The 68,552-nt window shown below is 40.2% G+C and overlaps 9 protein-coding genes across 14 annotated transcripts in view; 7 read left to right on the forward strand and 2 right to left on the reverse strand.

Moving 5' to 3' along the window:
- The first annotated feature begins 8,277 nt into the window (after nucleotides 1–8,277).
- On the forward strand, nucleotides 8,278–21,072 carry tdrd6 (tudor domain containing 6). The gene is made up of 15 exons (XM_022765262.1): nucleotides 8,278–11,644; nucleotides 12,083–12,594; nucleotides 12,832–13,885; nucleotides 16,115–16,182; nucleotides 16,268–16,313; nucleotides 16,412–16,491; nucleotides 16,679–16,750; nucleotides 17,396–17,414; nucleotides 17,535–17,602; nucleotides 18,851–18,905; nucleotides 19,106–19,149; nucleotides 19,349–19,412; nucleotides 19,938–20,005; nucleotides 20,609–20,666; nucleotides 20,943–21,072. Exons 1-15 carry the CDS (start codon nucleotides 8,278–8,280, stop codon nucleotides 21,032–21,034), a joined length of 5,667 nt encoding a protein of 1,888 aa, XP_022620983.1. The 3' UTR covers nucleotides 21,035–21,072.
- Nucleotides 21,073–22,259: 1,187 nt separating this feature from the next.
- Nucleotides 22,260–29,452, reverse strand: pla2g7 (phospholipase A2 group VII). 2 transcript variants are annotated; one of them, XM_022769580.1, is made up of 11 exons: nucleotides 29,112–29,452; nucleotides 28,525–28,652; nucleotides 27,937–28,087; nucleotides 27,433–27,526; nucleotides 27,261–27,329; nucleotides 25,476–25,647; nucleotides 24,978–25,091; nucleotides 23,614–23,705; nucleotides 23,252–23,422; nucleotides 23,019–23,167; nucleotides 22,260–22,865 (listed from the first exon to the last, which is right to left on the reverse strand). In XM_022769580.1, exons 1-11 carry the CDS (start codon nucleotides 29,173–29,175, stop codon nucleotides 22,765–22,767), a joined length of 1,305 nt encoding a protein of 434 aa, XP_022625301.1. In that variant the 5' UTR covers nucleotides 29,176–29,452; the 3' UTR covers nucleotides 22,260–22,764. The 2 variants fall into 2 exon arrangements, with proteins under 2 accessions (XP_022625301.1, XP_022625306.1); XM_022769585.1 differs by having other exon boundaries at nucleotides 29,277–29,450.
- A 507-nt stretch (nucleotides 29,453–29,959) lies between these two features.
- ints9 (integrator complex subunit 9) lies at nucleotides 29,960–39,830 on the forward strand. Its single transcript, XM_022765818.1, has 17 exons — nucleotides 29,960–30,044; nucleotides 30,464–30,591; nucleotides 30,720–30,780; nucleotides 30,956–31,018; nucleotides 31,412–31,551; nucleotides 31,708–31,794; nucleotides 32,051–32,171; nucleotides 32,758–32,892; nucleotides 33,366–33,477; nucleotides 33,694–33,874; nucleotides 34,458–34,518; nucleotides 35,314–35,485; nucleotides 35,609–35,733; nucleotides 36,679–36,846; nucleotides 37,144–37,242; nucleotides 37,338–37,475; nucleotides 38,454–39,830. Exons 1-17 carry the CDS (start codon nucleotides 30,036–30,038, stop codon nucleotides 38,628–38,630), a joined length of 1,977 nt encoding a protein of 658 aa, XP_022621539.1. The 5' UTR covers nucleotides 29,960–30,035; the 3' UTR covers nucleotides 38,631–39,830.
- Nucleotides 39,831–41,469: 1,639 nt separating this feature from the next.
- glrx5 (glutaredoxin 5) lies at nucleotides 41,470–43,703 on the reverse strand. Its single transcript, XM_022765852.1, has 2 exons — nucleotides 43,301–43,703; nucleotides 41,470–41,854 (listed from the first exon to the last, which is right to left on the reverse strand). The coding sequence occupies exons 1-2, from the start codon at nucleotides 43,596–43,598 to the stop codon at nucleotides 41,682–41,684; spliced, it is 471 nt and encodes a 156-aa protein (XP_022621573.1). The 5' UTR covers nucleotides 43,599–43,703; the 3' UTR covers nucleotides 41,470–41,681.
- A 5-nt stretch (nucleotides 43,704–43,708) lies between these two features.
- On the forward strand, nucleotides 43,709–45,515 carry prkrip1 (PRKR interacting protein 1). 2 transcript variants are annotated; one of them, XM_022765831.1, is made up of 2 exons: nucleotides 43,709–43,781; nucleotides 43,949–45,515. In XM_022765831.1, the coding sequence occupies exon 2, from the start codon at nucleotides 44,019–44,021 to the stop codon at nucleotides 44,595–44,597; it is 579 nt and encodes a 192-aa protein (XP_022621552.1). In that variant the 5' UTR covers nucleotides 43,709–43,781; nucleotides 43,949–44,018; the 3' UTR covers nucleotides 44,598–45,515. The 2 variants fall into 2 exon arrangements, with proteins under 2 accessions (XP_022621552.1, XP_022621560.1); XM_022765839.1 differs by having other exon boundaries at nucleotides 43,748–43,793.
- Nucleotides 45,516–46,912: 1,397 nt separating this feature from the next.
- LOC111216450 (calmin-like) lies at nucleotides 46,913–53,287 on the forward strand. 2 transcript variants are annotated; one of them, XM_022737981.1, is made up of 10 exons: nucleotides 46,913–47,292; nucleotides 47,796–47,857; nucleotides 47,948–48,043; nucleotides 48,886–48,969; nucleotides 49,086–49,178; nucleotides 49,277–49,503; nucleotides 49,644–49,837; nucleotides 50,109–50,191; nucleotides 50,588–52,101; nucleotides 53,138–53,287. In XM_022737981.1, the coding sequence occupies exons 1-10, from the start codon at nucleotides 47,208–47,210 to the stop codon at nucleotides 53,262–53,264; spliced, it is 2,565 nt and encodes an 854-aa protein (XP_022593702.1). In that variant the 5' UTR covers nucleotides 46,913–47,207; the 3' UTR covers nucleotides 53,265–53,287. The 2 variants fall into 2 exon arrangements, with proteins under 2 accessions (XP_022593702.1, XP_022593703.1); XM_022737982.1 differs by having other exon boundaries at nucleotides 53,141–53,287.
- Nucleotides 53,288–54,384: 1,097 nt separating this feature from the next.
- LOC111216451 (alpha-1-antitrypsin-like protein CM55-MS) lies at nucleotides 54,385–58,221 on the forward strand. Its single transcript, XM_022737983.1, has 4 exons — nucleotides 54,385–55,176; nucleotides 55,588–55,855; nucleotides 57,474–57,621; nucleotides 57,758–58,221. Exons 1-4 carry the CDS (start codon nucleotides 54,408–54,410, stop codon nucleotides 57,944–57,946), a joined length of 1,374 nt encoding a protein of 457 aa, XP_022593704.1. The 5' UTR covers nucleotides 54,385–54,407; the 3' UTR covers nucleotides 57,947–58,221.
- Nucleotides 58,222–63,658: 5,437 nt separating this feature from the next.
- LOC111240419 (alpha-1-antitrypsin homolog) lies at nucleotides 63,659–66,463 on the forward strand. The gene is made up of 5 exons (XM_022770427.1): nucleotides 63,659–63,757; nucleotides 64,058–64,726; nucleotides 64,991–65,261; nucleotides 65,505–65,652; nucleotides 65,852–66,463. Exons 2-5 carry the CDS (start codon nucleotides 64,072–64,074, stop codon nucleotides 66,041–66,043), a joined length of 1,266 nt encoding a protein of 421 aa, XP_022626148.1. The 5' UTR covers nucleotides 63,659–63,757; nucleotides 64,058–64,071; the 3' UTR covers nucleotides 66,044–66,463.
- Nucleotides 66,464–68,162: 1,699 nt separating this feature from the next.
- LOC111216470 (alpha-1-antitrypsin homolog) overlaps nucleotides 68,163–68,552 on the forward strand; it is a 3,896-nt gene continuing 3,506 nt past the window's right edge. Inside the window, exons 1-2 of one of the 3 annotated variants that reach the window (XM_022738014.1) lie at nucleotides 68,163–68,177; nucleotides 68,483–68,530. Coding sequence is in view for 1 of the 3 variants with exons in the window: in XM_022738012.1 (XP_022593733.1) it covers nucleotides 68,477–68,530 (54 nt within the window). In the remaining 2 variants the exon portion in view is untranslated. Of the gene's footprint in view, nucleotides 68,178–68,464; nucleotides 68,531–68,552 lie in introns of those variants that run through there. The other 2 variants (XM_022738013.1, XM_022738012.1) reach the window with 2 other exon arrangements.

Here is a 68,552-nt window from a genome sequence, read left to right on the forward strand (position 1 = left end):
TGTTATCACATTATGATTCAGATGCGATGACAAATTCAAACCATGACTTATGCACAGAAATAGGTGATATCATCACTTTTGAGCTGAGCCCTGCCCACTTCAAACAAAAGAAGAGGAACTAAGGTGCTTTTATGGATGAATCAATGTTAAAACATGACAAGACTCAAATGAAATCAATATAGAATAAAATGAACTTAAAAAACTTATATGACAGGACTGGAGAAGTGGGGACGTTATTAAGCAATATAGCAGAGACTCAGAATGGCAAGTGCTTAAAATGTAATACGTAAAATCTGAAAATAAACTAATGAAGAGAGGTGAGAACTGGGCTTATATGTGGTCTTTTGAGTATTTCCATATTGTGGTGCTTAATACTAGATTTCAAAATAAACACTGTACTTTTACATTTAACTGACAGGTGTACAGTGGTGGAGAGCTAGTCTGGAGGATCAGGACAAATTCCAGGTGGTTTGTAACCTTTCAGGGTGATTTAGCTGTCTGACAGACTGAGCTGTGAGCTCACAGGATCTGTTTTCCACATCGTAACACATACAGTAATGTCCAAACTGAATCTACGAGAGAGGAGTTCATTGGCGACCCTCGTCCAAGTGATATGACCCTACTCTCTCCTCCAGACATGAGGGTATCCTGATCAAGTTATCAGGATCGTATGACACTATCAGAATAACTACACTGCAATAGCTCCCCCTGGTGATATAATTCAGCAGGAAAGGTTGGATGGATCAGGGAACGTATTTATTATATGTCCCTTCCAAATTTACAGCGAAACATCGTGTTGAAATGTGACAGTACTCAGTTGTTACTAATTCGTGTTACTGTAAATATTTGCGCTAAATTATTTGATCATGAGTGTAAGGCCAACATTCATTCAGCTATTTGACCTTCTTTCTGTCATGTGGCTGCTCTGTCTTTCTTTCACTTTACTTTTACTGTATTGCAAATACCTGCAGAGTCGTATGTTGATTGTTCCATTGCAAGGACTCATTTTGTTGAGTTTTAAAAATGTAACTGATGGAGTTTTAATGCCTTAATACTTGGCTTCATATCCCTCTTTAACCTTCATTCATCTCTACTTGCAGATTCGGGACCAATTTGTTTTCCTCAAAGGCATTAAACTGAGATGGATCAACTGATGTGTCCATGTGACAAAACATCTTGTTCCAGGAGGAAGGGTTACATTAAAAGACTTACTACACAGTTCAACTTGGTAAATACAGCACATAGGAATATAAAGATAATGTTCAGTAGTCTAGTCCCTGGGAATAGGCAATTTTAATAGGCAATATTATTATTCATTTGGATTATACAATCAAATAATAAATACATTTTATATAAATTATATGAATATGATGCTACTGGATAGACCAATTGTTCCAGTCTGTAATGAAGTCTGCCAATTCCCTTGAGCCACTTGAGCATGTGTGTTGAACCATGACCATCATGACCAGTAATGTATCCCAGTTAGTCGTGCTGCTGAAAATGTGGTGAAGTTTCATGAATATAAACAACCCAAAAAATTGAGGTTCAGCAATGCACAAAAGCATATTGTATGGACATTACTGAAATAAATGTATTTTGTTGCTTTCCATCTCTGCAAGAGTGTAGTTTTCCACCTACACCTTTTCCACCTGGATGACTTCTTCTTTACCAAGGCCGACCCTGGTAATAATGTAGCCTCTCCTTTTGTCGACAGCCAATCTCTTCCTTCTTTGTTAGTTTTGTTTGTAGAGAGAAATTCTGTCTTCTGTCTGCCAAACTTTAATCAATCAGCTTTTAGTCAGGGGCACTCTAACCCTCCAAATGTCAAAAGCATATCAAATCCTTTGGAGACTACTTTCAACGACATGAGATATGAACACAGAAAAAACTTTTATTATCATGATAGTACTCCTTCAGTGGTATGGTTAACAATTGACAATTTGAAAAAAGAAATGGTATTTCTTGTTGCTGGGGACAAAATTGCAGAACAGTCTGTGGAAGGTCTCAGGCACATGATGAAATCAGTGAGTGGTTATGCAAGAGGTAAGATAAGATGTCAACTGTTTAAGCAAGAATCAATCTGTATTCAAATTAAAATTTAGTGCAACAAAATGATCTGCGGTGACACAAAATTACGCCCCTACTGTTGTCTACAAATCATGCATGACTCAACAAATTATCTTAACAATTCTAGTACATCTATCAGTTTCTGTTGCTTTCATGCCATCTATGTAGGGTAAGGTGCTGGTGAAATAACTTCTGAAGCAAGACTTTCCTCATCACCCCTTCAAAAGTTATAAGACTTGTTTGTCTGTTGACTAAAGAAATATAAAAGGTTTCTGTAACTCAAAGGTTGTGTTTTGATCATGTGTCCTCCATTTAGTTATGTGTTGAAAAATTCAAAAATTAAATGTATATAATGAAACTGACAGCACCGTGTATTTGCTTTTCCAGCCCAATTGAATATGTCCTAAGGCGACGGCATAACAGTTTTGATGGACATTGTCATTAGTTGCTATATGAAAGAAGGTAATGAAAAGTCAAAACGAAATGTCTCCTATGTGATGTGGTGTTAAGCAGTTTTAATCTCACCATGATAAAAAAAAAAGTATAAATATGGACAAGGAGCTATTTTTTATTGAGCTGCACCATCGGGATCAGAGTCAGGCTTTCAAGGCTTGGTGATATAAATGTTTTATTAGCTAGCTTGGGCTCTGAAATTTGGGGGTTTAATTTGTGTGGATATTAACGCTCACATACTAAATATAGTCCATGGTTACTTGAAATAGATCTGATGCTAATTTGCTTTTTTTTTTGTTCCTTCAATGAAAAAGAATAGTTTTTTTGTGACATTTTTGCAAAGCAGCAATGTCTAAACTGAGTGGAGTGTAGGAAAAAACAGCGTTGAACTGAGTCTAATTTGTGCATTTACTGTGGCAGGGTCAAGAACGCCAGTTCCGGGTCGAGGGTGCAAAAAAAAGGGGGAAATCGTTATGGATTTGAAGCACGTGCCTGGCTAGGTACCCTTATCCATTAAGTAACCGTTACTAACTTTTGTTTTCTGTGGAATTTGTAGATTTTTCTTAGCCTCACTAAAATCTTTTCGGAAGCAGTTAAACGGATCATCTGATACATCAGTGTGCACCAGTAGAAAAACCCTGGAGCTGGACCAAAACAAGCTAGCTAAATGTGAAGAGTTTAGGCGGCTGGAAAAAAGTTAGCGGCGTCGCAGCTGTCCGTGGGTTTAGTGGACTGAGGGTGAACCTGGTTTGAGCTTACCACCATCACCGTGAGTTTGAGAAGACTCGGCGGGATCGCCAGGAATAAAAAAAAAGGTGAGCTATTGTGTGTCACCTGTACCGTTAAATGTGTTTAAATCTAAACAGCAAGACAGTCGCCACGCTAATGTCCCGACAGGTTATGTAGCACCAGTAGCCTGCGAATTCTTTGATTTGATTTACATGGGCACGGTGCTCAAAGAAGCTAACGTTAACGGCAGTTGCTAATTTACATCTGAATGTAACGTTAAGTTAGCTGGCAGCCAGAACCCACACTCTTATCATGAATTAAGTGTAAATAAAAGTAGGAATTGGATGATTAGTTTCCTTATAAAGTAATAAAATGAAATACCATTGTTTATGGTCCAAAGTAAATTAAACAGACTCGTAACCCTAACGTTACCGTCGACTGAAACGATTAATGCATGAAGTTAAAATCAAAATATGTACCTTGCTAGCAATGTGACACTTAAGTTATAGTGAATGGGCTTCGTCTTTTTAACCGTTAAATGCGAGAGGATACCTCTGATCATAACAGACTCAGGACAATATTACACCCGGTCTAACTCGTTTTATTCATGCAAGGCTTGTAGTCCAAGTCCCTTCTATTCTTCATACTACTTGTTTTCACAAGTCTCTGGTGTAAAAGTGTGGCTCATTTTGTGTCATCGGACAAGGCAGAAGGACTCCATGTCAGCCTATTGTCAGAAAGAGGATGTGCTTGAGGCAGCTGATGATGAAGATGACGTTTTCTGTGCTGTGGTCATTTAGATAATTTAGAAGAAGAAATAAAGCCAAAGTTCGACTTAATTAGCTTAGTGCTGGGGTCATTTCATACCAACTCACCTTGGACTTCCCAGTTCATTTCAAAAATTAATGTGAAACGTTATTTATGAGGAAGTGCTAAAATTCATTGCAGATATATAAAAACATGAGTACATTTTACAGACTGTAATAATGCATTTATCAGTTTTATTTCTTAGGTAAATATTTGTGCTATGTTAACATAAAAGTTTTCTATCTGTGATACCTATTGAGCCTGTTTTTCATTGGGTTCAGGGAATTTGCAAGTTACAGCATGTAATGGCTTCCCTTATTGCATACCAAATGATATCATCTTGTTTAATGTGTCTGGACAAAATATTAATCTCACTTCCTTAGCTCAATAATCATAATTTCGCAATATCAAACTAATTTCTGACATCATTAACTAGTAGCATTTGAAAACAATAAAGAAACTCTGGGCTAGTCCCGCCTGAAACAGCTTTGGGCAACTTTTGTGCATTGCACCATACCTAGTAATGTATGAAAGAGTGCAATCGTAATTCGCTCTATTGGCAGAAGCCCAGAAAAAGCAGACAGTTGTCACAAGGCAGCGTACACCATTGGAAAAGTTGATCTTTCAAGTTTAGCTAAGTTGAGAGTAAACAAGGAACAATTGAAGTTGAGAATTGGATGTTCTGACTTGAAAGATGATGCCACTGTTTGTTTACATCACCAGAAGTCCTTTGTGGTGAAATATAGCTTTCTTCAGAGACATTGTTGTGATCCCTTTAACTTGCTGCCCAACAGTAATCCTCACTGAGGATCATACAGAGAGAGCAAGGGATCTTACAACACACACAGGAAGAAAAGTTTGAAATCTAGAAATTTCAAAATATTATGAATGTATTTTGCGAAGGAACTGTGATTAATATTTTGTCCAGACACACGGAACAAGATGACATCATTTAGTGTGCAACAAACCAAGCCATTACAAGCTGTGACTTTCCTGAAACCAATGAAAAATACGCTCAATAGATATCACACAGATCGTACACTTTGAAGTCAACTTATTGCAAATATGTACAGTCTGTGAAAAGTACAAAATATTAGCCATTTTATTTTAATTAACAAAACAATATTACATTTTAAAGATATAACACCTTTAAAATTTTAATATATCTGCAATGAATAGTGGCACTTAACCATTAAAAGGTTTCAAATATACAGTCAGAATCTTAAAGTTCCATCTGGCATAATGGGACAAATCCCGGTTACGACTGATTTTCCAAATGGATTCAATTCTGATTTACAAGGTCCTGATTCCATTCAATATCAACTCAGTTAAAGATGTTTCTGTTACAATAACAATTTTTCTTGGATATGAATGAGATTCTCAGAACTGGGAACCTGGTGTATTAATAAAAATATGAATGTTTACATTGGGAATTAATTCACTTTTTAATTTAACAGTTTAGATACACATCTCAAGAAATAATAGGTAGGTAAGTAATGTGCGTTGGTAACGTACCCTGGTGCACCGGATGCATTGTGTACAAAGAGGTGCACATGGCTTCTTGTTATGTTGGCTTCTTCCACATCTTGCATATGGCTTTGCTTTTGTCCAGCTCTTTGCTGTCTTCATAGTTTTTAAGTCTATGCATCCCCAGCCCCTGGGTCTAACAACATTTCTGGTGGAAACCCTGTATTATATGAAGTGATCATTGCAAATGATATCATTGATGAATCCTACATGCAGTACACTCCAAACAAAACAACAAACAAAAAAGAAATCCCTCTTTCTGACTGATTGTTGCATTGTCTGATGACTCCTGGCTATCACTACTTAATTGTCGCTGCCTCTTAATATTCAGTTGCAATTGGTTGACGCTGTCATATGAGTTTCTGTGAACTTAGATGACTTTGGGCCTCATGTTTTCAGATATCCCATTGCATCTGGTCTCATCAAGATTTGTGCAAGCTCCATCTTCTGTGAACATCACTAAACAAAAAGACACAGTGAGTATTTTAGTGTATGGCAGCACTAACCAATTTCCTGGGGAGACCTAAACAACTTTGTGTGTTAGTATTTCACTTGGTTTGGTGTTGGAATGAAACCTAACACCTGACGTCTGGATCACTGCCCATGTCTGGTGGGGTTGATTAAAAATACTTTCTTCTGAATAATTGCAATTTTTAGTTGAATATCCAGCATAGATTCTTAAAATCCCGAGACTGAACTTTGTGTTTGCGTATTTTCTAAATAAACATGTACATCTGTGCTAAAAGTAATGCAGGATAGTTGTTGTAAGTGGTTCAGTTAAGGCTGCATGATATGTAAAGTGTCTTCTTTGTGGACAGTTATTGCAAAGTCTACAGAAAGGTTATCTAAAAAAGTGAGATAGATGATAGCTGGCTATATGAATTGTCACAACAGTCTCATTAACTGTGACGTGAATAATTACAGTCTATGCAGACCACCACAGCTCATGGAACAGTTGTGACTCATGATGGTTAGCTAATGCCGCCTATGTTGTAGTGAAACTTGAGATTGCATCTATGGGAGCGATAGACTGAAAAAAAACACTCAACACCAATCTGAGCTCTGTTTGTGTTTTTTAAAGAAATACTCTCTGGTTATGAGATCTGATGCTGGGGAAGTTGAGTGAACAGTGTGTGATTCTACTTTATTCAGTTTGCCAGCCATGGAACTAACATTCGCGAGCTGCCCTCTGTAGGTATCAGGCTGAGGTCTTGTCAACGCAAAATGCAAATGAATTAGAGAGCAAACCTTCAGTTTCTGCCCTGTCTGTGCTCAAAATGATCATTAAAGTGGATGTCTACTTAGTAAAAGCATCTGCTACTAAGTACTGTCATGGCTTCAACTTTGTTCTATCAGAATGATCTTTAATGGTCAAGCATGTAAACACTTACATGGAATTTGACTGTTTTTTGTTTTTTTCATTGTGATATTTTGCTAATTTATGCACTTAATACTTTTTTATTAAATTTCTTCATACTCTTCACTTCATGTATTATGAGTCTGGACAGATAATGGATGTAAACTGCAACTTGATTGGTTGAGGAGATCCACCCATCACAATGTTTTCAAAAAATAAAACATATATGGTTCGAGCTGAACAATTAGTCGATTAATCTAATAATAGATCAATAGAAAACTAATAGTTAGCTTTCTTTTTGATTATCAGTTCATTGTTAAAGTAATTTTCTCTTGGTTTTGCAGTGTTAATCTGGCAAAACAAGCAATTCAATGTCATCATTTTGACCTCAAGAAATTGTAATAGTACAGTTTATTAACCAAATGATGTATTTAGCAGATAAACATCTGATTAATTGGTCATAAAATTGTTAGGTTTAGTTATAATTGTGATCTGTTTGATTCACCTGTTTTCTAAAATGCAGGTCAACAAGAATTCTTGTAATGAGTGGTAGTGTTGTTTAATGGGTTTTTTGTTTGTATGTGTATGTTGTGTGTGTGTGTGGTGATATGGTTCATTGTCACTGGATTTTCACATGTCACTGGATAAGCAAAAAGGAAGAAGTTGGTTTATACTACTGCCTACTGTCAGAAAAACATTCTATCACAGTTATGTAATGGTACACTGTAGGTGTGTCAATGAGGGTTCTGTTGACAGTAGTGTCAACTCTGAAAATGAAGATGTGCCTGAAGCAACTGAACATGACAGCTTATTGTTCTGTGGTCATTCAGATCCTTTAGAAGCAGAAATAAAGCCAGAGTGTGACATTGGTGAGTCAGTGTACATAAGCTAGACCATAGTAATAGTTCCCTGCTGTACAGGCACATTCACATGACTGATTTACACTATATTGCTGACTATTTTACTTTTGTTAAAAAAACAAAAAACAAACTGTCATTAAGCAGTCATAGTAAACTATGAGTAACACAGTACAAAACGTGCTTGAGAGATATTTAGAAGTTTTTTAAATTGTTGCCAAATGATTTAAAAAAAAAAAAAACAAGGACGGTTTTATTATTGTTTTGTTCTGATAAATTTATAAGCAATACTATTTTAATTTGTGTCTTATTCTGTCTTTTTCTCTAAAGATCAGAGGGAAATTGGAATGGGGTGTTATGATTTGATGTGAGTTTTTGTGTGTTGTGTGTGTATGTTTTCCAGATAACATCCAGTGTTACACAGCAGTGTTGATGAGAGGTGACAAGTCATGGGTAGTTGGAATTCATGAAACTGCCAAAATGTCTTCAATCCTAGGACTACCTACACAAGGATCAGATGTAACAGTTCTCATAACCAGGGTCCACTTGCATCCCCTTTGTGTGCTTGTAGAGTTCTGGGGAAAATTTTGCCAGGAGAGGACAGTAGATTATGAGAGCCTGGCTAAAGACATTCAGTCTCCGGGAAACACATTTCAAGAGTTTGAAGGAAGTCCTGGTGACCAGTGCTTGGTTGAGATAGACGGTACTTGGCACAGGTCCCGAATAGTCTCAAGAAATGGCTCAAAATACAGTGTGTTCCTCATTGACAAAGGGATGACGTCTAGTACCACCACAGGTAAACTGGCATGGGGTAAGAAGGAGCACTTCCATCTGCCACCCGAAGTGGAATTTTGTGTGCTAGCTAATGTGTTACCACTTTCACCTGAGAACAGATGGTCTCCAGTGGCTCTCGAATTTCTTAAATCTTTCTCTGGGAAGTCTGTAAAGGCACACGTGCAAGATGTACTGGTTCCCCACAGAACATTTGTCCTGCAGATCCCCTGCATATCCAAACAAATGCATGAGATGGGATTTGCCAAGAAGCTGTCTCCAGACATGTTCCAGGACTTTGTGCTCCTGTCACTTCAGTCCCAAAGTGTACCTAGAGTGTCACCAGAACTTCAACCGATCTCCATGGGAGCAGGTGAGCGACTGCACAAGCAAGAGCTCTTCATGTACCCAGAGCTGCCAGCAGGAACTGTGGAGACTGTCGTAGTCACAGAGGTGACAAACCCACAGCGGATTTTTTGCCAGTTGAAGGTCTTCTCACAAGAGCTGAAGAAACTCTCAGAGCAAATCACACAGTGCTGCGAGGGCAGAATGACCAATTGCATTGTAGGTCCAGAAATGATTGGTTTTCCATGTGCTGCAAGAGGAAATGATGGCAGATGGTACCGCTCTGTTTTACAACAGGTATTCCCAGTCAACAGAGTGGTGGAAGTGTTGAACGTTGACTATGGAACAAAACAGTTTGTTAAAGTGAAGAATGTAAGACCGCTGGCTGCAGAATTTTTCAGGATGCCAGTTGTGACTTACATCTGTTCCCTTCATGGAATCATTGACAAAGGGGTTGGATGGACATCCAGCCAGATTGACCTTCTCAGGAACCTTCTTCTGTGCAAGACAGTGATTGCCAAATTTGAGTACCAGAGCATCTCTGAGGGTGTTCACTATGTCACACTCTATGGGGACGAAAACACAAACATTAACAATTTGTTTGGTTCCAAGGAGAGCTGTCTGCTGGAGTGTGAGAAAACACTTGGAAATTATGCCATCCGTAGCCCTACATACAGCCGCCAGCGTCCAGCCCAGCAAGAAAGAAATCAAAGAAAGATGTTAACTCCTGGAGAAACTGGAGAGGAGAAAGAAGGGAGGGAAGAAGGACTAGCAGAGAAGTTGCTAGCAGAAGAACTCTCCCTGAACTCCTCACATGCTGCAGTTGTTCAGCATGTATCCAACCCATCAGAGTTTTGGATCCAAACACAGAACTATGCAAATGAGTTAGATGAATTGATGGATAGTATCTATCATTTGTACAAAGATTCAGAGAATAAAAATGTTGTGAAAAATCCAACTGTTGGGCTCTACTGTGCTGCCAAGGCAGAAGATGGTGACTTCTACAGAGCAACTGTCTCTGAAGTTCATGAGACACAAGTCAAGGTGTTCTTTGTTGATTATGGAAATGCTGAAGTAGTTGACAGGATGAACATCAGGACCCTACCTGACAAGTTCAAAAAGCTGCCAATGCTTGCACTGAAATGCACCTTGGCTGGTGTCGGTGCAAAAGATGGGAGATGGAGTCAAAGTGCCTCTGAGTTTTTCATCAAAGCAGTCAAAGATAAAGTACTAAATGTACACGTGACAGCAAAATATGATGATGGCTACGTGGTCCAACTAACGGATCCTAAAACTCAGGGCGAAAGAGACCTCAGTACACTGATGTGTAGTTCTAACTTTGCTGAGAGGGCTGACACATGGAGACAACCCAAAGCCAAAATGACCATACAACCTGGCATTCTGCCTCCCACACAACATCCAGATGCCAGACTCTCAGGTATATACAGGAACAATGGAATGTCTATTCAGAGCCAAAACACTGTTGGCCCTGCCAGCATTGTACGAAGAATTCCTACATTCAAGGAACACATGTTTCCCATTGGGAGTGTCCTTGACGTGTCTGTGTCCTACATTGAAAGTCCAAATGACTTCTGGTGCCAATTAGTACAAAATACGGGGCACTTGAAGTTGCTCATGCATGACATACAGGCGCATTATGCAGGCAGTGAATTTCAGCCTCTTGTAGAAACGGCTTGTATTGCTCGCCACCCTGATAATGGAATGTGGTACAGGGCCCTTGTAATTCTCAAACATGAAACACCTCATGTGGACGTTTTGTTTGTTGATTATGGCCAGACAGAAATGGTCTCCCTCTATGATCTGAGGAGGATATGCCCAGAATTCCTCACTCTGCACGGTCAAGCTTTTCGATGCAGTCTGTTAAACCCTGTTGACCCCACGTCTGCCATAAATGAGTGGAATGATGAAGCAGTAGCAAAATTCCACAATTTTGTGGAAACGGCTGTATCCAACTTTGTGATTTTAAAGTGTACCATATATGCTGTCATGTACAGTGAGCAGAAGATTGTTTTCAACATCGTAGATCTAGAAACTCCCTTTGAGAGTGTCTGCACCAGCATGGTCAACCTTGTCCAAAATGCACCTCCCAAGAAAACCTCTGGACCGTCTTTCCGTCTGGACTCATACTACTTCTCAACACACAACGTCAAAACTGGGACAGAGGAGCAGATTACAGTGACATGTGTAAACAATGTCAATCAGTTCTACTGCCAGCTTGAGAGGAACACTGATGTGATGAAAGATCTCAAGGTCAAAGTGAGCAATCTCTGCCACCAGCTAGAGAATGTAAAGATCCCGGCAGTCTTTGGAACTTTGTGCTTTGCAAAGTACACTGATGGGCACTGGTACAGGGGACAGATCAAGGCCACAAAGCCAGCAATCCTGGTTCACTTTGTGGATTATGGTGACACTATTGAGGTGGACAAATCTGACTTGCTTCCAGTTCCTAGAGAGGCTAACGATATCATGTCTGTGCCTGTGCAAGCAGTTGTGTGTGGACTCTCTGATGTCCCAGCCAATGTTCCCAGTGAGGTGAACAGCTGGTTTGAAACGAGTGCAATAGAATTTAAATTCCGAGCACTAGTAGTGGCTAGAGAACCTGATGGGAAAGTGTTGGTTGAGCTGTATCATGGAAACACTCAGATTAATTCAAAGATCAAGAGGATGTTTCAGATTGAGATGCATACAGAAGAGCAGGTTGTCTACCAGTGTCGGAGAGCAACTGAAGCCACAGCAAAACATGTGCAAAAGCCTCAAAAAGCTGTCCCAAAAAAACCTGCAGAAATGGAAGATCACAACCAAAATATCCAGAAAAGTAGTTCCTCTGCTCCAAAATCTGCACGACAAATGAGAGATGAGACAAAACCTGCCAACATGAACATGCAGTCTGCACTAAAGTCTACATGCCACATCTCTCAAAATGGTCAGAAGCTCAAAGCTGCTCCGTTACAGCTGTACAGACCTCCTCACCAAAGAGAGTCATGTGGAAAGACACCAAGAAATATGGGAAATGGTTCTGAGCCTGCAGGTGCCCATGTCAAACCAAGAAGAGAAAATCTCCCCACAGATACTCAACTGCTCATGTGCAATTCACCTGGTGCCGAATCTCAGGAGGTAAACAATGTTGAAAAATTCTTTAAACTTGCAGACCTGCCATCAAAATCTATCACATCAGGTATGGAAGCAGATGTCTATGCCTCACACTGCAACAGCCCATTGAGTTTTTATGTTCAACTTGTCAGAGATGAGGGTGAAATATTCTCCATTGCTGAAAAGCTCAATGATCCCCAATCAGCCCTGAAAACCAGTGCCGTCAAAGATGTACATCCAGGTGACCTTGTTCAAGCAGAGTTTGCAGATGATTCCTCATGGTACCGAGCGGTTGTAAGAGAAATCCGTGGCAACGCGATGGCTCTTGTTGAGTTTATTGATTTTGGAAATACAGCAATGACACCAATTTCCAAGATAGGCAGACTCCATGAGTCTTTCTTGCAACTACCCATGTACAGCACACACTGCATGCTGAGTGATGCTGCAACTCTCGGAAAAGAGGAAATGTTTGATCCAGAAGTGTTGTCAGCTTTCAAAGAAGACATTGGTGGTGATGCAGAAAAGAAGTTCAAGTGCCAGTTTATCAGGCAGTCAGGATCTGTGTGGGAAGTAAGTCTGGAAGACAGTGGTGTGAATATCAGATGCAAAGCATCTAAAAGATGTTCAACTGATGGTTCTCAAATCCCAGAGAAAGTTGAAGTTAAGGAAAAACTTGCCCATAACTCAGAGAAACTACCACAGAATTCCCGATCTCTACCTTCTTACTGTCAACAAGCGTTTTCAGAGGAACAGCAGTTGCAGATCTACATCACAACTATAAATGATGCTCATTCCTTTTGGTGTCAGTCTGCTGACTCTGAAGAACTCCACAAGATAGCATCAGATGTCTCCGAAGTTGGGAATGCAGCTGACCACAAACATATTGACCCAGACTCTCTCTCCACTGGCAGTCCATGCATTGTTCTCTTTTCAGACGATCAGCTTTGGTACCGTGCAGAGGTCATTGACAAAGATGGAGACGAGCTCTCTGTTCTCTTTGTGGACTATGGAAACAAGTCCCGAGTTAACATTACAGATGTAAGGGAAATGCCCCCTGACTTGGTGGTAACTCCTCCACAGGCGTTTTTATGCGAGCTTGAAGGCTTTGATTCTTCATGTGGATCTTGGGACAGTGTCGCAGTAGATGAGTTGTGCACACTTACAATAGACAAGTTGTTACAATTGACTGTCACTAGAGTAACAAGAGATAAAGAAAACATCAAATGCTTTGTGCGGGTGAAATGTGATGGCCAGGTGATAAACGAGGTAATGAAAACCTGGTGGAAGAGCTCCACAACAGAAAGCAAACCTGATACTATTGGACTGACTGCTTCATATGAAGCGCCACTGCAATTTGACTCAACTGTGAAAGAGGCTGCACTACCTGAGGATCAACTAGAGTATCCTGAAAGCCAAGAAATCGATACTACTGTTTCTTGCATTCATCCTCAGATGGACCGTGGTGAAGAACAGTTCACTGACAAGCTTGTTGAAACTCACAGAGCAGATGATGTCAAACTAGCAAGTAGACAAAAGATCAGTGAAACCCCTGAAAATTCTTCTGCTGAGTCTCCAGAAGACAAAACATATCAGAAATCAACAGAATGTAATATGGCTATTGTACCTCAGAAAAGTGCTTCCATTGAAGGAGTGAACATATGTTACATGCTCCCTGATGTGGGTGACACTGACAAAGACTCTGAAGAGGAGGGTGCTTCAGTGATGGACTCTGTTGGGCCAGATGGCTTGGCTTCTCCATTGGATGAGAACCTTAAGGAGGATATAGATAAATCAGAGATTCCAGTGACATCTTCAGCTGAAAAGCTGAAAACCTACAGCTTTGACACCATGATTTATTCTGGTAAGCATCACATGCATTTCTCCTTTTGTCTTTGTATTCATTTGGTGCACAGTATGGTGTATTTCTTACTAATAAAATAATCAGCTATATCTAGTTTCTTTAGTTTATTTTAATGTTATATTTTAGAAATCATATTAATATAGAATGTAAAATTGTAACAATTTTGTATTCTGCATATATTTTATTTGCTTGTAATCTTTCGTTAACTCACAATTGATTGCAACCAGTTGTCAAGTTGTGGTCAATGATTGTGTGACGCTAATTTAGCTTTTGTTGCTATTTTCTTTGCATATACAGATCCAACTAATGACAAAGATGACAGTGAGATTGCCGTTTCCAGGGACAGTTCTCTCAGTGGTGTGACAGTAGTGAAAATGGTAAATTGTGTTAGTGACTTTGCACATGCTGTGTCTGTAGATTTTGGCTTTTCCATGATTTCAGCGTGCTATCTCATGTGTATATAGGTAGATAGCTCTGAAGTCTAATGTGTTACCTTTTTCTGAAGGCTCCACGTGAAGCTGTTCGCCCCAGGAAGAGCATTAATCTGCAAGAAGCTACTGATATAACTTGGAAAGACTTAAAGCAGGTACGTGTTTTTTGCCTCGCTCTAATGAAAACCTTAAAATGGCAGTTTAATCAAGAAAAAAATACACATTTCCTCCTTAACTTGAGAAGTAGAATATGTAACCAGATAGGTTTGGTGTGATTTGCTGAGATTGAGGGATGAGCTTAACCTTATCTCCATACAAAGCACTTGGTGAAATCAAATCTTTTGGTGCTCCGTGTGTCAAAAAAGACATTTTGCAAAACAGTTTATTCTTGCTTTTAATTGTGTGTTTGTTCTCTCACAGATTCAGACTGAATTGGTGTTGCCTTCCTTTGTGCTTCCTGTGCAGCAGCTATGTGGTGAGTGGTTCCTGTGGTTCCAACTCACACAACACTCTACAGGTTTTGGGGAGTGTTAACGTAACACACTACATGAGGTGAAAGTGATATGAGCGTGCCGGTGTTCCAGAAACAGTTTGAAGTTAGTTGTTGTAGTTTGGCTGCTGGTGTGCCTCTCTCACCAACACAGTCAGCAGTGGGAGCTGCAGCAGTGGGCTGTGACACAGCTCACAGAGGCAGTTAAGGTACTTTAAAACCCTTAGAGTTCCCTTAAAATTCCTAGTCATAAAACCTGAACACACAAACATGATAGACAGATTTTTAGATTCATTCTGACATACACTTCTTGAGGATATTATTTCTTAGCCCACTGAGAATAAAAGTCCAGAAAGGCTGATCAGAATCATCATGTTTTAAGTCTTTTTCATTGTTAACGTAATCACATGATTGTCATCTGTACGTCCATAGGTACGCTGCAAACAGGAACTGCGAATAGCTATTTCAGCATGCTTGGAACAGTGCCAGTTTGCCAAAGTACAAACAAATGTAGGCTAAAAACAGGGACAGAAGTTGTAGCTCATAGCTGAGTGACTCCATGGCAGTGTTGAAAAGTCACTAGATAACCCCCAGAAAACTTGACTGAAAATAATATTAAAGGGTAACACACAGTCACAATGAAGAATGGTGCAATACTGTATGTGTGTGTTCTGAAATGACTGTGTTTTGATGATGGAGTGCCATTGTCTTCACAGATGCTCCCACAGAGCAGGAAATTGAAGATGGTGTCTCAGAGGTGCCATGCGTTGCCACCCATTTGAAGGTAGTGTTATGGAAATACAGTACTTGTAGAGGTTTACCACTGCTACTTTTCTTGTGACGGGTAAATACTGTACAAATGACTAATTTGACTATCTGTGTACAACAATTCTATAGACATCAACATATTTTGGCCTCAGGTCAGTGACGGATTGATAATCTGATCTGTTTTTAGAATGACTCAATGACTGAAGAGGAGACCTTGGCTCATCATGAGGATACATATTCCGGTTTGTTGCCATCATCTCAGTCTTTTAATTACTTGTTTAGACATCCCTCATGCTTTTTCTATTACATCTATATATGTTTAAATTAACATAAGAGAAGTGCAAACACAAGTTGTATTTGCAACCAACAGTTTAGCATGTAGTCTAAAGCACATAGGTTGGTGGAATAACTTTACGTTTTATTAGACTAAATATTGTAAATCATTGAATTGACATCCTTGAGCCTACTGAACAAGATTTGAATATGAGAAAAGAGGCCTCTTGGTTAACCTGCTGTTTTAAACTGTCTCTGTATCTGCAGCCCTGCCAGCTGACACTGACACAGCAACCATTGATCCACAGAGCTGCACTGTTCCCTCTCCAGATTTGGTAAAGGATTTAAATGCACAGAGTTTTACAATCCAATTGCAAAACATATGCCCACAATGTGAATTTTGTCTTCATTGCTGTTCAGGACGATGAGTTTGAAGAGGTGGCCTGTTTGACTGATGTCTGCACAGGTATATGATGATCAACAAGACAATGTGCCAGGAATGCAGTGTAATGTTATGTTTAGTGTGGGATTATCAGGGATTTTTTTTTATCCTTTGCACTGCAGATCCAGATGAGCTGAGTGATGACAGCAAAGTCACCAGTGCAACAGAGGATTGCCTCATCAGTATAGCAGCAGAGGAAATGGTAATTTGCATCACAGTGAGTGTCTTCCTGTGCATCTGCAGTGTTTTTAAACATGGTTCCAGGTCTAACTGCACCTCAGAGTAGGTAAAACACTGAATTTCATTTTTGACTTGACGCTGTTCATAGTAGAATAATTCTTCTTTTGTTAATTAATTCACAATGATTAATTGAGGTTTTATTCCTAAAGTTTCCCCAGGAAGATGTTGGCCCTGACATCAAAGAAGACCTGCATAAGACAAAAGTTAAAGGATCAAATGAGGTATAAGATATTGTTGCTTTATGTAAAGTACCGTACATATTGCACACATGCTGAGCATTTTATTAGGAACACCATACTAATACTGGGCAGAGCCTCCCTTTGCTCTCAGAACAGCCTTGGTTCTTTGTGGCATGAATGCTACAAGATGTCTGCTGCCTCAGCAGAAATCCAGATTCATCAGACCAGGCTACATTTTTCTAGTCTTTCCAGTTTTGGTGAGTCTGTGTCCACTGCAGCCTCAGATTTCTGTTCTTGACTGACAGGAGTGGAAATACTCAAACCAGCCCGTCTGACATCAGTAATCATACCACAGTCAGAGTCACTGAGATCATATTTTGTCCCCATTCTGATGTAAGATGCGAACATTAACTGAAGCTCCACACGATTGACTGATTGGCTATTTGCATGAATAAGCAGGTGTATAGGTGTTCCTAATAAAATGCTTGGTGAATGTATACGAATGGAGTAGAATCATTGTATTTATTGGTCTTTAGTATGCATTGTATTTTGTTTTGTTTTACTCGTATTATTTTTTATTCCATGTTTGCTTTAATTTACCTTTGTCTGAATGGTAATCTATAGAATGTTTTTTTTAAGTTAATTTAATTGTTTGAAATTAAAATTGGGCAATTTCTTAATTTGTAGGTCCAGAATGAATCACTTGGTGAGTCATTTCCAGGTCTACGTCCATGAATGGTACTCTTGTTCTAGACAGGTTTCCTGTTGTGTCTCCACATTACATACAGTGCAATGATGCGGTAAATGATTGTGATTATCTTCACAGGAGCTCCCTCAGAGCATGAAATGGAAATTTTAGACATTTCCCAACAGGAGGAGGTCACACCTCATGAGGTAAGGGTGCAGCCTTTTCTGTCAAATGAGAATTTTTGGCTCTGTTGTTTGTACTTGCATAACTGTTATCCAGATTAGATGACACTTAGATGTTGACAATCTGTCATGAATCAAATTTTTTTGGTTTTGTTTTCTGAGAGATTTTTTAGTAAGGATTCATTTTAATAGCAGACTTATGATTATCACTAGAAAGTCTCTTGCACATCCATTATCAACAATTATGCATATCATCACTTGTAGTCTGACCATATTCACTGGTCATGACTAGCTGCAACAGTGATATACAGTGGCAAAAAAAAAGTAAGTGAACTCTTTGGGATCACCTCCATTTATGTGTAAATTTGTCCCAAAATATGGTCACGTCTTCATCCAAGAATTATGAACAATCAATCTATTTTAACTGATAACTACAAATCATTGTACTGTTGTTGTCCACATAGAAAACATCATCGCTGCATAGGCTGGGAAAAGAATGTGAACCCCTCAGCTAATAACATCAACAAAAGTGAGGAGCTATCAAAGTCTACCTGGAGTCCAAACAGTTAAACTAGATTGGAAGTGTGGGAGTTACTTATTAAAACAAAAAAAAAAAAACACTCAAGATGCTGTGGGATGAGCTGAAGCGAGCCCCTCGCACCAGACATCCTAAGAATATGTTTGAGCTGAAGTAGTTCTGTAGGAATAAAGGTCTCAAATTCCTCCTGAACATTGTGCAGGTCTGATCAGCAGCTTCTGGAAGAGCTTGTTTGAGGTTATTGCTGTCAATGGAGTTTTGACCACTTATTAAATCCAAGGGTTCACTTACTTTAATAAATAAATTCAATAAAATACATAAAAGCTGATAATTGTTTGTGATATTAGCTTATAGACATTATGTTTGTCTACACTCGAATTATATGAAGATCATATCACTGGTAAATTGAAGGGAATCATTGGACCAGTCATTGTAGAAAACAAGGTCATTCCAAATGTATCACAAACTTTTTCTTGTCACTGTGGAAACGGGACAAGAAAGCGGTCCCAACATGCCTATCATGTAACTGCAATCACATGGTCAGCACTCTTTTATTTCAAAGTAAGAGTACACTTGACAAAATCAGTCCTCACACTGTGTGCCTGTGTTCAAAGGACCAAGTTAGTTGGATGAGAATTAACGGGCCTGGTGAATTTGCTGTTAAACCATGTTTAATGAACATGGCTCTGGTCCGTATTGGAGAAAGCTCTCACAGTTATTGTGTTCTGTTTTAGAATGACACAGTGATTGAAGATGAGACGTCGGATCTTCACGAAGATAAACTTTCTGGTTTGTAGTTACAGTAGTAGTGTCATCTTTTTTTTGTCAAATTAGATTTTGAATTATACATTTTTTGGTGTTTTCCCACATTCCTCTTCCTCTTGCATCTGCTTGCATTCCTCATGTATATATTTTTTGGATAACAGTTAATTAAAAACATTGATACAAACTATATGTATGAGCCTACTCACCTGCCTCTGTGGTTGCAGCTCTGCCATCTGACACTAAGGCACAAAGCTCCTGTCCAGATATGGTAATAGTATATTTATGTTGTGTGTGTGTGTGTGTGTGTGTGGCCGTTGTGTGTACTATATATGTTATATGTATAATATATATTATTAGTAAATATATATATATATATATATATATAATATATATGATAATCAACACGATTCTTAAATGGCACAACGTCACACATCTGACAAGTGAATGCTGTTTTTATTCCCGTTCAGAGTGACCTACTCGAGGAGGTGACCTGTCTTGTTGGAGAGATCTGTTTGATGGACGTCTGCAGAGGTATCTGATGGTCAACAAAATATGCATTAACGAATTTCAGTTCAATATTTTAATAGTGGCCAATAACGATGGGCACTTGAAGACATTTCCTTATTCGATCATTGGGAAAACTAACGATCAATTATCGATTCATTATTAATTATTTATATAAAAAAAAGCCTATGTCAGAAAATACTAAAGAGAGTGTCTTTTTCCTCAATGAAATCTATAAGAAGAAATTATAGTCCAACAACAATCCTCTTGCTTCAAGACACACTACACAACACAACCTCGTTCATACACGTTAGATCGATCAGATTCCACGTGATCGTCAAAATTCTTAACGATCAGTTATCAATCATCAATTAATCATGCCCACCCCTAGTGGCCAAACAAGTCCGTCCTCATTGTTTAGTTTTCTTGGGTCATTTGTCTTGATTTACATGTTCGACAATAAACATGATTCCATTATTTGAATGTAGAAACAGACCATATCTTTGTCATGTTTGTAAGCCTGATTGTAATTATGTCTTCCTGTTCTTCCAGACCAACAACAACAGGCTGAAACAGAGGACAGTGAGCAGCTGCTGCATACACCACCCAAACAAAAGGAGGTAAATCATTCAGGGAAAAAATTATGCCTGTTGATTTGATTTTCATTCTGGTGCAGGTCCACTGGTTTGATGACCAAATTTGAATAAAAAACCTTTCCCTCATGGACAGAAGGTGTGTAGAAGTAAAAAGTGTGTATTTATCATGGGTATTATGTGTAGATGTAGCTGTAGATTCACTGACGTACTTACTTACTGTTAGTTATACAGTCAGGATGTACTAGAAATGAGGCTCATGTCAGGTGATTAAGAGTGTGTTAGTCCATATTACTTGGGTATATGCACTTTATAGGCTGTATGGATGCCCCGTATAATAGAAGTACAGTGTGCATTTACAGTGAATGGCCAGCAGTGTGGTAGATGTCAAACAAGCAGCAACCAGGACAAGGTTTTCACTCACTCCAGTGACGCAGCACCTCACTGCACCACCTCAGGACTGTTTAAATAATGTAAATCAAACGAGCACTACATTGGTATTTCATGGATTGCTATTAATTATACTGAACATATAATATTCTAGACGAGAGTTAGAAGTTTTAATTTTGAAATCCAAAATGTTTTGAAGTGATTTATGTCAGTGTTTTGAATTTGCTGATGATTTTGCAGGATTTTGATGATACTGTGCTCTCAGAAGAAACGTTGTCTTCTGCTGATGACAGTTTTGGTAAGTCCCGGTGATGTGCTTTCCATTTTGGCTCCTCGCTTCCCTCTCTCATGTCTCTGTCACGCCTAAGCTCCTCCCAGCGGAGATGTGAGGAAAAGACGTGAGGACGGAGGAATTTATTCGTCAAACAGAACGTCCTCGCTTGTTTAAGTGTCAAATCTATAGTATAACAATCAGCAGCCAGGCCACTCTCTTTATTTGAACAATCATTTGGCTACAGTCTGTGATGTGTTGTCTGTAAAACCAAATGAATTGTTATTTTTCCCTCCTTATTAGAGGTCCAGCTGTCAAAGGTCACCCACCTCTCTCTGATCATCAGTAATGGTTCTGCTGATGTTCTGCCTGTGGAGCAGCACCCAGTGGAGTAACTGTCTTCTGGTTCTTCTGGTTTATCGACTGCAAATGCTTTAGTTACGTTGAACTGAACAGGTTGAAGTTCAGTTTTTTTCTTTTGTTGTGTTTGAACTGCTCAGTGGCAGTGTTGATTTATTGAGTTGACCCAGCAGATGTTCTTCCTCCTTTGACTTAACCATCTGGTTAAAAGTGCCTTTGTACAGTAATAGTTGTCAAAACCTGGAGTTTGTTGTCAATATGAGTGTGATGACCCAGTGTTACTTGGATCGCTGTTGTGTTCTAGATAATCTGTTCTGACAAACTGCCACGAAATTCTTTAAGTATTGAATCTTTTCTTGAAGATGAGCCTGATTTGAAAGGTTGACGGTGAAATGCTACAGTTTTAAAGGACGCAACACGTTTTCTGTAGTGTGGATACATGCATGTGTTGAAGACATTTATGTTGGTAAAATAAATATTACTGATCTATGGAGCTGAGCTGTGGTTTTTCCTTCAACCTTGTTTGAATTTGTTCGGAGAATTCGGTTTTTCCAGTTTGGTGTGACACATCTAAAAGGTCCCATATTTTACACGTATCTCAGGTTTTATTTTTGTTGATCCATAAGAAGATATTTTTGTGGTTTTAAGCACCAAAAACCATCTCAATGTAGTGTTACATCTCTCTGGAGCTCCAGTCACCTTAGCCAATCAGAAGAGAGACTCTGAAGACCTTTAATTGCTACAAATAACTATTTTATTTTTCTCGTAATTTCAAAATGTAATAAAATTTTTCACAGCAAGTTAAAATGCATCAACATTTAATGTCCCACTCAATCACCACAATTTGGTAATGGACCTCTGGAGTAGATATAAGCGCATCATTCACAAAACTTTAATTTTAGCTTTAGAACATTTCCTAAGCATCTGGCATTAAGGCTTTAAAAACTGATTAAGAAAACATGGAAGACTGAGTCACTTAGAGGACACAATGATTTTTGTATACAAACCAGATTTATTGGATTTCTGCTGTGTACAAATGCAGATATCAGACAGTAAGTGTGTAAAAGTAGAAGGCTGTTTGCCCATGATGAACAGTACCGTGAGTTCAGGCAGGTTTTCATCGTGCAACCTTTTAGTGTTTATGATGATTTATGATGCTGATTGACTTGTAGCTGTCGTTCGTTGAATCAGGATGGATAGATATAGTTTTCTGCAGATTTGGGATATATTAATTATCTAAGATCATATGAGTCGTCAATCTTTTTTTTTTTTTTTTTTTATCCATACCCATCCCACATGATTCATTTTAGGCCTCATCACATAATCACACTGCAATCATAGAGTAGCTTGTCTCTGGAAGGCCCCTATGTCTACAGAGACGTACAGTATTTTCATAAAATAACATTTGTCATTTGGCTTTATATACACTCGAAGATTAAAAGCATTTCTCTAAGAAATTGCTGGTAATAAAGATTTCACCAACAGTGTGAGCTGCTCGTGTGCAACATTCAGGCTTCATGAAACAAACACTGCTACACTGAGTGTTTCACCTGTCAAGAAAAACAAATCCTTCCTGCTGATGAGGTAGAGATCGGCTTTCCTCTCCATTACTACTCCAAAATGTTTTCCTTTGTCCATTTTGAAATAAAATGTGTGAAATGCCAAGTAGGCCTGGCTTGGCATTTTGGGACCATTCCACTGGCTCCCACACAAAAGACAAGATGGTTCAAGCTGATGTCCAGGTAGTACCAGGCTCTTCTACTGTTCAGATGGCAGACTGAAGCACAGTAACATTAGTACCTGGGATGAGGTTTTCATCCTGCCCATCAATCAGAGGGTCCCACTCATTAAAGTTCTTCTCCAGACCTGCAAACACCAGATGATTTTTAGCTTCATTCAGAATTTCAGCAAAACATTAATTTAAAAATGTGCATTTCTCCTTGTGTGTAAAAAATGATTCAGACTTAACGTGATACTAGAAATAATCAACAAAGATTGTGAGCTCGTCATTTTTCATACCAAGGTGGCGCTGCAGAAAGGCTAGTGTTGCTTTGTTGGAGAGGTCTAAGGCGATCTCTGGGTTGATCTCTCCCTTCAGCTTCATCAGTTTACCAATCCAGTTGCCCGTCAGGAAGGTGAAGTCTGGGAAACTCTGGTGCACTGTGCCTCTGGAGGAAAAATCACATCACCATTAAGTCAGAGAAAACCGTCACAGCTCTGTTTGCAAGCAACTTCAGCTCTGTCCGTGATACCTGATAGTGATCATTTTCCTCTGTATGATGGCCGAGTCCAGCTTCCTCATGCGGCTGATGTTCCCCGCCCACTGGAACTTCTCTGAGTTGATGAAGAAGATCGGCTGCTTCACTTGAGGAAATATCTCGTCATCTAAAGGAAACATCCAGGCGTCCAGCGCTATGCCACACCTGATTTCAGAGTTGAGAGTTTCCAGGGACAGTTATTACAAAATTAAAAAAAAAAAAAAACACAAGGACGCACATCACTTCAATATCCAGATCCAAGATTGGCTATTGTTTCAATTTTGTTTTTTTGCCTCTTCAGAATAAGAACACATGATGATGGAGGAGACCTGGATGTACTTTGTAAGTCCACATACTTAAAGATAACCTCTTTGCACAGAGCTTCAATCACTGTTGCTCCCCCAAAGGAATGCCCCATCACTGCTACCCTGCACAGATCCATGGAGTTCTGTTGGCCAAGAGAGGAAGGGAGCGAGTGATTAGCACAACATAAATGTTTCCTCAGAACCATGTCAGCTTGAGGTTCTGCCATCAAATCACAGCTGAAAGAATGATTCCGTGATATTCTATATTTTCCTTGTAAACAAATCCCATGGAAAGACGAAAAACCAACAATTAATTCTACTAAAACGTATTGTCTGTATCCGACACCTCACTTCTACTGAGAAACTGTTGCTACAGTGCCCAGCTGTTTTAGCTAAAGAAGGAACTTTGAGACTAACTTATTTATTGTTGGTTTCGGTCTTTTCATATTTGTTGATAACAACCACAACAACAATAATATAAAATACTGCCAGACTTATCCAATGGACCCTTCCACACCAGGCCACATCTCACTCACTGTGATCAGGAAGCATCACCACGTTACTCTACTACTATTATTTGGCCTGAATGTTACTGAATAGAAACAATATTAGAACTACTCCAATGTCTTCAACTGAAGACTTATATAAAAACATAAGGCCGCTGTGAAAGGACCAATGTGGCATCCTGACCGCGGCTATTTTGATGTCATGTCAACAAATCCCCTCCATCTCAGTGACAACAGTTTTTATAAGTGTTGACTGTCTTGTGTTTCTCAAAGCTTTCTTACAGGAGTCACTTTACAATGAAGAAGTTCATAAGCAAATTTAAATGGTGGTCATTGATACTTAATAAGTCTATTTATGTGAACATAGGTCAAAAGATGTATGTGTTCAAAGTACCGAAAGATTTACTTAAAAAGCGAGAGTGGAAATATTTTAAGTTGTACAGTCTTTATCTGACTGATGTTCAGTTACTGCAAAGGAAACTGATTTTTGATACATGTCTATACTCAAAGTTCTCAAGTGTTCTTAAGCCTAGATTTAGTCATTTTTGGAATTTCCCCTTAACTTGGTGACGTTACATACCTGGAAAGATTAGACTGGACTGGATCATTGATTTTCTGTTTTCTTGTGTCGTGTGAGGAACACCAGAATAACCCTGTACACCAGTTTTTGAAACATTTCTACCAATTCTCTTTGCTCCAATAATACTTTTTATCCTTCCTGTGTACATTTGCTGCAGTCTTATAACGCTGCTCACTTGCTCCTGCTCATGTCACTAGTTTCTGTTGAAAAAAACAGAAATGTCTACATTTCCTTGGTTTCAGCTGCCACTAAATATTGTATCCTGCTGCTCTGTTGATACTTGTGTCCTCTCTCTATGACTAAAAACTCAAAGTTAATGAAAAGATTACCTCCAGCGTCGCCCAGTCAAACTGAGTTTGCAAAACATTTTGCACTTGTATCCCTGAGTTGATTTTAGTGAGTTTATCCAGTGCCAGGATGCATTCATCTGCTCTCTGTTTCACCTGGGAGAGAAAGATTCACACACGAGGAGAAAAGGAAAACGCACAAACCAAATGTTTCAAAACTCACTCAATCAGGTGTTTGAAATTCAACATCATAATGTTTTTCAAAACAGTAAAGACAGCTGGACTGATGCCAAGATTAAAGCGGAAAAAAGTTGAAACCAGGGACAGTTCAGATAAAGGATTAGAAAATACAGTGAACAAGAAAGGATGTGGTTTGACGTCAGGTTATGTATGACTTACCCAGTATAAAATTCAGATATTGTGCAATCAAGCTGCTGTCAATACTAAACCCACAGTGATGAAAGAGGAATCATTCCTCCGCCTCCCCTTTATACAGTGACTCTAGTATATCACTGGATTTACTTTTTAATCACTCGTTACCTGATTATTTCTGAGGGGGAATTCACTCTCTCCCTGCTGCAGACTCCTGTAGTACATCCACTCCTTCACCAGGTTGCCATGGGCTGCGGCTGATGTTTTAGCCACATTCTTATTTGCCTTCTCTGACTCCGTCTTCTCGCAGAAATAAAACGTTGCTGAGGCTGACTGGTCCCTGGATTAAAGAGGAAAAGACAATGTCACAAAATTAAGATTCAAAGGGAAAGAATCAAACAAAAGAGGCAAAAATAATGTTTGTTTTTTTTTTAATTATTATTTGGATCTGTTTGGAAGTTTCTCTTTGCTCAAAATTGAGTCCAAAGCATAAACAAAAAATGTTAGATGCATAGAACAGCAACAATAAGTCGATTTATCAATTAGTTGATTGAAGGAAATTGAATCACAGACTAACATACGATTATAAAAACATCAAACATTCTCTGCTTCCAGCTTCTCAAATGTAAGAATTTGCCATTTGTCATTGTCACATATAATAAACTGAATATCTTGAGGTTTTGAACTATTAGTCAATTAAAAACAAGCAAACTGAAAACATCAGACTGTGACAACTTTTTCAACATATCATGGACAAAATCATTAATCAAGAAGGTAATCTGCAGACATCGGTAATGTAAATAATCATTAGTTGCAATAACTTAATAACCTCCTCTATGTAAACAGGAAATACTGGGGTTTTAGCACAGGCTTTATAGTAGATAAGAAAAATGGTTCCATGAAAATAATCTGAACTTATCTCGCACACAAACTAACACACTCAAGCACAGAGTGCAGTTTAGCTGCCAACTTTGTATTATCCTTGCTCTGACTTGCTGCCAAAGCAAATTACCTGTTGCTGAAGCTCATAATAGACGTGGCAGTAAAAAGGGCTTTTTTTTCTCTTTATGACTATTTTGGCTTGTTTGTGGTCAGAAACTAAACAAACTAATATGGCGCTGTGACAAAAGCAGCACTGGCTGAGTGACTGGATTGACCTCTGGCCATCACTGCAGACATGTGAGACAAAGTGTGTCTCATGTCACAGCTATAAACCAGGTCACATGCTTTTCTATGTGGCTTTAGCCTTTAACCAGTTACTAAAATTCAGTGAAATGTTGCGTCGACTGACATGAGTGACAGACTAACTGAGGCCATTATGTTCATCTCCATATGGTCCCCTTGTCTCTATACTGAAAAGAAATGTGATGACCTGGTTCGTACCATTGTCTGAGCACCCTTTCCACTCCTACTCACACTGATAAACAGACAGCCGCTTGCAGAGGAGACTGCCCTCTGTTACTGATGGCTTGGCTAACATTCAACTACAATCTCCTCCAACTGACACACAGCCTTATTCTTTAGTTTTTTTCAGTGTATATATTATCAGCCTGCAGCAGAATATAGTTAAAACACCTCAAGATTCTACACATAACTTAGAGCATTACATCTGTTTGAATAACTGCTGTACAGCTTTCCTTTAATCCTGATTTATGTACTTAAAGAAGCTTCTTTTGTTTTTTAATTAAATGAGTACTGACTTTAACCCAGCACTCTGGACTTTACTGCAAATGAGCACTTTATTCAAAGTTTGTTTGTAGTTTGTTAATTGTTAATCGTTATTGTCTTGTAGCGGTATTTTCAATTGTGTTTTGTATTTATGTCTTGCTGCAAACCCCCCCCCCCCCCCCCCCCCCCCCCCCCGGGGGACAAATAAAATCGAAACTGAACTGAAGTGAACATGAAGATAACACCCCATCCAAAAGTGTATGTCATTAAATCTTGTTCAGTTACCTGTGTTCAACGGACGCCACAATGAAACCCTGAGAGGCCAGTTCTGCACATATAGCTGAATATAAAGTCCTAAGAAACAACAAGGACATGTCAATTACACCTTTCACAGAAGGCAGGTGAGCAGAACTTCAAATTCATACTACAGCAGTATCAGAAACACATAGTTGTGTACCTAAAGGCTCCCAGGCCATGGGAGAAGATAACTAGTGGACATTTTACATTTGATTTGAATGGAGCATCCAGGTGGGCTGGGATCTTAAAGGAACCTGGAATAAACAAATGATAAAAACAAGCTTTCTTAAGCACAACACCAGAAAAATAGGTCATTTCTAATGATAATAAACATCATTTCTGCCATCACTGTTGTCAAAGTTAAATTCTTGTTGCTTGGCAAAGTAGTTAAACTGATTTAAAAAGTCTTCCCTGGAGTACTGTGCAATAATAACTTTGACAAAAATAAAAATCACATGACAAAATAAATTTCTGAGCTGATGTTCACACTGTACAGAAATGACACTTACACTGCAGTATAATTGGAAATATTCTGATCAGGCTATAATTTGTCATAAATGGACAAAAACATGCAAAAACACTAATACGGTCTGGAAAGGCCAGTTTAACCAGCATATTTGTAATTTGAAATGTTCCACAATTTACTAATTGAAGTCAAAATTACCAAAGAGGTAGTTGAAAATCCTTTCACTGAGAGTTCTGTTGATTTTCATGAAGTCTGCCAGACCGTTAAAATACTCCCTGCATGGGACCCAATCTGGTTTTTCTGCTTTTTCAGTCTCTTGACAAGGATAGTAAAGCCGGAAGAAGCTGCCCTGTTGGCAAGAAGTTCACACGATTAGGCAACTATTGTTTACTGAAATGTACGTCACAAATATCTTGTTCATACAATGTATGTAGTTGCATTTCTTGTGTACAGATACTTGGCCATGTTGAACTTTGTAACTCTTGTTGAAATGCAGGAAGAATGACCAGTGAATGTCATAATGGAATTGATTATTAACGTATCATTGCTGCAGACTGAACAGGTTTTCCAGCAGCTACCCAAACTGTAATCAATGATTTTACAAAGATATACCCAGACGTGCTGTCTTTGTCCATACTCATGCAACATGACTTAACATTGCCTCAGTCCATCATGGTCATGATCTCCAGGTGATCACATCACATTTCTGATGTATCCCTAGTTTGTCATATTATTTACAAGAAGCAGATAGAAGCTAGAATATCATAAAAGTGGTTCAAACTCTACCTGTGCAGTGTGGTCCATCATGAAGTCAGTGCATCCCACAGCATTGGGGCCCTTGGCTGGAGGGATCCCAAGTTGGTTACTGCAGGTGTTCCCCATGGTGAAGAAACTGAGCGTGTACCTCTTCTGCTCTGTAGAATAAAGAGACGCATATGAGGAAGCAATAACCATGTCCTGGCAAGGATGACAGTCATGATAGACATAACATGACTTCACAAAAAAACAACTGTGGAACTGAGATTAATGCACAGATATAATGATGTCACCAATTACTGAATTCCAGCTATGAATTTCAGCAAATTATGAACACGGCTTTTTTTCCTTTTAACCTATACATGATTAATAATATACTATTCTTTGTTACTGTTCCAGTTTGTACGATTGTTTCCTTTATAGAAGGCAAAACGAAAATGACTCAGCAGTAATTTTCATCAGGTGTAACTAACTTCACCAGATGTACCTGAGTGCGTAACGGGGTTCACAACTTCTGTCAACAACCATTCGTTACAGCTATTTTCTACTAACTATGGCTGTTTAGGAAATGATTGTATTTGCACTGTCAATTAATAACGTGGCGTTAAAACCCCTACCTGTCCTCCCCCAATCGTAAATCCTCTTGACTAATAACTGTACAAATCCTCCATGAGAAAACATCGACCTCAGTAGTTTCAAAAAGCGAGCTAACTGGGTATCTCCTGGTTAGCTGTTAGCCACAAGAACACTGTTGTAACAATTTAACAAAAGACAAGGCCTACCGGAGATACAGAAGTACTTGGTCTGCCAGTGTTACTACATCAGTTTCGCAATATTACCACGTAACTAATGTCACTTTCTCGAGATAAATGTACCGGTATGAGTCACCGGGGAGTGGTTGAGAGGTCGGTACAGTTGGTGTTAGCTAGCCACTACTAGCATAGGAGGGGGCTAAACCAGAGCCGCTGATGGAAAGTGTTTGGTTACTGCGCCGTCCTGTAGCAGTCGCCTTGCCTCGAGCAGCCTAAAAACGTTCCCAAACTTAAACTTAACACGCGTTCATACAACATATGTACGATAAAGGTTAAAGATATCCCGCCAAGCTCATATTATGGTCATAAGTACACTTTAGGCACCTCTACGTCAGGTATCCAAAGTTCCTCGTAACACTAGGTGAACTCATCTATGTACGGCTCTGGTTAGTGCCAGCGAACCTGATAGACAGTCCTGCTGCACGTGCATTTGTTTACGACAATTATCGACACTTCAATCGATATTTTGTTTACTATTTTGTCATGCAAAATCCTATTTTCAGGACAGTTACAAATAAGCAAATAGGTGGTATTTTTCTCAGTATTTGGTGCCTCTGACCTGCCTGTATGTTAAATATGAGTAAAGTTCCTCTCCACCTCTGTAGGGGGCGGTAGAGGGCAAACGTCAGAAAAACACAGCGAGCGGAGAGACAAACACAGTGTGCAAGGATGCGATCTTGGAAAAGCTGACTATCATAAACACATTTATCCGTCGTTATTTGTATTAAAATGAAATTGGTGAGTAAACAACGCAACAGTAAAGAGCCAAACCAACCCTTAGTGACAATTAAAGCATTTTAGCAAATCGTTCAAGGCACCTAGTTCTGGCTAACTCTGTTAGCTTGGCAGCTAATAGCTCCCTGTCTCATTCGCTGGGGCTAACAAGTCAGCTAACAGCAAGGCTGGGTAAACTATTTAAGCCTATGTATGCAGTCCCCATTGAAAGAAAATGACTGAGTCAATTTGTTGATCAATGAAAATTAAGTTAGCAATTTTCTTTTTATACTGATACAGCAATCATACGCGCAGGCTGGCACCATCTCTCCACTGTACTTACTATAATGTCGTGTTTATGCTGCTTCTACTGTGTCTCTGTTGGCACAATCAGATTTTTCTTCCACATGCGTGTTTCTGACTGTGTGTCTTCCCTCTTGCAGTACTGTCTGTCTGGTCATCCTACATTGCCTTGCAATGTTCTCAAGTTCAAATCCACCACCATCATGCTGGACTGTGGGCTGGACACCACTTCAGTCCTCAACTTCTTGCCCCTTCCTCTTGTGCACAGGTGAGTCACTGGCATCAGCAGTAGTGTCTTTATTCATTAATTTCAAGTATCATTATTTAGAGATTTTTGAGTGATACACTTGCCACTGCTCTGAATCATTCTGAATATTTAGTTTTTGTCCTATTCAGCCCTAGACTCTCCAAGCTGCCTGGCTGGGTCTCTAAGGATGGAGCAGTAAACTTGGAGAAGGTATGAGAAGCTGTTTTTGGTGTATTTGATTCACTGAGTATTAAACCTGTATCTGTATGTGAGACCACCTGGAGTCGTTTCTGTTTCTATCTATGTCTGTAAAGTTTAAATGTATTAAGATTTGTCTATAATGATGGCCCACAAAAGTACACAAACTTTCTTTCCATCTGTCCAGGAGCTGAAGGAGTGTGCAGGAAGGGTGTTTGTGGACTCACAGCCAGAGTTCTGTCTTCCTGAGGTTGGAAACCCTACCTACACGCTCACTGTATAATATTCAACTAAAATGTGTGTCTTTTGTGTTGCTTAAGCCATCACTCAAATGTGACAAATTCATGATTTTACTGCAGGAAATTACAGTGTAATGCTGACATGAATTGGGGAGCGAATCAAAGCCCAACAAAAGATAGTTTAAAGTTGTGTTCATCAGACGGTTTGATTTTAAAGGCTTTGATTAATGACATTATTCTCTATGATATTAATCACTATGATAAAGAAAGTGTGATTGCTATAGTTGTTTTTCACTTCCATGAGCTGCAGTTAAGATGTGAATAATAATAATAAATGCTATACTTGATATAGTAACACATATTTAGTCTAAATTACTAAACATTCCCGTTTATATCAACCACAGAGAGAACTGCTGGATCTGTCTACCATTGATGTCATCCTGATATCCAACTACCACTGCATGATGGCCCTGCCCTACATCACTGAACGCACAGGCTTCACAGGGACGGTGTATGCCACAGAACCCACCTTGCAGATTGGCAGGTAAGGACACATATCCAGAGCTCTGAACCACTGTGTTTTGGTTTGAAGAATAATGGATGCAAGGTCTGCAAAATAAATGTCATATCTTGAACCAAAAGACAGCGGTTGGGGTTTCAGATATTTAAGAAATGCTGTTTCTTGCTGTTCTTCGCTCAGACTGCTGATGGAAGAGTTGGTGAACTTCATGGAGAGAGTTCCCAAAGCCCAGTCTGCCACCTGCTGGAAAAATAAGGAATTACAAAGGTAGATGTACAAATTAACTACAAAAAGAAGAGTCAAGTACAAATGTTCTGTTTGTGATTTGGAAAATATTTTAGAACAAAAAAATTTGACACAAAAACAAAATCACCTACTTTAGTGGTTACGTTTCTGTGTTTATTTAATTTGATTTCATTTGTACATTTTTATCACGGTGTCATTTTACTTCAGCTACTTTTCGACAGATGCATTTAACTTAATACTATGAAGTACAAATATATAATTAATGCTGTTGTATTAGGATGCTCCCAGGCCCGCTGAAGGATGCGGTGGAGGTGTGGACATGGAAGCGATGCTACAGTATACAGGAAGTGAACTCTGCCCTCAGTAAAGTGCAACTTGTGGGTTATTCACAGAAAGTGGTAAGAACTTCTTTTGTCCTACGCACTCTGTACAGGCAAACACTAATACTGACATGGAGACTAATCAAACAAGAGTGTAGTGTTCAATTAATGTAGCCCATTAGGTCAGACAGTATCTACTATTATTATTAGAGCTTTGGGGGTAAAAAAAAAAAAAAAAAAGGTTATGCACCTAATTGGTGTGTTGGCATCCTTTCAATACAAAAACTAGGTCACAATATGTGTGGCACATTTATATGGATGTGTTTTTACATATGCTGTGCGTTGACATAGAAAATGCACATTACCAAACATTAGTCACGATAAGAGAGACTCAGTTAAAAAGTAAATGTGGTTCTTAGTGTGCTTCTTTTTTTAAGTAACACTCAAAACTCTCAGAACATAAAAATCAAAGAGAAAAGAGTGTGTTTTTTTTTTAAATTTATTTGAATATTAGAAAGAATCTTTATATTTTTCTCATGCGAGACATTTTTCACGCTTTGAGCACAGGAATATGCTTGTTTACACAACTAAAATAGCTGTATGTGTCCTCTTTCTGTTTTTCTGTATTTGTGTGTTCCCGTGGTGATAACCTCTTCTTCTGCAGGAGTTGTTTGGAGCTGTACAGATCTCCCCTTTAAGTTCTGGCTACTCGTTGGGCAGCTCGAACTGGATCATTCAGTCACATCACGAGAAAGTGTCCTATGTGTCGGGTTCATCCCTCCTCACTACACACCCACAGGTAGGTCAAAGGTCAGCTCTCCATGTGTGTTTCAGTTTTTAATCATCAGTTTTTGTCAGTGATTATTTTATGAAATCTTTGTGAAAGTATGGCATACACGTTCTGTTAATTTCACATTAAAACACATACACTGTAAACAAATGGAAAACATATTTGCTAGATTCTTGTTTCACTAATTTAGAGTTAATTTAGTGGCCACTCTCTTTCAGTCATTCACAACTACAGCAGTAAAATTTGCATCTATACGTTGCATTGTAGGACTGTCAGCAGGAAGTACTGAATATGCTTTGGCCACTACTTGTTTCGTTCCATCGTGATATATAGAGAATACATTTCAACCAGAGGCAATTAGAAATTTCCAGTTCCACTGAGATGAGATGTGTGTGAACGTCTTACTGGATAGTTTAGTTTACAAAGCTGCTCTTTCACAGGTCGGGTCATAATTTAAAGTATCTCTTCTTCTCTTCTCTCAGCCGATGGACCAAAGCTCCCTGAAGAACAGTGATGTTCTTATTCTGACAGGCCTAACACAGATGCCCACAGCCAACCCAGACGGCATGCTGGGAGAATTCTGTAGTAACCTGGGTAGGTTAAAATGTACAGAATAGATTTAATCAGTTCAGTAAGAAGATAAATTTCATATTGTTAAATATCTGTTGTTTTGGACGTAAGTGTAAATAAATGATAAATACTTTCAGGTTAAAGTGTCCCCCTAAACGCTGTTTAATTGATTGAGGAATGGCAGCGTGTGCAGTCGTAGTTTAATGTTTTTAAGTGTTTATTATTTGTCTTTACCTGCAGCCATGACCATTCGTGCGGGAGGCAATGTGCTGGTCCCGTGCTACTCCTCAGGAGTGATATACGACCTGCTGGAGTGTCTGTACCAGTTCATTGAGAGCGCCAGCCTGGGGACCACCCCCTTCTACTTCATCTCACCCGTCGCCAACAGCTCGCTGGAGTTCTCTCAGATCTTTGCTGAGTGGTGAGCAGGATGTTCTTATTCTAGAAATCTGTGAAATGTTACGATGATGGAGACAAAATCAAACATCAGTTACAGATACAGATTTGTCTGAGTTGGTATTTCATTCTCTAGCAAAATGTGGGGGAAGACATTCACTGAAATATCATTCACTAAATGTGTGTACAGTATCACGCAGAATAGTTATTTACTCTCTTTACAGTATTGCACATCGTTTGTTTTCCCTAATATGTACAAAACTGAGTAAATGTAAATGCTGTAATTGTACTGACCTTTTGAGGGAAACAAACCATCAGTGTCTGTAAGTCTGATTTTGTTACTAGAATCGCTCGCCCCCCTGTTAAGACTGTTGCTCTCGCGGGCTGCTAGAGATTTATTGTTCAATCAAAACAGTGACAGAAAAGTCGGTGTTGCTGGAGAGATCAAACATCTACTTATGTTGACTGCAGCAAAACTGAGTCACTGACTCAGATACTGATTCTGATTTTTCTGCCAGTGTGGTGCATTGCAGCATCGCTCCACAGGATCATTCTGGGATGTTTTGATCAGGGTTATCATTTTTTTTTTTTTTTTTTTCTAATTTCAGGCTTTGTCACAACAAGCAAACAAAGGTGTATCTTCCAGAGCCTCCGTTCCCTCATGCAGAGGTGAGTCTGTTGTCTCTCCTATCTCTGAAGAACAATGCTGCATTTCAGAGATAATGGATTTTCGGAAAACCTGATTGTCAGCTAGTAAAAGGAGCGCTGACATCACCCTTCAAACCACAGTAAAAGCTTGGAGTAGGTTTCTCAAATCGTATGCAGTTATAAATCAAAATCACTTGCAACACCTGTTGCCACCAAAAGCATTGTTTAACAAGTACATTCGGAAAGTACATTTTCATTTACATTTTCAATTAATGAGGCTTTATTTTGAGATATTATCCTACGTGAGTAAATTCTTTGAACCGATCAAACACTCTGTTGAAACAGGACATTGTTATCAGATGAGCCATTCAATTCAGAAAAAATGTCCCAGGGGGAAATATAACCAGGAGCCACTTTAAATAAATTTGGTCCAGTGTGCAGTTTGGACAAAAGTAACAATGAACAAAACCCAACACTCTCTGTTGGACACTGTTGGCGTGCACGGCAGCACAAGATCCTGTAGTGATTTAGCATAAGCCAACAAAGTAGAGTCGCCTGCACACCTTCTACTTCAAGCAATCTTCAATAAATGAGTGTGTACACACCACTCCTGTTTATTATGGGGATTTATGTTCAGGCAGGACTGAATACTCTGCACACATGACCTAAAGATGTTTACTACTTTGCTGCTGGCCCGAGAAACAATGACTAGATGAGCCTCTTGTTTTTCATGTTTCACAAGTTAGTTTGTAAGATGGAAGCCAACATCACTGTTTCTTCTGCATTCACTGATCTCCTGTGTTGTTGATGTTTCAGCTGATCCAGACCAACAAGCTGAAGCACTACCCCAGTATTCACGGAGACTTCAGCAGCGAGTTCCGTCAGCCGTGTGTGGTTTTCACCGGTCATCCCTCTCTGCGCTTCGGGGACGTGGTTCACTTCATGGAGCTGTGGGGCAAGTCCAGCCTCAACACCATCATCTTTACCGGTAACTACAGCTGCCGTACAAACACTGCTGTGTCATCAACTAGGCGTGAACGAGAGGACGTCATCCTGTAACTACAAAGCAAACGCGTTGCTTCTAAAAGCCTTTTTTCTTTCTCGTCACCAGAGCCGGACTTCTCGTACCTTGATGCCCTGGCTCCCTACCAGCCGCTGGCTATGAAGTGTGTCTACTGTCCCATTGACACACGGCTCAACTTTCACCAAGTATCAAAGCTGCTCAAGGAAGTCCAGGTATGCTGTTAACACCTAACTGTCATGTTACCGTCCCATTCACGAATGTGTTAAATGTACTGTACACTTGTTCTCCACTGATCACAGGGGTCATAAGAGACATAAGTGGATAAATACAGGTTTCCTCATTTTACAAGCAATATACACTGAAAGAGTCAATGGATTACAGCGATATGAAATTGATTTCTAATGGAGTTTATAGAGGGATTCTTCTTTTAAAGATGAGTTAAACACATTATAACGACTGGAAAATCACTGTGATCGTGTAGCTGAGAGATGGCTGCTCTCATGGGTTGTTTTTACACGCAACACTGGGAAGAGGAGAATTGTGTAATAAGCGAATAATGGCTCAGTCAGAAGCAGTCTTGTGGGTGAAACAGGAGAATGGAAACAATTTACAAGCTAACGGGCGAGTCACAAACACAACAACTGAACAGTATTCGACCAGCATTAAGGGCAGAGCAGGAGGGAACGCACAACAGTGCTGCAGCAGAAAATGCACCGATCCAATTAATGATTAATGTGGGGGTCACAGTGAATGCAAGATCACCTCAGTATTGTTCTTGTGTTGAGTATTTACAAAAACCTTCATTATTTAGTCAGCGATAGCCATTTTCTTTTTCTACACTTAGCCTGCACAAGAAGAAATTCTCCAGACTATCACTTTAAAGCAGGGGTATTCGATTCATGTATCGTTATAATAATGATACAGTGCTTCATTTTACAAAATTAAATAAAAAGTGTAGCTTGACTTTACATTTTTCTTCTTTATGATTAACTCCAACAGTTCACCAACAGTCTCAACCATTTTTATAACAGCTGTGTAAATGTTAGGCAGCTCAGCTCACAGCCGCTGGAGGTCAGAGACACAAAGAAAGACAAAGCATTCTTCACAGGAGTTTATCACCCCCCCCCCCCCCCCCCCCCCCCCCCCCCCCCTTGCAGCCCCTCCATGTGGTGTGTCCAGAGCAGTACACTCAGCCTCCACTCACCCAGTCCCACCGCTCTGACCTGATGCTGGAGCTGCAGCCCCCTCCCATGCCCTACAGACGCTGCTCTGTACTCAACCTGCCCTTCAGACGCCGCTACGAACGCGTCTACATACTGCCCGAGGTGAGTCACATCACAGCAGTAACTCAGATGAATTTATTCTTCTTCAACTTGTCTAGTTATAAAAAGGCTTTAATGGAGTCAGGTGTCAGTGTTGAATAAAAGATAAAACCAGCACCTTCAGACACAGATGGTGAGTTCATATTTTAAATCCTCTGGTGTGTTTGCAGGAAACAGTGACATGGTGGATGAAAAGCTGTCAGAATTGAAGCTTGAAATGCATTATGGAAATATTCAAACTACTGTCAGAGAGCAGGTGGCCAATTTTCATGTCTGAAAGTCTGATTCTCCTTTCCCTAGCTGGCCAACTCCCTGGTGCCCTCTGAGATTAAACCCGGCGTCTCCGTGGCAACCGTGTCTGCAGTGCTACAATCCAAGGACAACAAACACACACTTCAGGTGAGTCTGAATCTGTACCACAAACTATCTATTTGAATGATTCATGTTGTGTAATCTCTCTCCAGTCAACTGATATTTTTCTGTCATGTTGCCAGTCGGTGCCCAAACCCCCCCCAGTGCCCCCCAGCAAGAAGAGAAAGCGAGTGATGGAGGAGCCCCCTGTGGTGCTGGCCCCCAAACCCCTGCTGAGTGGAGCTGTGCCCCTGGAAGCTTTCCTGTCCACATTACAAAAGGTGTGACATCTGCAGACATCAGTGGAAACCTCAAGATTGCTTTTGTCGTCCACACTACTACTACTACTACTACTACTACGTACGAGTGTCACGCCTGAAAACGCATACATTCATGACCATTCACGTACACTGGGCGTGCGCGAGCAGGTGTAAACAGGGAGCAGATTGCCTACTCTGCAGTTGATTAGTTGCAGAAAACACCACGAACAAGTAACAGCTGTAGTGTTGAGGCAGTTGTAGAATTTAACTGCACAACAGCTGCTAGCAAGTACAACAAGGTCAGTAAGACTTGTAATTTGTTATTCTTTCGCATTCACCGCTGTCAGTCGAGGGTGGCGAGACCCTATCAGGGAGCGACCGTCGCTGTCTACTTCATCGTTTCCAAACATTTCGATTTTTGCCTGTCCAGACTACAGCACAACCCCGGAGGTTTCAAACTAAAAGGGGGCCAGCAGCGTTTCCGAACGTCTTGGTTTCAGGTGCTCGAAAAACAAAAAAAAGTTGTGTGGATGCCAACAAAAATGTTGCGTTTTAAAAGTAAAACGTAGTTGTGTGGACGTGGCCTGTAACAGCCAGAAGTTAGTTAATTAGTGTTATTTACATGTCATTGGCTGCAATTTCCTGTAGCTTTAGTTTTCCCAGTGGAGCCTTGAGTCTCCTAATGGCATAATTACTGGTATTAGTACTTATTTCACAGCAGATTTAAAGAAATAAAACTAAACTAAACTAAACTACTTTTTTTAATTAAATGCATAAACTTGCTCCTGCAGTAACTGTAATGTCAGATTTTACTGACTAGAAAATACCCTCTATCTTCCACTGGATTTTGCTTCACAAATATAAGTGTAGACAGGCAGTTTAAAGTTTTGTTCAATCTCAGTTCATGTTCAAGCACCTGTGTAGGCATCCATTTTGCAAAATGACAAGAATAAAACACATCATGTATGAAGAGTTAATTGTGTATCTCCTCATTGGCAGCATGGAATCACTGAGGTGAAAGTGGAGGAGACGGCAGACGGACACATCCTGCACCTCCAGGCAGAGGACACACTGATCCAGCTGGAGGAGGACGGGACGCACATAGTCTGTGACAACAACGAGCCGCTGCGTACCACACTGAGAGACCTGGTGCTCCGCTTCCTGCAGAAACTCTGACCTGATTCCTCTTCAAACCCTTCCTTTGGTTTGTTTTTAACAGTGTCCGTGCTTTACTGGACTGTGGACAGAAACAACATGAGGACATGAGGATGGGAGACGTGGTAAAGAGCTGTGAACTCAACTGTCCCCCTAACACTGTAACATTTACAATAGTTTTGTTTTGAAGTCCAGTTATATTTTGTAAAATAGTATTTTGTATTAAAAGATTTTTCAAAGAATGCTAAACGTCATCTCAGTGAGTCTTTCATCACTGCAACCTCATCATCTTGACAAATGAAAATGCGGAGATCATCAGTCATGAGCTTTTCCAGAGGAGGAAATGAGAATAATCACAACAACCATGTACAGCAAGTTCCTCTGGGTTAATTCTATTATCATGTAATTTGTATTTTCCATAATACAACTTTATAGAAGTAACTACAATGGTATTTGCAGTTTCTGAATTACAAGTTAAATCCAGATCTCATGTTGTCAGTTCGAGATGTTGGAAATATCCAGATGTAAAAGTTGTGCTTTAATTGGCTGCAAAATGTTCCCAGCTTTATCTGAATGAAATTTTCTGTTTGTGCTTTTCAAAAATGGACCTGCTCTCTCGTGTGCACCTCTACTGAAAAAGCAATTACAGGTTATTTTCACAGGAGGCATTTTGACCCGTCACAGCACAGGTCTAAATAATAAAATGAATGATGGCTGAATTCAGTTGAGACGCTTCGGTTTCGGGGTCCATGTACTGTGCATGCTGTCACTCCGTCGTAACTTATTGAGAAGCTTGAATACAGTGTTAATGTTATCAGTAACACCTGTGCTTTTCCTGCCATGACGGGTCGAAATGTCTGCCATGAAAGAAGCCATCAAACTCTGTGGATGGGAGGCTTTTGGGTAGGTAGCTTGGTATATGGTGTTATAAGCAATGGCCCGTAGAATTATACTTTGGATTAGTATTTTAAAACAGTGGCCTGAATACATACAGAACTTGGCATTCTTATCTGGGTAATTACATGTGGTAGATAAAAAAACCTGAATGCCTGTTTCCCTGAGGTGCTCGTCTCTATTCTCTGAGCAGATAGAGATTTAATGCATCAGCTGATGGTGCACACGGTCACTGTGCCAATAGATCAGCTTTTAAAAAAAAAAGCTGTCTGCTTTACATAATATGTGTTTTTCTGCTTTGACCTGTACAAAATGTGTGTGGCGATGTCACTGCCTTCATGTCATCCCACATATTAGAGGTTATAATAATAAAAGAAAATGCAGTTTGCTTGTTATTTGTGTCACAAAATATTTAATTGGTACAGGGTTTACATGCAGCTAAAATACATTTAATAATATGCTTTTAATGTACAATATCTTACAGTGTACTACATGACCATAGTTTTGATAATACAACTGTGTGCGGCAGGAGGAACATCTACTGTGGGATTGGTAAATGATCAGACGTCCAGAGGCTGTGACAAAAAAAACAAAACACTACTTTTCCTTCAGTGACGGATACCAGACATGAACATATTCAAACAAACTTTAAATATAACTGCTCCTGCTTGTCCAGATGTGCTGTCAATCAGTCATCTTCAGATAAAGGTATCATGGTATGTTTGTTGCCTTTCAGCAGTAGTAGACATTAAAACACAGGGGACACATTTTGTATGTAGTTGCTGGCAGGAAGAACCAACAAGGGGACAAAGTTGTTGGCTCCGTCGAAGCTATTCTGACAGTGCATGTGTGTAACGAGGTCAGTGAGGTGTGGTCAATGTCTGTAGTTACCTTCACAACAAAAGCAAATTCATATGTGGTGTGGTTTAGTATTATGAACCCTCATCAGCTTTATCAATCCCTAACATATGACAATATTGAAATGTATTGTCCCCGCTTTGTTCTTCCTTCCAGTATTTCCACTCACAGGTAGTGCATTTGGAAGGTTTCTGTTGTGATGACATCTTTTCCTGGTGTGACCTCAGCAGGGTTATAAATTGCTTGAGAAAATGGGCTGACAATAGAGGTAGCAGGGATAATAAAGGGCAGGTTACCAGCACTCTTATGTAAACCAATTAAAGCATGGGTAGGGAACCTGACACTCTGACCCTTAGCCAGTAAAAGTCCAACCCTGAAATGGTTTATACAACAGTGGGGTTATTGTTAGATGTTCATTGCTGTATTTATCCCCAAAAGCTTGTGATTCCAACAACTATGCTGATATGGATGGTTAATATTTTGGCTTTTACAACATCTTTTATTATAAATTTCTGAATTTTGTGAATGGAGATATGATAGAAACTGTGTTAGGTGATATGGAAATATTAAAACTAATAATATTTTGGATCAAAAAACTCTGTAATGGGAAAGGGGTTGCTCTTTAATGATGAAGTCAGAGAATGCAGTTCCCCTCACCTCTATGGAGTTTTATAATGCCTTTTGAGTTCATTGTTTTGGTTTTTTGGTCTCCAACTTTACTGTTTTGGTTCACTCTCACAGCTCTCATAAAAACATTTTCTACCTCAGGCAGCTGTTTTCTATGAAACATGCACTGCACCAAACACCAGACCGACAATGTTAGCAACTAGCTGGTGAGCATAACGAAGCATTTAGCAGCTAAAGGGGCAAATGTATTTTCTGGATGTGGAGACCACAACTGAGCTAGAAAAGAGAGTGAAAAGAGTGAATGTTGGACTTCCATTCATCAGGTGGCCAGAAACAGAACTCGAAAAGAATGCTAACAAGTTTGCCGCATCTCTCTGAAAAGGTGATAATATGTCACTGTTTTGATGGCAATTTGTTTCTGCTGTGCCCAAGTGGCCAAAAATAAACATTGTTATTGCAGCTTTAAAGAGAAGGTGAGAAATATGGTACAGATTTATTGTGAGTAAAATGTATTTTGAAATCCCTGTGAAGACTCTTTTTTTTCTTCCAAGATTAAAGTCTAATCTGCACTCGGGGTGAATTTTGCCCATGGCTGCCTAGAGAGTTGATTCATATACGATCATCTGAGTAGGGCTTCAACCTGATGAATGTGTCCTCTGTCTTGTCAGCGGTTTTGAAGTTTCTGCTTGTCCTCTACTTGGACTCTTTCTCAGCGTCCAGCAGTGCAGAATGGATACCCAGCTTCTTTAACTCGTCCACCAGATCTCCGTTCTGGTGCATCTGGAGCAAGATGTCGCAGCCTCCCACAAACTCGCCATTGAAGTACACCTGAGGGATCGTGGGCCAGTTGGAGAAGTCCTTTACTCCTGCAGGAGACAGAAGGTATGAGTGTCAGAGACTGAAGTACACAAAAACAAATATAAAGAATCACTGGAGGAGTTCTTAACAGCAGCTAGTGATGAAAGAGTAGTTTGTATGTTATAAACAGAAGAATTGAGTAGTTGACGTTGGCAGTGTTGGAGATCATAACAGAAACTCCGCCTACAGCAATGACAAATCCACAAATAAATAGTTTATAAAGCTCAGCATTAGATTGAATAAGTACTTTTTGGTAGCCTGTGTGAACATATATTAAGCTGCCCTCTTTTGATTAATATTAGAAATAAATAACATTATGACAGCATCCAAATTTAGAAGACTATGTGTGATGGATGGTGCCGACTGGGTGTGCTGCCTTATAAGAACTTGTACAGTAGGATTACCCATTCAAATGTGAGCAGAGCTGGTTGAAAACTAAAACTAAAATTTACTGCCAAATATTAATAATAAAATGTTGTTAAAATAGTACTCCACAGATTGCACACACACTTTGCCTTTAACAGTTGTGAGTCCCCAAATTTTTGAAGAGCACAATGCTTAATCGCTGGTGTTCCCCTTTAGTAATACATCTGTGAAATGCTTTCTAAAGTTTTATACTACTGTATTGACAACAGTTACAGCACTTGCCTTGAAAAGTTAGGCATTTTACATTCACTGTTAGGAAATTCTTAGCTTTTGGCACTCTTACAATTAACATCCTGTCCGTCTGACCCCATGTCCTGGGAAATAAAAGGGACACAATGAGACTCAAACTGCACTACAACCGAGCATCATGGGGTATTTAACTGTTTACGGCTTGTATTGTGGCCGTAATGTAGTACTGCTCTCTCTAAACGTATTAAATAGCATTATCTGCCCCAATTTAACCCTGAAAAACCAACTACCCTATTCAGTCAGTCTGTCCTTCTCACCTTACTGTATGTCAACACTAGGCATTACACTGCTGTTGCGACTTTAGCCTGTATTGACATCTCATTAAAAGGTCAGTGCTGATGTAACTGGAAGAACGCATTTCCTGGTTCCTCAACATGGCTAAAACAGACGAGACTCCAGTCATGACAAAATATGGTTTAGAATATAAGTTTTGCTAGCCAAAAGGCTGGTGGAAAAGATGGTGTAACGTCTGTCCTGAAGCACCACACCCTCTGGTCCTGCTGCAGAGCACTGATAAAAACCTAACATGAAATCTCAAAAAATACCCTGTAAGAGCCGTTGACAAAGGGCTGATAAGTATGGTTGTTTGAATAAGAACAATTGGGCTAAATGGTGTAATAGAAAGACAACTAACAGGCTATTAAAGACATAAACACAGGGTAAAATAAGTATAAGCAATGTCTCCACTTATCTGTTATTAAGAAGTCTGGTTAAAAGTTAAACTGAGGTGACACACTTGTTGCTGTCATGTCGTGGAGGGTTCACTGAAGTTTACTGACCTTGTCTGAGGTCCTGGTCATCCAACACGTTGTACGCGGCGTAGTCGTCTACCCCGTGCATCCGGAGGATCTGAACCACGGCGTTACTGAAGCCGCACATGGGCTGTGCCGGCGTCCCCTTCATAAACACCACCACTTTGTCCTTCTTCACCATCTCACCAAGGTCTTTTTGGTTATCCGCGGCCGCGCACAGAAGCCGGGCCGGGGCCGACAACACGCGACCGTCGGCTTGTCTGGGAAGAAAGACCGCTGCCCCAGACCGCAGACACCGAGCAGTAGATCTAAGTAAGCTGTTCATGATATTTGGTTTGTTATATCTTTATATAAATAGAAGAAATGTCGTCTAAAGTGACTTTCTTGGCTACAAGCCGGAGTGAAACCAGTCAGTCAACACACTTCACGCACATTCGCAAGGAGGGGCGGGACCTGAACGTCGATTGGACAGCTGCGCCAAAACAAAATCTAATCTGATTTGCAGTTGGTAAAGCCACACGTCAGTTACATCAGTTACACAAGGCTTGACATTCAAAAAGACGATTTAATAAAAGTAAATTAATGTCACCACAGTCAGTATCGCATACTGATTCACTTTTGTATTTTCTTTGGAAAAAACAAATACTAAAAGAAAAATAACATAATTATTTCCAGGTTACAGCAGCCCTCAAGTACTTCCGAGGCGACGTGAAAAAGCAGGAAGAACACGGCGACGATTTGAAAGATGGCGGCGCACACACAAAAGAATAACAAACCGGGGAAACCTGGGGGAAAAGAGGCTCAGCCTCTGATAATCGCCAAAACCCCAGCGGAGGAACAGCGTCTGAAGTTAGAAAGGTTGATGCGCAATCCTGATAAGCTTGCTCCCATCCCGGACCGACCAAAAGAGTGGAACCCGCGGGCTCCGCCGGAGTTCGTCCGGGATGTGATGGGCTCCAGCGCCGGCGCAGGCAGCGGCGAGTTCCATGTTTATCGGCACCTCCGCCGCAGAGAGTACCAGAGACAGGACTTTCTGGACAAGATGGCAGAGAAGGTAGATAAGGACCTGGACTATCTGGATAAGGTGGAACAAAACAAACAGGCTGCCGATGAGAGGACGGCCAAGCGCAGGAAGAAGCGGGAAAAGCTGAAGCAGAAGAAGCTGATGGCAAAGAAGGCAAAACTGGAAACTAAAAATAAGAAAGAAGACGACGCCGACAAGAGCTCGGAGTCCAGTGAAGAAGAAGAAGAAGAGGAGGAGGAGGAGGAAAGAGAGGCTGAGGACGATGCAGAGGCCCCAAGCTTCATCATGGGGAAGAAATGACTCTGGCCTGCAGTGAGTGGGTGAGACATGACGAAGTCATGAGGGAGATGGACACAGCCTCACAAAGCAAAACATTTGGAACCCGTTGAAGAGCCCTGTACAAAAGGAAGCAAAGTGATCCACTGCTGAACTGAACTGACAAAACTGAACTGGTGGAGCCTGTTTTACCTTTGGACTCGGCGGACTGCCTAGTTTAATAGGCAGGACCCCCCCCCCCGTATGATTTTAAGCAAGCAATGGTCATCAGTGTCCCAGTGTGAAAGAAGGCATGTAGGGGCTCTTCTAAGTCTTTATTATGGTTTTTATAATCACTGTTTTTAGATCTCATGTTTCAACTGTCAGTCATACTTGGGGTTTTCTTTAATTTGCGGAATTAGGATTGTTGGAAAGTTTGGAATCCTCTATATTTTCAAGTAATACTGTTAATGTTTTAATAAAAATGAGAATGTTCATAATATCTAGGTGTTATGTAATCTTTTTACACTGGGATGTAGTGTGATGCAATAATACTAGAAATGTAAATGAGTATAAGGTGAGTGTGCATCACAACTATCTGTATGCTTGATGTTACTGGTCTTTGCAGCCTTGTGACGTCGCCCCTCGCAGGAACTGTTGCCTGTGGGTACAACAAGGTTGCAGAAATCAACTCAAAGAATGAAAAGGCGTGACTTCTGGAGGCTCAGGAGCTTCACGTGCGATCTTCCTTGGACAGACCCCCTGCTTTCCACGGTGGTGATGGTCTCGCTCTGTAGCCATCACCTTTCTTGAAGCAGGTAGAGTAAAACCTGGCAGCCAGATATTGTTTGAAGCAGGGGAAGCTCTTCCTGTCAGACACTTTCAGCTGTCACAGTCTTATCTCTGAGTTTGTTATTCCCCTCCACTCAGTACTGCTTTGATTAAAATAAACCCAGAAGACCATGTTTTTACGTCACTGTGTCATCATTGCTCGTGCTAGGCTTAGAAATTCCTCTTTAGGCCTGGTGACTAAATACATCAGTCCAGTCCTCTTTTCAACTCAAACACTCAGATGATAGGTTAAGGCAATCAATGGGTGAAGGTTGAAATAACAGGTTACACACAAGGCATCTGTCCCTTCCCAGTCAATTATCTATCTTTCTTTCTCTAGGTTAAAAGGTCTTCTCAAAAGTTTTACAATTAAAACTATTGCAGACCAGCTAAGAACAGATATTTTTCATCTTTATTCATCTGCTGCTACTGCAGATTAAAGTAAAGAAGTGCTGACTTCATGTAACTGTTTTCTTGAATGTGCATCGTCACATTTCTGATCTGTTTAATTTGATGACAGTAATGATTAATAAATGAGACGTGAAATATGTACTGCAGATTTCTTGAATGTGATTATGTTCTCTGTTAGAAGATTTCTCACATTAAAGATGCATCAAAGTTCCCTGGTGAGGCTGAATTAGGAACAGCACAGAATTATAATAAAATGTGGGTCAGTGTGTGAAAAGCATTTCACAACTTGTTTTACACAAATTTCAGTGAATCACATTAAGATCCAAAATGAGGGGTTAGGTTCCTGTAGATATTCTTTCAATAATTAAAAACTTTTACTCCATGTTTTACTATTTTATAAAGTCTATTAGACTTTAGTCTCTATTAGATGTCATAAATTTCCAAAATGAAGAGTGACTACAATTAAGCTGGTTACAGTTGATACAAGCTGATTTAAAAGGTTTCTTCTTGTAGCTGGTGGAGGTGGATCACATTTTTATGTACGGTAGCCTACTTTCTATGCTATTGGGCAGTTTAATCTATAATAATGGCTCATATTTTAGCAGGTCACCTCATGTTTTGTGTGTATAATATTTATTTGCACAGTTACAAATTTTCGCTGTCAAATGAATGTAATGGAGTGAAAAGTATAAAGTCAAAGAAAGTGGAAAGTACATCAAAATTTTACTTAAATAATGTACTTGAGTAAATGCACTTAGTTACATTTCAGCACTGTAAAAGGATTATAATACACATTTTTCATTGGGCATGACATATTGAACTTTTAAAATCCATATTGTTACTTTTCTTATATTATTACTAATGTGCAGTAAGTCTGAAAAGGGTATATCAGGATTGGCATTCATTCATAAACCAGATTTAAAAATCTTTCATTTGCCCAATACACTGTAACAAAAGTCTTTTTTAAAAAATATTCTAGAGCAACTCCAGTCAAAACCTTGGCTACCTCTACTCATTCCTTCAGTCTGTCTTGAACATGCTCAGGAGAAATTCAGGTATTTATGTCAGTAAATCACTATAGCTGCCAGAAAGATTTATCACTGGCCTCTGCAGGAAAACCATACAACCTGAAACCCAGTGATCCCAGCGGATTCCTTCATTTTAATACTCAAAGGTCCCAGCACACTGAGCAGCTGCCTCCATGGACATAGTTTTATGAACTGCAGCCTGCCAATAGGATTCAGGCCGAGTTGTCTCGGGGGGGGAGTGGAGGTAGAGTTGATCAACACCTCAGAGGTAGGTTTCAGCGTGTTCAGGCAAGACACACTTCCTCACTTCGCATTTTCTTCATCCTTATTCTGTAAGGAGACCTCAGAACAGCTCTTATTGCTACAAGTACCTGACATTTGCTAAATGAGTATGCAGGAGAGGGCCAACTGCGATTCACAAGAGAAATCATTTGGAGAGATCAGCGATCAACATTTGCAGCAGCCTCAAGGTACAGTGACAAGAAATACTGTCTTAAGCCGGTGCTTAATACGGACCCACTGTGTTATAATAACATTAGTTAAATCACTGTGTATACAAGAAAAACTTCATTGTACTTTTGATAGGAGAATACTTTGCAAGACAACATTTATGTATTTTTTCCTTCCTTAACTTCCTTCCTTATAGTGATTTTCCAGGGAGGTGTTTTTGGCATTGTGGCATCTGATTACCCAATCACATGCAATGTTTTTACTTGTCTCTAAAATTCTCCCTAGTGTAAAATTTATAATAAAAGGAACATTAAAAGACAAGTTTTCTTATCTCAAATACCTTCATATTGTAAAAATACATGTAATTTTCCAATATTCTGTCAGACTCTTCCTGCTTATTATATTAACCACAAACCCTCCTGTGCACTACATTTAATCAGGCTTGTGAAAGCACTGTTGCAACACCGTTAACTTGGAAAACTGCAGCATTTGTTGTGCCAAGTCCCTGTTTTCTCTTCCCCAGATGAGAGGAAAGCAGTGCAGAAGAGAACCTTCACCAGGTGGCTGAATTTGTTTCTGCAGAGAGTAAGGCACAAATCAAAACAGTATTATACCAACATTTCACTGTTTTCTTTCCTGTAATCACCAGTAAGGGTCATGTTTTCTTATCTTCAGTGTGATCCTCCAGTTGAAGTGCACGACCTGTTCACAGACATTCAGGATGGCAGAATACTCATGGCCTTGCTGGAGGAGCTGTCTGGGTGCAAACTAGTAAGAATCAAGCTTTACAGTGAAAAAAAATTATTTAACCAAGAAGAAGAAAAATATATTACGCTGTTATCATTTTATTTAACTTCTTCTGGCCAATTTCAGTTCAGTTTATTAGCTTTGCACTATAATCGCCAGCCTGTATGATCCATTAAAGTAATTCAAAATAAACTGACACTGCTAAGTAAACAAGAACCTTTCCCATAAATGCTGAAACTTAAAGAAATAGTTTGGCATTTTGAAAGATATGCTTATCTATTTTCCTGCTGAGATTTTATTTATTTTATTTCTTTCTTTCTTTGGGTCCCCATTAGTGTCCACACAGTGGTCACTAGTCCTCCAGGGGTCCACTGAGAGATTGATGCAAATCTCATAGCTGTGAAGTAGGCTAAATACAAAGCTACAACTAGAAGCCAATTAGCTTAGCTTAGCTGAACATAAAGAGTAGAAAACGGGGAAGAGCTAGCATGGCTCTGTCCAAAAGGAGTCTACTAGTACATGTAAAGTTCAGTTAACACAGTATATCTTGTTGTTTGTTTAGTTTGTCCAAAAACTGAAGAGTAAAAACATTTGCCAGACTATTTTTTGTTGCGTCAGTGATTTCCTGGAGTCCTGTTGTTGCTGTGAGGTTAGCAAGCAAACTTCAGAGACTCCGTGAATTGACTGTGACCAAGAAATAGGTAACAAAAAATAAATATCTTTCTTTGGACAGAGCCAAGCTAGCTGTTTCCCTGTGTTTCCTGTCTTTATGCGAGGCTAAGCTAACTAGGCTAAGCTAACTGGCTGCTGATAGGAGCTATATATATATATATATATATATATATATATGTCATTTCTTATGTTAGCTTTACAGGTTTAGGTCATCTTCTCACCGCATTTTCAGACTGAACAACATTTCCAAGGCCCTGGCTTTCCTTGATGATAGACATGTGAGTGTGTTTCCTTAACAGCTGATACAGTGATATTGGTTTCATATATATTCCATTGACTTTCAAATCCGTAAAAGCTAGATTTCAAATGACATCCTCTTCCTGTTGTCTCTCAGGTGAAGCTGCTTGGCATCGATGCCTCTGGTATTGCTGATGGTATCCCTTCTGTTGTTCTTAATCTTGTCTGGAACATCATCCTGCACTTCCAGGTAGGTTGTTTTCTTATCATCCATTATCTCACGTCTTGACCAGGTGTTTGTCTTTGTTGTTCACCTTACATACACTCAGCTCTTTTGCTGTAAAACAGGTAAAGGAGGTGGCAAGAAGTCTCCAGAGGCATTTGTCTTCTAGCCTATCTTCTTTATCAATGAGCAGTTACTCCTCCTTCAGTGACCTCTCACCCCCACCAAACGACATTGGCTGCTACTCCTGCAACACCCTGCCAAGCAAAGGCAGAAAGGCTGCCAGGAAGCCAAAGTACCATGGGAAAGCAATCAAGACTCTCCTGCAGTGGGTCCAAAGATGCACATCAAAGTAAGTTTGAAAAAGATCCAATCGCTTACAAAGTCATTTTGGTCAGTGAAACATCTGGAACCCAATGAGTGAACAAAAATGTCTGAGCTGGCAATAATTAGAGATGAATTTTTTGCTATTATGCAATTTTAAATATGCAGGTTTGGGGTGGAGGTGTATGACTTTGGGAAGAGCTGGAGAAGTGGCCTGGCATTCCTAGCTGTGATTAAGTATGTAAACCCAGACTTGGTTGACCTGAGAGAGAGCTTGTCCAGAGAGCCAAGAGAAAACATTAAGCAGGCCTTCATGATAGCCCATCACAGTTTGGATATAACACCTCTACTGGAGCCTGAAGGTAAAAGCACCTCACATTGATCTGTTTTCATCCACAAAGACAGACATCTGAATGACTTTCACCTACCAAGTGCACTCACACTAAGTAGGTGCTAGAAACTGAATAGTGACACCTATCAAAGGACCCTAGGAAGTATCAGAAACATTAGTCCCACTGCAGACCAAGCTGGCCTCACTAGAAATGAGATGAACTGGTCCTTCAACTACAGGAAGGTCTCCCTAGTAACAGTCCATCCTGCTGATTTGTGAACAGTTTATCCTTCTACCCACAGATGTGGCACACTCTTCACCAGATGAGCAGTCCATCATTACCTATGTTTCTCTGTTCCTGGGGCATTGTTCAGGCATGGATGAGGTTGGTATGGCTTTACACATTTAAAAAATGTTTTGCATTGAATTGGTTTAGTAAATACATGTATTCGCTCTCTTTGATGAGAAGATGATAGTTTAATGAGAAGATTGATGCCTCTGTCATATCTGAGTCTGTTAAATATGAAGCAACAGCCAGAAGCCGGTTAGCTTAGCTAAATATAAGTATAAGTCATATAAGTTAAATCCAAACATCCCAGATCAGTCCATCAAATGTAAAGGTAAGGAACACAATATCACTGTTCATGGGAATTTCCCAAAATGTCAAACTATCCATTAAACAGCAAAGACATACTTTCACAAACACCATGAACCAAAGATACTTATCTCATTATTTTCAGTGGTATAATGTAACTACCATTAAATATACCTTTTATTACAGGATCATACAACAAATATTGAAGTTCCTGAGATCCCAAATTTTGGATCCCTTGAGTCAGTCGGCTTTGGAGAGATCCTCACTGACGAAACAGAAGCTCAAGCTTTACTCAGAGGCTTAGAGAAGAGCAGCGAGCAGCTACTGTGGAAACGGTGGTCCAGAAGATCCTCAGGGGGCACCCGTACTACCTCGCTTTACACAAATGGAACAGTTGCATCTGGCGATTCCTCCAGCGAAAGTGACATCAGTGCTGCCATCTCACAATTCAACAAAAAGAGAGGCAGGAGTAGGAGCATTTTGCAGCCACCCAGTCCGCTGGATGCAGGCGTAGTCAGCCAGGAGATCCGATCGTGGCTGGAGAAGGGCTTGGATCAGGCCTACAGCAAGCCAAGAGTGGATGAGAATCACTTTTCTTTGAGCTCAGAGGAGGGAATCTACAGCTTGTCAACGCTGGACTCAGATGAGGAGGATGCCTACAGCTACATCCTGGATCTGAACAAAGAGGTTTTTCAACCATATAATCAGCTGAAAAGACAAGTACTCAGCGTCAAAGAAGAAACAGCTGAAGAAATGAATGAAGAGTCAAAGAATCCCGAAATGTGTGAGATATTAAATGGAAGTGGTGGATGTAAACTTCAGGAAGGCTCCGTTGTGCAAAATGCAGATTTTGATCTAGAATCTGAAGTCGGGTCTCAGTCAGTGGTTCACAGGAGGTTTGATTTGGACCAAAATGAAAGTAGTTTCAGAGATATGACACACAATAGACCTGTGTTTGACACAGTACCAGAGGATGAAAGCAGTAGAAAAGAGGAGGAGGAGAGAGTTAGAAACCAGATTAATGATTATGGTGAGGAAGAGAGTGAGACAGAGGAGGTAGAAAATGTTAGATTGGTGACACATGGATATGATAAAACAGAGGCTCTGGTAGATGAAGCAGAGAAAGCAAAGATTTTTGAAACGCCTAGTTGGCAGAACGACGTTGAGAAAGACACTGACAGAGGGCTTTCTGTAAGATGTGTACAAGTGAGTGAGGAGAGAGTAATCGACAAAGAGGAAGAGGAAAATTTGACAGCATTTGAGGAAGGGCAGGATAGACAGTTAGGGAAGGGAGTAGGGGAAGAGGATAATATCAAGAGGGAAGAAGGTTCAGGGGTAGGAGTAAATGAAAAAATATTCATTGATGAAGTCCAAGGTGTTGGTGCAGCTGGAGGTCACTCAGAAGAAGGAAATGACAGGAAACACATTGTTCCCAGAATGGAAGATTTAACAAAGAACTGCAAAGATGAAGACACGGAGGAATACACAGGTGCAGTCGCAAATTCAAAGGATTTTGTGGCAGTGGATGAGAAAGACGGGGGACTGAAGATTAAGAAACGTAAACTAACTGCCAAGAAGGTAACAACAATAGACCATCTGGGTGAAACTACCCCAAAAAATGACACTGATAGAGTTGTTAACATTCGTGCCGGCGAAGACAGTTGGACTTCTGCCTGCAGTGCAACCTCTCAGTCATTCAGGTGGGCTATGGCATTTGTGATTCATGAGTACAAATACAATTGTCTGTTCCTGAAGCACCGGTCCCCTTAGCTGATATGCCTGTCAACCTTTCCAGTCTACTATGGCTCATAATGCAGTTCACAGTGGTAATGGTGGCACATACACAAACTATTTGGACCAGTGGGTCTTTGACACACAGAAGTTGACAGAAGCAGCTCCTCATTATGGCAGATAAGTGAGGATTTTGTCAGCTGAAATAGTGACAGTTTAGCAGTAGCCAGCTGGAATAAGCTAATTCTAACAGTAAAACTGTGTTGGTTGAAACCAGCCGACTTTTCAATGTTTACGATGATTTATTCTAAAAAGGCAACCCCCGTAACAGTGTTTGTTAGGTATACTTGGTAGCTACATATATATAATACAATGCTAAAAGACTATGGTAAGTTAAAAGGGTAAAGTCCCAGCTAAAAGTCACTAGTGTAAAAGACATGGAAATCCAAAGAGAGCGCTTCACTTTCAAAAGATTTGAGTATGAGCATTAACTGATTGATACGGGCAAATGTAGAGCTATTTAATGCACATTTGGCAGGAAGTGCTGGAGTGTAAATGTCCCCAAACCAGATAAAGAGCAGGACAGATGGATACATTAGCATCTTGGTTCCCACTGGGTGGAGATCTCCAGTCCTGAACAACTATTTTTCTCGTGTATCCCCACAAAATAATGAAGGTAACTAGCTGATGAAATGCCTCTTGTCCTTGAAAATAATGCTAAGTTACCACTGTATGCTAATAGGCTGGGCATGTGAACATTTGCAGCTTTTGTTTAATACATTTCTGACATTTGTGCTGATGTGATTTTGGTTTTGCAAAAGCTAAAAAACTATAATGGAACAGTTACTGTTTCGCACACGGTCAGTTCATTCACACAAACTATACAGATAATTACATTTTTGTCAGTGTTTTGTTTTACTGCTCTAATATAACATCTATTTCTTCATAAGAAGTTAGTGCCTATTTTTAGTTTGAATCTAACTCTGTGTTTTATCTACTTTCCAGCAGTGAGGAAGGATTCATTCAGTCTTTAGCAGCCTCTTGTGACATAACCCCATTAGAGCTGGAAATGCTGTTGGCCCTGTGGATCCTGTTCTACTGCTGCCTCATCCTACCTCAAATGAACCTCTGAGCCCCCCTGCAGTAAACCCTTCTTATTAAGATATGCTTATTAGCCCAGTTTCCACTAATGAGCCAAACAGGGACACTTAGGGCTGGGTTGACTCTTTATCTGTGTCACTAAATTTCCCTCAAGGCAACATTTAATGATTATGTTTGCTTCTTGCATCCAGCAGCTATAATTTATCACTTGGACTGTAGTTTCAGATAAATACATAATACCGATCTCTATTGTTACACAGATTTTCAGCTGCTCGGTCTTAAACTACACACATTATTAACCATGGTTTGTGAGGTGCTTTTGTCGAAGGCATAACCAAAATGCTTTCTTTACATGATGTATTTTTATAACAGAGATAATCCACATGGTGGCATTGCAGCATCACAGCAGCGACTGTCTCACATTGACAGACTGTCTATACAGCGTTCCGTCGACTGCTGAGGAATCCATAGGACCTGCTGTTTAATTAGAGGCTGTATTGACGTGGCGAGATTAAGCTGAAAATATTTAATGAGCGCTTTGACATTTCATAGACTCACTCACTGTGTCACTTGTGGCTTAGAACGTATACTGTTTCATTGTCTTCATCTCAGATACTGTATGAGTTAAAGTTGATCAACAATTCAGGCTTTTCTCATAAAATTTCATGACTATAAGATATAAATAAGAAAGAAAATACCGGTTCTGTGTCATATATCTCCTAGTGCTTTCCACAAGATAGAATCAGGCATGTAAATACTGTATTTATAGGGACTGTAGACATATTAGGCACATGTATAATGCCTTTGTTGGAGTACCATTGTGTGCACAGCGAAACTAGAGCCAAATTTAAGTGTGCATCAGTTGCATAAGTGTTCAAAATCCATGTTGACCAGAGTGTGTATTAAAGGGGGGAATGAGTCTGCACTGTCCTTAACTGTCTGCCAGAAACACACATTCACTGCTGGTGAAATTCTAAGAATCTGAAAAACATGCTGCCATTGTTTGCTTGGAGCTCAACCCATAGGTCAAAAGCTCAGCCCCATAGATCGATATACTTTCAACACTACCACCACCCCCGCACCGAGCCATGAGAACAACACTTCCCCAAAGCTGGAATTTGGCTGGTCTTGTGTGTGATCAACCTGCAGCGTCTGTTAATCAGGCTGAACTAGGATGGCGAGACAAGAGGCGATGATGTCTGTTGTGTATAGTTTTACAGTGCTAGCATTGCTAACAGGTTTCATAGCAGATGGGTCGGTTGCACCAAAGCCTGAGAAACTCTTTCTGCGAAAGGACCAAGAGGTCAAGCAGCAGCAGCAGCAGCAGCAGCAGCAGCAGCAGCAGCAGCAGCAGCTCAACACATCAGCCCTAAACACAGCCTTGGCCTTTGACCTTTACCGTGACCTGGCCACCAGAACCACTGCTGAACCTGATGTCCAACAGCAGCAACAACACAACATCTTATTCTCGCCCTTGGGCCTGGCGTCAGCTCTGGGCCTGCTGTCCCAAGTCTCTGGGTCTGAAAGTCGGAGCCAGGCCCTGAAGACTCTGGGGCTGTCAGCCAACTCCACAGAGCAGAGCGCTGAAGCCACCATATCTGCTCTCACAGATCTGCAGCGTAGCCTCACTCTACAAGAGGGAAGGAGTGGAGGTGGGATTGGGGCCACGGCAGGGGTGGAACTTGAAAGAGTGAATGCTGGAAACAGAACTGAGGGAGATGATGGGGCAGTGGGTGGGACTGGAAGTGAAGATGGAGTCCGTGCTGGGGGTCAGTTAAGAGTGTGGAGCAGCCTACATGTTGATGGAAAACCTTCAATAGACTATGATAGTTTTTTGTCCAGGCACCCAGGAGCCTCCGCCTTCAACGTCAGCTTTGAGACGCTGAAGAAAGACTTGCAGGCCTCTGACAAACTCATACTCAACAATTATGTGTATTTCAAAGGTAGCTTCTTGTTGTTTGAAAGTTGTTGTTTTGTTCGTGCATAGTTTTGTTCCCAACACAAGGGAAATTGCATTAAGGATTTGAACTTCAGACAGATGTATCGCTTCATTTCTTTTTGAGATGAGAAACAAACATCTTTAAAAACAAGCTTAATTGAAAATGAATTTCAGCTACATTAGGAAAAGTATAGTTAGTTACTTGCAATATGTGTTTATTCTATCTAGCCTATTGAGCACCTGCTTTTTCATCAGTCATTGTCTTTTTTGGAGAGAAGATGCTCAATTTTGACCGTGGGTGGTAATAGATTTACACAGCAGGTGCTTTTTATAGGTGTGCAACATCTTTCTTTGCCAATTTATTTTCCTATTTCATCCTTAACCTTTTTCCCTGTATTAATGACACATAAATCAGGTCGTCAGCCATTCAATCAGCGCCACACAGTCCCACGAAGCTTCCAGCTGAATGCCACAACCAGCGTGGAAGTCGCCATGATGTTCAGGGACGACTCGTCCGAGGTGATGATGCTGTACGACACCAACTGCTCAGCCACAGTGGTGCGGCTGGCCCATTCAAAACGTCTGGCTTCACTGCTCCTTCTTCCTAAAGCCGAGCTGCAACCCCTCGAGGACTGCCTGTCTGACAGCCGCATGAGCTTTTGGCTCAGAAACCTGAAGCCCGGGTAGGTGGGGAGTCCGAATGGTTGGAACAGGGATGAGGTGGAAACCGTGTCAAGCTACTGTACCTGCTCACTCTTTCATTTTTCTGACTACCTACATTTCCCTCTTGTGTCAGCAGCTTCAGGATGAGTGAATGAGAGATAGTTTCACTTGTGCCATTTTGCACCCCATCAAGCTCTTACTGAAGTGAATACAGAAAAAAAAGAAGCTGCAAGAAAGGCCAAATATCTCACTTATTTCAATAATCTGGTGATTTCATTTGTGATGCAACATTGAAAATTTTTAACATTTTAAATTTTCCACACTATTGCTTACTTCTAGAAACAATAGTTACATTCCCAGATAGCAAAATAAGTCCTACCCATACCTGGGCCACATGCCTGTTTTTGTTCTGGCCCAACACAAGCCCGGATCCACAGCCTGTCTGGCTCATTTACAGCATGATTGTCAGATGATACTTCCACATCTGGACCAACACAATAAATCTTCTGGCTGTCAGCCAATACTGGAGGATAACAGCTGGAATCCGCCCAGATGTGGAAGTATATGGGCCAGACTCATGCAGGTATATGTTGGGCCAGAAGTTTAATTTTGCCATCAGGGTTTGCATGCGGTGCTTTTTATGCATGTTTTGAATTTCTGCATAAAAAAAGTGGAACACAAAACAATGCTGAAATGTTGCAAGAAAGTTTTTAAGCTTGATTGAGGAGGAGAAGTTGGTGTATCGATAAAAACAAGACATAACAGTGTGCAGTGGAAACAGACTTGGTGAATAAATCATGATGCACATGAAGCCTGCGAGTTGAAAGTACACTGAAGCTTCTCCTCCACTGGAGAGATGAGAAATAGAGGCAGGAGAAAACATCAAATCTGTGAGAACCGATGAGGAGACTGTAACCTTCATCAAATGACTACATGAAACATGGATGGAAACCTGACTAGTGACCCCATTGCTGGGGATAATACTCAGAACACACTGTGACACAAAGTTTCTTTTGGAACTACTTCGTACCTTAGAAATAGTCTCTATGAAAACTGTGCAGAGTGAGGTCTGCAGAGCACCCAGAGTAATCAGGACACCTCCATTGTGTTGCGGGTAGGCTGAAATGTGAGCGATATATAGTATAGCATGGCGAGATACTACAAGGGTAAATAAGACAATGTGTTTTTTGCTGTTGTTTGTAATTTAGTTGAACTGACCCATTAGACAAAGGTAGTATTTATTGTTGGGTTGCTTATTTGTTTAGTGGCGAAGTATGCGTGGCGGCTTGAATCTGCATATATGTGCATGAGCATGTTAATCCAAAGGTTAGCAATTACAGTGCACCATTGGGTCCATGCAGTACACAGTATGTGCCCTCTATCAAGTGTGTTTGCTTATCTCTGCATGTACATTACATTGATCCATGTCACAGAGCAACTCCCACTCACTGTTGCCCTGCAGTCACTCGCATTCTTGTGTTCAGGAGCATGATGAATGATGCTGAGTAGATTCTAAGTCAGCAATAATTACTGCTCTCTATACATCAGCGAGCGAGGGCCTGCAGTATACGGGGCCCACAAGTTGTAACAAGACAGCTTAGAGCAAATCCGTTAACACATTGATTGTTGTTTTCACAGGAGGGCAGAAATACGTTTCCCTAAGTTCCAACTGAGGAAATCCTACAGTTTAGAAAAGCTCCTGAGGAACTCTGGGGTATCATCCGTCTTCTCAGACTCAGCCGACTTCTCTGGACTGTCGTCAAAGAAGAAGCTGCAACTCATCAAGGTTAAGAAAGAACCAAAATATCCTGTTTTTATTTCCCATGAAACCACCAGACATAAAAGCAGTTAGCTGAGACCCCTGAGACTTGCTAAACTTCACTTTCTCCTCATCTCTCTCTCTGTCCCTCACGTCTCCTCAGGCTCCTCATGTGGTTACGCTGGAGGTGGAAGAGTCCAAGTCGGTAGATGGGGCGAGACCTGACATCATGCTGGACTTCTCCGTCCCCCAGAGAATTACCTTCGACAGACCGTTCATGCTCATAATGTATGAGGAACTCACGGGGCTCGTCCTGATCATGGGGAGAGTTATTGATCCTACAGATGTCTAGACTTGAGCAAACATCTCTCACAATCTCCTTTTTGTCCTCTTTTTGCTTTTGTTATTGATATTAAACCGCATTCATTTACATCATGCAACAGCTTTGGTTGTTATTTGCAGAATGTTTTATTTTATGTCCAATTTTCCAAACATTACTGGATGATTTATAGTTTATTTCTCTATTTTCACAAAATGATGACAAGACATTTAAATGGCAGTAATGTATCCTTGTGGCTGAATCTCTGCTCTTTCTTGCAACAACATAAAACACTTTTCTTCCATTACAAAAAACATTTTCTCTTTTGTCATTTTTTCACTTCACAACCCGTTTCCTTCTGTAACACCTCTTTATCTTCTTCTGCAATTACCGGAAATTGCTTTGTAAAAACATCTAGGCTTATTCACCAACTCAAAGAGAAAACTCATAAAATAGTGATACATTTTCACACTGTGGGAGAGTTTAGCAGCTTCAGACTATAAATTCATTTTCACCTCGGGCCTTGTGGAGAGGGAGAAGATGAGAGATGATGAATTGAGGATAATTTGATTAACAGGACAACAGCTCTATCACAAGTACCAGAAATGTCAGCTTATTAATCAGTGTAGGTTCAACTGACTCCTGGGAGGAGCCATTAGGAAAGAGTGGAGGTTCCCCAGACCTGAGGAGCCTTGTTCCCTCCGAGAACTAACAATCACTAAAATGCTCTCTTCACGTAGTGATCGGCCAGGTGCGCGGTTGTGTGCAGTTCATTTTAGAATTCATTTTAAAATTCTGGTCCTTACTTTTAGAGCCTTGCACGGACAAATTCCTTCTTACATCTCTGACTTGATACAACTTCACACTCCTGCCCGCAGTCTTAGGTCATCAGGTCAGAGGCTGCTAGTGGTTCCCCATACGCACTTTAAGACCCGAGGGGACCGATCCTTTCGAGCAGTGTGGCACCCAGACTGAGGAATGCGCTGCCTCCCTCTTTACGTTGCTTAAATTCTGTTGATTCTTTTAAAAAGCAGTTGAAGACTCTGTTATTCAAACAGGCTTTTAGTTAAACGAGGGTTTTTATGGCTGTCTGATTTTATGCCTGTCTGATCTTATGTCTCCCCATTATGTTTCTATGTCTTTTACTATTTATTGGGAAGCACTTTGTGTTTTTCATCTGTGAAAGGTGCTATATAAATAAACTTTACTTACTTACTTACAGCGGTGACACATCAGGCAGTGTTTGAACCTGTCTGTCAAACTCTCTTTTTCCATTTCTTCACACAAGTTAATGCAGGACAGAGACGACTCTGAATGGTGTTGATACTTTTTTGAGGTTATGACTGAAAAAGTTTAAAATATGAGCGGTAACGGTTTAATACAGCGGTGCCAAAAACTGCAGTTCCTCTAATGGCCACTTAAAACCGGCTCCAAAAGTGAGTCGAATCCCCATAGACTCCCATGTTAAAGGGTGTAGATGCACAACTTTACAGCAGAAATAAACATGATTGCAGCCTGGTACAAAAACTGGTTTTGGTCTCTTGGCCTAGCTACTTTCCTCCTTCATTAAAACTGTATGGAGGGTTAATTATTGTAAAACTCACCGGTTTAAATTTTATCAAGGCTTAAAGTTATGCATAATTGAGGGCCTGTTTGGCGAAGATGGACTCATGACTCAGCCACTCTCCACTGACTGTAACCATAACTGTTCACCTCCGTATACCGTTCCTACTATTCACAGCACAGGCAGAGCTACAGACAAAACAGTGTTACACTAGAGAATTTGATATGTCTCAGTCCTCATCCTCCTGATAATACTGCTTATTCAAACAAATCTAATGTTGGTAATGAAATTAATTCATCCCTTTTAAGAGCTGCCATGGGCTTTGCCTTCTACACCTAAATACAAGGAATTTATTTCCACAATCTGACTTTGTAAATATGTTGCTGAGTGAAACTGCTCCAGACAGATTTCAGTCTTACAGAAACTTGGCTCAGTGCCAAGATCCCTGATGAATTACTGGATATAACTTATTTATATGTCGTAGGAAAAGTAAAGGAGGTGGTGTACTACTATGCCTCTGAAATTCGATTATGTTGCTCTGGCTAGATGCTCATCTCATTGGCATTAATTCTCCCTTAGCCTTGACTGGTTATCCAGGAAAGTGCAAAAGCTAAACGATCTTTGTCTTGAATTAAACTTCCACTGACATCCAAAGCAACCAGACCAAACTTTAAAAGTCCTGCTAAATCTATAATAATTGATTCTTGATTCATTCTAACAAACAAACCCCACAATTACTCTGCCTCTGGTTATCAGTGACCATTGTCCAGTAATTCGAGTCAGAGACACTAAAAGAATGAAAACTCAAACAAAATGTATCCAATGCCAAGATTTCCCAATGATTTATATCAGTCTAACATCGGAATAACATGTTACATTCAAAACCCAGACTCAGCGCTACATTATTTTTCTAATATTGCTGCTGACTGTCATGCCCCTTATAAAACATTTGGAATAAAAAATAAATCCAACCTCCTGGGTTTGTCCTGAACTTAGCTCCAGCCATATGTAATAGAAATAAACTTTGGTCTATTGCAAGAGCATCTGGCACAAGCTCTGCCTGGCAGAAATTCAGACAGCAGAGGAACTGTGTCCTCATCTCTAAAAGGAAAGTATAATCTGATTATTACCTATCTGCCCTTTCAAAATGCAATGGTAATGGAACAGCATTGTGGAAATTAGGGAAATCTTTAAAGGAGAAGTCCTCCACAGTCCTTCTATGGTAAATGGGCCCATGGTTAATTAAAGTAACATGGTTGAAGCTTTTCTTAATAATTGCATCATGTGACATATTTGATAATGAGTCCATAACTCCTGTCAAAGGAAACACTCTCACATCTCACAATTGCTGCCCTCTGACTCTTCACTTCACACAATAGCAAATTTTCATTCAGGTCTGTCACATATTCAGATATATAATGCACTGAATCATATAAACATAGATTTTAAAAGTGTCTCTCAGATTTGCATAAACGTGATGACACTTGTGACTTAAACAACTGTCGACCTATATCCAACCTGTCCTGTCTGTCCAAAATCCTACAGTCACTTGTCAGCTCACAACTACATGTCTTCCTGTAGGGTAACAATGTCCCTCAGTCACAGCAGTCAGACTTTAGACCTGTACCACTGCACCTGCTGCTGTTGATGACATTATCATAAAAAAAGCAACTCTGTTTGCCTACTCACTGTAGATCTATCCAAGGCTATTGACTCTATTGAGAGAGGGTGTGATGGTGGGGGGAGGGGAGGGGGTGGGGTTTAGTGGGAACCTTTATGGGTAGGGCCATCACAAAGCCTGGAATGAAAGCATTGTTTTCATTTGTAATTTAAAGATTTGACCTCATTTGCACGATAAGTAAACTATTACTGTCGGCTGAATCAGTAATTTTACAGACTATTTCTTTTATCTAAAACAAGCTCAGACCTCGTCCATCTGAAAGGTAGCAGTAGCTTAAGTGATACTGATGAAGATGACTTCAGGTGACACTTGAAGCAATCATGGAAAAATCTCTGTATGTATGTCTGTCTGTATTTTGATTTTCTTGACAACCGCGTATCTGATCGACTTCAAACTTTGCGAGTGAATTGCTGTGGACCCACAGAAATGCAACCTTGAGTGTCAAGTCATCTGGATGAGCTGTTTAAACATTAAACGACAGCCCTCGATTACGTTAGGGCTGGGGCGACGTAACCCACGACATCGATTCCAACAACATTGATGGCTGCACTCGAAAAGCAACATAGTATAATAAAGCATAAAAATGTCAAAAATGTCATAGTACAGTAAAGCATAAAAACTTCAAAATACATCAAAATATAGTAACGCATAAAACATGAAAAAATGTCATAATAGAGTAAGGCGTAAAAACGTCAAAAAGCTCCATTGTCTAATAAGGCATAAAACGTCATAGTATAGCAAGGCATAAAATGTGGAAAAAAAACAAAAATATAGTAAGACATAATAATGTAATATTTTAGTAAGGCATAAAAACATCAAAAAACATTGTAGTATAGTAAGGCATAAAACGTAACAAAAACGTCATACTATAGAAGGCATAAAAATGTCAAAATATAGTAAGGCATAAAAATGTCATTTTGTCATCTGTCATGTCATTTTGTTAGTAATTTTGCTGTCTACAGTTTGCTTTTACTTTTCAGTGTCCTAGAGTTTTGTTATTATATTAGCTTAGTTTAGAAAACAGGTCAGTAAGTCAAGCTGAACTGAACCCAAACTGCAGACAAACCAAAGTGAAAGTTGAAAAAGGTGTTTTATTAAAAAAACAAAAGGGAAACTTAGATAAAAAGAACACAAATCCAAAATAAACCAGCCAGGAACAAAGAAAAAGCTGAAATTCCAATAACACAGTGAAACGCTGGAGAACAACTAACAGGAAACATGACAGAAATTGGAGATCCAGAGGAATCCATGTAAAGACAGCGGACGGGCTGACAAGGACAAAGGGGAGCACAGAGATTTAAATACAGAAGGGGGGAAAGGGCAAATTAACACAGGTGAAACACATTAAGGCAGGGCAGACAATCATACTGGAGGGAAACAGGACAAAGACACAAAGTTCATATTTTGATTAAAATGACAGCCCTATCACATGTACCATATTTTTATCACAGTAAAATCATAGCACCATTATTAGCTTCTCATCCCGAGTGACTCAGAGTTGCAACTGCTTAAATAAACCTGACCTTTGCAGAATGTTTGTGTCTGTAAAGAAAGTGACACATAAGGACCTTAAAGCCAGCATTGCACTTTACTCCTGGGCAGAGGAGTGAGTTGTGCAATTGGATCATCTTGTATTAATCCGCATGCAGCCTTGCGGCATGACAGAATTATCATGGTCAGCTGAACCTGGACAAATGTACAATGGTCTAAATATTTCATTACACCGTATGTTGTATGAAGCTGGCTGCTGTATATTATACAGTTAATAAAGGAGTGTTTGTATTGCACAAGACAAGTAAATTGGATCATAATAACATTTGAGGTTTGATATGAGGTGAAATGAAGAATTGTGAAAAATCAATCATTTCTTCCATCACATAATCAATCATTTCCCAATCGGCTTCATATTGTAAATGATGAGATCCTATATGAACACACTATTTTCTACCAAAGTTAGAATAGTTTTGGTTATTTCACATGACAGATTTGTGTATTTCTGTTCCCACAGTTGGAAATAGGTGACATCACATACTCCTCTGCTCCAATCAGGATGTAGCATCATTTTAATCAAAACCTGTTGACAGTTGGTGGGTTACTTGGTTGCTGATTAATCATGTCCAATCAAATATCACTGATGCAATCCTAATAAAGCAGATTAACTGAGGGTTTAAGTGTAAAAATCATAATAAATAATACCTGAGGATGATTTTTTTTAAACTTTGATGTTGCTCATTTAGTCATGCATATTTAATGTAATGGAGAAATAAATGAGATTGAAATGTGGTTCATTCATGTTTCTCTGAATACTGAAAGGCTGATGATTTCCGGTGTATCAGTGCATTTGTCTGTATGCATGAAGGTGTGTGATGCAGCACACCGCGAAACAGTTTTTAGAACAGCCCATTATCTCACCCATGTAGCGCTGAGTGAGTTGTGTTGCATCAGTGAACATAGTCAAACCAGATATCTCTCAGTAAAGGACAGAGATGAGGGACGAGTCCTGGTTAATTTGTAACCACACTGTCAGCTGACTCTCGGAGCTCCTGTATATAAGGGGGAAGTTTCTGGCAAACTTTCTGCAGCAAAGAGGACGTTAAAGGTAAGCATAGCACTTTATTGGAATATGCTCAGGTTTTTAGATAACTTTAATTACTGGGTAACTTAGACTTACCTTTATTTATAAAGGTTGGGTATGGAAGAGAAGCTTTGTGGAAAAGGTGACAAAATATATCAATATTTGAAAGGCAAATCATATCATTGATTTGTCCTGTTTAATTTAAAAGTATTAACCTGTCAACGTTTAATTTTATTACAAATATGTTGAATAGGGTTGTACATTATAAAATACTACTATGATCTACTGTGGTCAAAACTAACTTACGTCCTTTGATTTTCCCAGGACAGGCTGTTAAGATGCGTGGTATCTTTGCTAGTTGTGCTCTGGCAGCAGTGCTGCTGGCTGTAACCTGGGCAGACCACCATGACCACCATGACCACCACGACCACCACGACCACCACGACCACCACGACCACCATAGCCACAGCAGTGAGGGAGAGATGAGCTGCCACAAGCTGTACTCTCCCAACGCCGACTTTGGCTTTGCCCTCTACAAAAGTCTGAATGCCAAGGCTGCAGCTGGGAAGAACATCTTCTACTCACCGCTGGGCATCTCCACCGCCCTGTCCATGCTGTCCACAGGGGCCCATGGTGAAACCCACAGCCAGCTCTTCTCCACCTTGGGCTACAGCAGTCATGACCAGGCACACATCAACGAAGCATATCAGCATCTTTTCCACATGCTTGGCCACAGCCAGGAGGACCAGCAGCTGGATGTCGGCAACGCTGTGGCAGTGCGCTCCGGCTTCACTCCTCTGGAGAAGTTCCTGAAGGATGTCAAGGCTTTCTACGCCGGTGAGACCTTCAACGTCGACTTTACCAAACCTGTTGAGGCTGCAGCTGAGATCAACAGATTCATTGCCGGGAAAACACAGGACAAGATTAAAGATATGGTGAAGGACTTGGACCCTGAAATGGCCATGGTGCTGATCAACTTTGTCTACTTCAGAGGTAGGACACAAAAAAAAAAGCCTTTAAGAGAACAGACCATGCATGCAGATTAGCCAACTGCTTTCATGAACACATAGAGACACTCCATCTGCACAAGTTCCTGTGCACATTTCCTTGTGTTGTTTTAAGGACAGAGCATGCGACGTACTGTATATGTGACATAACTAGTCTGAAAGATATGAGGAAACATGCCGCCAATATGATTTGAGTATATGAAAAGTATCTACATTGCTCTCATCTTTCCACCTCCACCGTCTCACACAGGACAGTGGGAGAAACCCTTCGATAGTAACCATACACACAAGGCAGACTTCACCGTGGACGAAACCACCAAAGTCCAGGTGGACATGATGAGGAGGATGGGACGTTACGACTTCTATCAGGACACTGACAACCACACAACCGTCATCATGCTGCCCTACAAGGGCAACACCTCCATGATGATCGTCCTGCCTGATGAGGGCAAGATGGCAGAGGTGGAGGGCTCCATCAACAAGGACTACATTAAGGACTGGCATGACAAGCTCTTCAGGAAGTAAGAGAGGAATTTGAATACGTTTGCATGTCGTGGATATGTTTACAGTGTGGTTGCTTGTATATTTATAGGTAATGCCTCAGTGTTTGTTGCAGAGAGACAGCATGCAAATAACCTGGATAAACTAGTTAGATAAACTATGATAAAAATGTGTCCATAATTGGTGCAGCTCAAGTTGCGTGAACTAGCCATAAGTCAACGGTATGTATCATTCTGACGCTGCTGATATTCTGTGTTTCTCAGTTCTGTGGATCTGTTCCTGCCAAAGTTTTCGATCTCCGCTGATGCCTCCCTGGACGACACGCTTAAAGAATTAGGAATGACAAACGCTTTTTCAGACAACGCTGATTTCTCTGGCATGTCTGATGTGGTCAAGCTCAAAGTCTCAAAGGTAGGATTCACGTGTTTCATATGAGAATTGAGAGCGATAAAGGAATATACCTATTTCATGATGGGATATTCACATTTTCCTGAACACACGAGAGTAGACGTTGCAGAGATCCTTTTCTGGCTCGTAGCATCTGAAGTTTTCAGAGACGTGCGCCGAAATAAAACTGGACACTCACTGCCTCCTCCTGGTTCCTTTGCAGGTGTCCCACCAGGCCGTGCTGAGCGTGGATGAAACAGGAACAGAGGCAGCAGGCGGCACCACCCTTGAAGTCATGCCCATGAGAATGCCCGACACCATGATTCTCAACAGGCCCTTCCTGGTCTTCATCTTGGAGCATTCCACTAAGAGCATCCTCTTCATGGGCAAGATCAACAACCCCGCAGCCATGTAAAGACGCTAGGGAGATGAGTGTTACATTTGTTTGTTTTCACACTGCAGGACGTTTCAGTAGCTTCTGAACACTGGCTCGTCTTTTACCTCAGCATCTGAAAGCCCCTGTAGAGATGTCGCAGTGATAATAAGTGATCTGATCTGCCAGCGAGTCTGTTAGTCTGTTGATTCGTTTGTAGTCTGACAGTATGACACTACTACTACCATCTGTCACCTGAACCTGGCTATGGGTGAAAATGTCTAAATACATCATTATATACTGTATCCAGCCGACTGTTATATATGACCCAGTTGATATAGAACATTCGTACGTATCGCATGAAGCATCTGCTAACACACTGAGCCAACGTGTTACTGTGGTGTTGCTGTTTCAATGTGGTTCAACATTAAGTGAAAAAAATAAAGACTTGTCAATACCTGGCATTTTGTATTTATTTCTATATGTATTATACTTTCAATCTAATCTTGATTTCATGGATTTAATTATCTGAGGCTGTATGGTATACGTTATTAATGCTAAAATTTTTAGATTGGCTACCAGTTGATTTTCCAGATTAAAATGTGTTGAAATGACTATTCTAATTTCTGGTGTATCGTTTCACGGTTATTATTGTGTGATGTAACCGTAAGAGTACACGCCATTAATGCAACTCATCAGAAAACACACAACTAAAATACCGTACCTCACCAGCGGACTGAAATAGAGACTGTTGCTTGTTTAAATGAACTGTCAGCTGACCCTCTTGTATCTATAATGGTGAAGCCAAACTGCAACAAAACGGACACTAATCTTTATTGACATATAGCTGAATGTTTTATGTATATAGCTTTAAATTTCTTAGATATATAAATTTAAATTTCCTAAATATGTGACATGGAATTAATTACATTTAGAAATAGACCTTTTTCTTTATGAGGAAAAAAAGACAAAAATATCTTTTGTGTTTGTTATGTAAAAGTAAAAGTCACTAACACTTGACAAAATGAACAGTGCTGCCATTTCTCACTGTTCCAGTCAGAAACACACTACTGCAGCCTGAAAGCCAGAACAGAGAGGCTCAGTGGGAGCGTCTTTCCTCAGGATGTCAGGATCCACAATGAGGATACCTACAGCCGACATGTTGCCCCCGCGTTGAAGACGAAGTGACAGTGCTCTTCTGCTCCTCCTGTGTCCTTCTTTCCTCCGACTCAATTTTGCACATTGTGCTTGTATGATTGAGCATTTGACAATTAAAATTTGAAAGAGCCATGGTCACACATGGAGGCTTGTGTGTAGGCAACCTTTATACCAGAGCATTTCTTTTTAGGGGCACAAATTGTACAAAGTCGTAGATCTCAACAGCATAAATATGTTTGTCTTTTTACCTGACAAACTGGTGAAAATGTTGAAAAATGCCCTATATCATAATGTTTAGGAAAGTGGCAAAAAAAAAAACCAACTAATGGGACCGCATGAACCACCTCTTCCCCGAGTTTGGTGCAAATCTGCTTAGTACATTTCGTGTAATCCTGCTGACAAACAAACAAACAAAAACGAATGTGAAAACATAACCTCCTTGTTGGAGGTAATAATGTTCCCCGCATTAAGCACTGGGTGAAGATTAATAACGACAAAGAACATAAAAATCAGTCACTCTCACTCATTCATCCTCTGTCCTCCTCCCTCTTACTGCTAATGTGGATTCACTGCTGGCCAGGAAGCGCAGGTAGAGGGAGGAGTGCCTGGTTTGGGAGTGAGGACCGCTTTCTCAGCTATGCATACTTATTCAGCTTTCCTTTTAGCTGCATCATAGCACTTTGCTAGTGGCCCCACAAGCTTGTTATGGGTAACTCATAGCGGTGCTGGATGGGAGAAAGCTGAAAAATACTGCTCTTCTGCAAGTTTGTTTAACGGGTCTTTTGATAAGTTACTTTTATTGGCTTTTTACTTGTAAAGGTTTTATGGCACGTACAGTAAAGATTAATGTATTCTAACCCTGCTGTCCACTCTCTGTATATGTGTGTGTGTGTGTGTGAAGGAGCTCAGCCCTGCCCTTGGTCCTAACGCAGACAGCAGAGGAACGGAAGACAGAGTACAGGCTGTGTCCAACACCACGTTTTCCTATCTGCTAATGAAACTCACTGATCTCTCCAAGGTCAGGTTAAAGTGCTTCTTACAAATGTAGAACCAGTCTTGTGCTGAAGTCAGTGGTTAGAATTAAGATTCAGGTTAATATCAACAGGGGCTTCAACACATTTGAAGTCACACTACAGAGCCTGAGCTTTATACCAAAAACGCCCAAACTCACCATAGTCCTTTGCTCATGCTGTGTGTGGTTAGTTGTGTTACATCAGTAAAGATTGTCTTGCCAGAAATCTCTCAGAAAAAGAGGCTGATGCTAGTTAATTTGTAATAGATCCGTCAGCTGACCCTTTTGTATTTGTACTCTACTGCATGCAGGACATGGTGAAGTTTCTGCCAAACTGCAGCAAAAACAGGACACTAACGGTACGACTAATGGCTCTTCACT

Source organism: Seriola dumerili, unplaced genomic scaffold (assembly GCF_002260705.1).
Source record: "Seriola dumerili isolate Sdu_G_001 unplaced genomic scaffold, Sdu_1.0 BDQW01000025.1, whole genome shotgun sequence".
NCBI classification, from domain to species: Eukaryota; Metazoa; Chordata; class Actinopteri; order Carangiformes; family Carangidae; genus Seriola; species Seriola dumerili.

Coding starts and splice junctions, on each gene's coding strand:
- tdrd6 (XM_022765262.1), top strand. CDS start 8,278: ATGTCTTCAATCCTAGGACTACCTACACAAGGATCAGATGTAACAGTT. Junction 16,492..16,678: donor GTATAGCAGCAGAGGAAATG/GTAATTTGCATC, acceptor TTATTCCTAAAG/TTTCCCCAGGAAGATGTTGG. Junction 19,413..19,937: donor TTTGATGGACGTCTGCAGAG/GTATCTGATGGT, acceptor CTGTTCTTCCAG/ACCAACAACAACAGGCTGAA.
- pla2g7 (XM_022769580.1), bottom strand. CDS start 29,175: ATGTTTTCTCATGGAGGATTTGTACAGTTATTAGTCAAGAGGATTTAC. Junction 23,423..23,613: donor TGCAAAGAGGTTATCTTTAA/GTATGTGGACTT, acceptor CTCTGAAATCAG/GTGTGGCATAGCGCTGGACG. Junction 22,866..23,018: donor CTTTCTGCAGCGCCACCTTG/GTATGAAAAATG, acceptor TGGTGTTTGCAG/GTCTGGAGAAGAACTTTAAT.
- ints9 (XM_022765818.1), top strand. Junction 30,592..30,719: donor CCCCTTCCTCTTGTGCACAG/GTGAGTCACTGG, acceptor TGTCCTATTCAG/CCCTAGACTCTCCAAGCTGC. Junction 31,019..31,411: donor CAGAGTTCTGTCTTCCTGAG/GTTGGAAACCCT, acceptor TATCAACCACAG/AGAGAACTGCTGGATCTGTC.
- glrx5 (XM_022765852.1), bottom strand. CDS start 43,598: ATGAACAGCTTACTTAGATCTACTGCTCGGTGTCTGCGGTCTGGGGCA. Junction 41,855..43,300: donor TGACCAGGACCTCAGACAAG/GTCAGTAAACTT, acceptor TGTCTCCTGCAG/GAGTAAAGGACTTCTCCAAC.
- prkrip1 (XM_022765831.1), top strand. CDS start 44,019: ATGGCGGCGCACACACAAAAGAATAACAAACCGGGGAAACCTGGGGGA.
- LOC111216450 (XM_022737981.1), top strand. CDS start 47,208: ATGAGTATGCAGGAGAGGGCCAACTGCGATTCACAAGAGAAATCATTT. Junction 48,970..49,085: donor CTTTCCTTGATGATAGACAT/GTGAGTGTGTTT, acceptor GTTGTCTCTCAG/GTGAAGCTGCTTGGCATCGA. Junction 49,838..50,108: donor ACCTCTACTGGAGCCTGAAG/GTAAAAGCACCT, acceptor TTCTACCCACAG/ATGTGGCACACTCTTCACCA.
- LOC111216451 (XM_022737983.1), top strand. CDS start 54,408: ATGGCGAGACAAGAGGCGATGATGTCTGTTGTGTATAGTTTTACAGTG. Junction 55,177..55,587: donor CAATTATGTGTATTTCAAAG/GTAGCTTCTTGT, acceptor CACATAAATCAG/GTCGTCAGCCATTCAATCAG. Junction 57,622..57,757: donor AGAAGCTGCAACTCATCAAG/GTTAAGAAAGAA, acceptor ACGTCTCCTCAG/GCTCCTCATGTGGTTACGCT.
- LOC111240419 (XM_022770427.1), top strand. CDS start 64,072: ATGCGTGGTATCTTTGCTAGTTGTGCTCTGGCAGCAGTGCTGCTGGCT. Junction 65,262..65,504: donor CATGACAAGCTCTTCAGGAA/GTAAGAGAGGAA, acceptor TGTGTTTCTCAG/TTCTGTGGATCTGTTCCTGC. Junction 65,653..65,851: donor TCAAGCTCAAAGTCTCAAAG/GTAGGATTCACG, acceptor GTTCCTTTGCAG/GTGTCCCACCAGGCCGTGCT.